We start from the raw sequence: 72,089 nt of genomic DNA on the forward strand, positions 1-72,089 counted from the left end.
ACGAATTAAATACATATATTACTAATAAAAGGTATATGATATGCATGTTTTTGGAAAGCTGGCGAAAAATAAATAACTTTTCATTTAGAAACCGCGTAATTTCGGTGAACGAATTAAAAGTTATGATCAACTGAATTATGATTAACGTTAATTGAAATTTCTTTTGAATCTGCAATTGATATTTAAACAACTTGTTAATAAGATTGATAAAGTGTATTTTTGAATATTACCAGCCGAGTAAATGAATCCTTATATAGGACACGTCCCGTTTTGTTAAACAACTGTCAAAATTGACTTTTTGAAACAACTTTGGATAACTTTTGTATGTCGATCTTGAGCATTAGGATTGTGATACACTATGACCTGACCTAGCTTGATAGACATTTATTGACCAACATATGTTCTCTAGGTTGAGATCTACGGTTATTTGGTAATCCGAGTTTCGGTCACATTTTGGTGAACGAATTTATATGTTGCTAAGGTGAGTTTCATTTGCTCCCTTTTTAATTGCTTTTGCAATCTATATTTTTGGGCTGATAATACATGCACTTTATTTTAAACGCAATGGATACAAGTACATACTAAATTCTACACCGAGTTTGAACCCAAAATCCCCTAGCTTTGGTAACTAGTAACTGCCGGTTATAAGAACTGGTGGGCGCGAGTAGTTATATATAGATCCATAGGGCTTGACATCCCCGTCTGTTCCAGGTTTAGAAAACCTAGCATGAACTATTAAACAGACGTATGCTATTTGAGTCTAGTACACGTTGGTTTGCGTGTATTGTACATGTTGGTTACAGGGGTACTTATTATAACGTTAAAGCTTAGTTACCAGGGTGCTCAATCTTGTAGAATATTTTGATAAACGTTTCTAGATGAAACAACTGAAATCTTGTGATCCACCTTTATGTACAGATTATGCAAAACATTAAAACTATGACCTCACCAACCTTTGTGTTGACACTTGTTAGCATGTTTATTCTCAGGTTCCCTAGAATTCTTCCGCTATTTGCTTATATGTTAGACAAGCTATGTGCATGGAGATTTACATGGCATATTTTTCAAGGAAACGTTGCATTCACCAAATCATCACCATATATCTTATTTTGACTGCGTTGTCAACGGAAGTACTATTATAAACTATTATATTACGGTGATTGTCTATATGTAGAAATCATCAGATGTTGAATGAAGGGACCCGTCCTAATCCATCCGGACAAAGTCCATATCGATTATAAACGATTCACAACAGTTGATTACATCGCGAGGTACTTGACCTCTATATGATACATTTTACAAACATTGCATTCGTTTTTGAAAAGAAAATCTTTCATTACATCGAAAGTTGACGGCAAGCATACCATTTCATAATATATCTAACTATAATTGACTTAATAATAATCTTGATGAACTCAATGACTTGAATGCAACATCTTTTGAAATATGTCATGAATGACTCCAAGTAATATCTTTAAAATGAGCAAATGCACAGCAGAAGATTTCTTTCGTACCTGAGAATAAACATGCTTTAAAGTGTCAACCAAAAGGTTGGTGAGTTCATTAGTTTACATAAATAATCATTTCATAATTTTAATAGACCACAAGATTTCATATTTCCATTTCTCATAAACATCCGTCCATGCATAGAGACAAAAATATCATTCATATGGATTGAACACCTGGTAACCGACATTCACAATATGCATATAAGAATATCCCCATCATTCCGGGATCCTCCTTCGGACATGATATAAATTTCGAAGTACTAAAGCATCCGGTACTTTGGATGGGGCTTGTTGGGCCCGATAGATCTATCTTTAGGATTCGCGTCAATTAGGGTGTCTGTTCCCTAATTCTTAGATTACCAGACTAAAAGGGGCATATTCGATTTCGATCATTCAACCATATAATGTAGTTTCAGTTACTTGTGTCTATTTCGTAAAACAGTTATAAAAGCAGCGCATGTATTCTCAGTCCCAAAAATATATATTGTAAAAGCATTTAAAAAGGGAGCAAATGAAACTCACGCATATAATTATTATAAAACAGTTAATAAAACATTTGCATGTATTCTCAGCCCAAAAATGTAATGAGTAAAAAGGGCAAATGAAACTCACCTAATGTATTTTGTAGTAAAAATACATAGAACGACATTGAACAAGTATAGGGTTGGCCTCGGATTCACGAACCTATATCATTTGTATATATATATATATATATATTAACACACATAATTGGAATCGAACAACTTTATATATATAAATTTATTAGTTATTTCTTTTTTTATATTAATAGTTTATATGTTTCATTTATTCATTTTATATATAAAAATATTAATTTTATTATGTTATATGTATTAAATATATACATATTCTTTTTATATCATTTGTTTATTAAAATTATAATAATACTAATTACTATTAGTAGTGGTAAAAAAAAATGGTAGTAGTGATAATAAATAATATCTTAATGAGAATAATAATGTTAATATTTCTATTATTGATAATAATAATGATATTAATGATAATAATAATGATATCGTTAAAATATTAATTTTATTGTTAATTATAGTTATGATTGTGATTTTAGTAATTACTTAATAATAATAATACTCATTATAATATAAATAATAATACTTATAATGATAATAATAATAATAATAATAATAATAATAATAATAATAATAATGATTATGATACTTATAAATATAATTATAATACTTATATTAATTATAATGCTAGTAATAATAATAATAATAATAATATTATTACTATTAATTATAAGATGATACAAGTATATATAATTAATGAAACTAACAATGAATTTTTATTATTTTAATAACAATAATCATACAATTAATCAGATTTGTAACTATAATCGTAGTAATCATGCATAAATGATGATCTTTATCATGGTACTTATTTTAGTAAAAATTATAATAATAATAATAATACTAATAATAATAATAATAATAATAATAATAATAATAATAATAATAATAATAATAATAATAATAATAATAATAATAATAATAATAATAATAATAATATTGATAATGATAATGATAATGATAAAAGATGTAAAAATACCTTAGAGTTTCTACAAAAAGAATACCCCGAACCGGGCTCGAACCCGTGACCTCTCGTACCACAACCAAACGCCTAACCACTGATCCGTTTCACATTTTTCCTGAATGAATACTCCTCTTATTGTTATTTATTATATTTTCTGATTTCCTTCATCTTTTTCCTTTTATGACCCACTGATCGACCAAAGGGTTTACAAAAAAAATATACTAGTCACACAGCAATTTACATTCTTCATTCGAATTATAAATAACCTGGGATGTTTGATTGTATTAACGGAAAAGAAAAAAGGAATAAATAAATAAAAGAAAAAAAAGAAAAACAAAGAAAAAAAATCACTGTTATGTTCATCAACAACTCGATCAGTGACTTCGAAATTCAAGCGGTTTTAGATTAAGATTCCTACACAAAGTATGTATTAAATCATGTGCAGAAACCTTGGAAATTATTAATTGGACTCAATTCTTAACATACAACTCGAATTTGATCTAAACTCATACGGTTTGACTTTTTAACTCGAACTTTGACTCCCAAAATTGGAATTCGATAGGTTAACTTGGACCTTGAAACTTTCCAGATATTTTAAGCCAAAGATTTCTAACATAACAGTTTTAATAGATTTTTAAAATCATTAAGAATTCGAATAATTGAAGAATTAGTTTATAAACAGAGCAGAAACTGCTCGTTTGACTCTTTTTCTGATAAATTCGATCAAACTGAAATAATTGAGACTGATAAATGATAATGTTGATGATAGAGCTGAATGTGTTACCTCATTTTATTGAATAATTCGTTTAACATATAATCAACTTGATCGACAGCATTTTTTTAAGCAGGTACATAAAAAAAATAAAAAATAAAAAGGGAATTGATTTATAACAGATTGGTACGAAAGAAAGTGATGTTTAAAGACAGAAACAAAATTAGTTTACAGTATGAAAGTGATATAAATCTGATTTTGATTCCTTCTGTATTTAACCCGTAAGAATTTTTATATAAATATATAGTTATATTATTAATAATATGAATAATAATAATAATATAAATACTAATATTAAAAATCATAAATCATGATAATTCAAAAGAAAAAAAATATGACTTTCAATAAATATGATAGTAAATATAAAATAATAATACTGATATTAATTATAATAATAATTAGAGTTATAATGTTTCTACTAATTATGATATTAATAATGGATACAATATTATTAGTATTAATAACATTATGATAAATTAAATGTATTGAGTTTTATATCTATATTTTGAATTATTAATATTCATAGTATTGATATTAATTTTTATCTTTATAATAATATTGATATAACAACTATAATTAAACTTATAATTACATTTAATATATAAAATTTACAATTTATTGCTTATGTAATATATAATTAAATATTTACACACAATATATGTATATATATATATATATATATATATATATATATATATATATATATATATATATATATATATGTATATATGATAATAATATCTATACATAGAATCATATGTAATTATATAGATTCCATATAATTGTTAAACTTATATATTTATTTTATGAAATACATCCTAATGATTATTTTCAAACATCATATACACTTATATATAGTATTATTAATAATCACTTTATTACCTTATATTTTATTTTACATTTTCAATTCTAAAGATTCATATATATATATATATATATATATATATATATATATATATATATATATATATATATATATTTTAAAATTTCAAATTATTGTTTTTACTTACATTCATTTATATATACATGTTTATTACAAACAATTGTTCGTGAATCGTCGGGAGTATTCAATGGGTAACTGATTACATGAATATAGATTTCAAAACTTTCGACTCTCAACATTACAGATTTTGCTTATCGTGTCGGAATCATATAAAGATCAAAGTTTAAATTTGGTCAAAAATCTCCGGGTCATCACAGTACCTACCCGTTAAAGAAATTTCGTCCCGAAATTTGAGTGAGGTGGTCATGGCTAACAATAAAAATGTTTTCATGACGAATATGGGTCGATAAATAGAGTTTTATCATTATTGACTAATGTAGATAAAACGATTCGATTATGTGAAGCGTGCGAGTGAATTTGTCACAAAGGATTGAGATAGGGATTTAACTTTTGGCGTAGTCATAGAGGATTTTCGGAATTCCAGGGATTTAAAGAAAATCTTCGAAATCTAAGAGATTTGATTCTTCGGCGAATAAAGAGATTAAGATCTCTATAATTAAATACGGTGATCTGTCTCGATTACTCTGTCTGATATTTCCATTATAAATTAAACTCTTCCGTTCCATTATTCTCACCATTCCTATACTTTCCTTCTTGTTTCATACATCCAAAGGATTCTGAGAATGCTTAATTCAGTTCTAATCCTTGTCCTTATCCTTACTATCGTAACAATCATTCTCCTTTTCCAACTTCTACCCGAAGAATCTGCTTACTTCTACTTTGCTCTTGGGGTTATAGTGCTTTTAATTCTCCCGTGTCTTTATGTTGCAATAAACATTGATGTACACGGTTTGTAATTTATGCGTTGTTATCGGGCTTTATATCTCTCTTTATATTTCAATGTCCCCCTTTCTGTTTCCTATAATCATTGTCATCCACAGTTAATACTCCTTCCTATTTGCTGCGATTTATACTCCAATTTCTATTTCAGAGCTTTGTCCCTTCGTTTCTTCTTCTGGCGATTTGGCATCTCTTGTAATGGTCCAGCATTCGCAGACATAAGTTTCAGAATGAACATTATTAATGTTCTAAATAAGAAGAAACGTAATAGCACGATTTGATTTGTCAAATTACCAGATTCACTGAGAATAGAACTATCAAGAATATACTTTCTTGATATGTTCAGAAGTTAAGCAGAATGACAGAGTTATGTAACATAGCACATGATGACGTTATGATCTGTGAATCATCACGTCCCATTAGAAACTCAGCATGACTTACTGTAATATAATCATGTTGATCAAGTGTCATTATATTATACTAACTCATGCATCAATTCCCAACATTACTTCAATAACATTCATATTTTAAGCTCGAAAGTTTACAGAATATAGAAACTAACAGTTTCTATATGATGTAACACTGATAGCACGAAGAGATTAATGATTTCAGATAAGAATAGTTATGAAAAAATCTTCAGAAATATGAAGGATATTTATAATGAAAGATACGATGATATCTTGGAATTTCTAATATCGATGGATGATGGAGAAGATTTATCCGTAAAGGTTTAGATTCGAAAGCAAGGTATTCGCTAAAGATTTCATCAGAAACAGAATCATTTGGATTCTTTGAAGTCAAACTTATTCTTTGCGATTTGTCCACGGCGTTATTCATAGTTTCGCATAATCTGCTTTTTGGTACTAAATTTTCTATTGAATGTTTCCAATATAATGATACACAGGAAGCACGAAGAGGTACATAATTTCGGATGAGAATATTTATGAAAATATCCTCAGAAATATCGAAGATATTGATGATGATATTTTGGAATTTCTAAGTTCGATGGTTGATGGAGAAAGATTTTCCGCAAGATTTTGACATGACTTCGGAGCAAGATATTCTCTAAAGATTTCAACGGATCTAGATTTATCTGGGTTCTATGAATTTAGGGTATGTTACTTGTATTTCTCCTTGGTTTCCTTTATAGTTAGCTCAATCCGCTTTCCAGTTCCAACTTTTCTGAGCTTTTCTAACATACTAATCTTTATCATCAAACTTTTGATGATTATGGTCGTTTACGGTTATCTACAGTTTCTGCTGCTTCATTCAGCTTTTTCAACATTCAGAGTATTGATTTGTGACTGAGTGCTTTTTAGAATTTCAGAATAAGAGATCATAATTCTAAGAGATAAATGTCATATATATAACTGTTGATGTAGATATGCTGTGAGTTTTCAAAGTACTGATTGCTGATTCCCAGTAATTGTTATGGCAGTTCTCGTTATAAGATGCGGATGAGTATATGATAGGGTTTCAATGAATAAATATAATGATTTATCAGAGAGATTTAAGCCAAAAAGCAATGAGGTTGCTGGTACGTCAGCTGGTAATATGGTGAAATATAAAAGGTTCCCTGGTAACAATAAAAGAGCACGCGTATATATCAACGTTATATTAAGATTGTTTCGTACGAAAAGTCGAAGTTATCTTGCTGGAGCTGTGACAAAACTGGCTATCTCGAACAGCAGATGCAAAGTTATTTTCGGTAATAATAACACTAAAGGAATTATCACAGCTACGTGTTAAACGTTTACTCAGGTTCCGAGTGTTTTCAGGTGCATAACTATATGCATAAATTTTTCCTTCCGTTAATGAAGTGCGGTTGATTCATCCTATCGATTGAGGTGTTTTCAAGAATCATGAAAGGTTTGAACGCAGATTGTAATCGTCAAGATACAAATGAGGTTTAAGATGAAATCAAGTGGCAACTTGAAGAAATGTTTAGTTTCATATGTTATATTCAATATTTTAATTCATTTTAATTGTCCAATGTTATTAGTCCACAGTCGATAGTCCACAGTTGACAATCCAATAATTCATATATAATTTAATATATAATATTCAAATTAATTAATACGTATCGTGACCCGTATACATGTCTCAGACTCGATCACAACTCAAATTATATATATTATTGTAGAATTAACCTCAACCCTGTATAGAGAACTCGTTCATTACTGCATATAGAGTGTCTATGGTTATTCCAAATAATATATATAAATGCGTCGATATGATATGTCAAAACCTTGTATACATGTCCCGATATTTAAAGTGCGTAAAAATAAATAACAGAAATTTAAATGACGAATAATAAAGTGCGTAAAGTAAATAACAGAAATTAAATGACGATAAATAAAATTGCGAGAATATAAATTGCGATAAATAAACTGCGATAAATAAATTGCGATAATTAAATGGTAATACGAAATTAACAGTTAGCTAGGAACAGTTAGCTAGGATTTTGTTAGCGTGGATTCTTAATAGAATTTCATATTGTTAATTAATCTGTTTCTAATCAATTTTTATTGTGTCCATTATTTCTTCGTTATGCCACTTGATGGATTCTGATAGATCAAAATCCAAATATGTAATTGGATGAATATGGTTATTCTGTGGTGAACGGATTTGTATATCAGTGGATGTAAGTAGGATAGTATATGACTTGTTGAAACAGATTTAAAGAACGTACAATGTAACTTATTAATGTGAAATTTAAATAATCCTCGGGTATTACCTACCCGTTAAAATATTTTCACCATTAACAGTTTGTACAAGAGAATTTTTAATTACAATCTTTATGAAAACATATATACATATATATTTTCTTCAGATGTATTCATGGATTTAATGAGTTAATATGATATTAAACTCATTTGCTTTTCGGTTGGAACTAGAATAAATAATCTCTAAAACTTTAGAGATTACATATTCGCCATGTCGAACGAAGATAAATGAGGTAGAACGATACGTAGAACGAAGATCATACTCAAAGTACATATGATGATATTGAAGCATGGATTGTTGATGGTACCGGTGCTGTTATTGATTGTACTGTTGGTGCCGGTGATGTTGCTGAAGTTGGTACATTTTGCACCATATTCTCCGAATTGATTATTCGAGCGCGAAGTTCTTTGACTTATTACTCCAGGATGATTGTCGGTCAGAACGAGCGGATGAATAAGGTTCTGAATTGTGGATAGAATATGATCTTGTCGAGTTACCCTGGAAATGGGACTGAAAATGGTGTCTCGAACAGGTTCGCTAGTAAACGCTTCAGGTTCATTGTGAGGTGAATTCGGTTGGTAGAAGGGATTGCTTTCTGCGCGTTTCCATTAATTAAGTCAACTACGAATCCATCAGATGAATTGGGGATAGCTGATTGATGGATTCATTCTGGTGACACCGCTTTCGAAGCTTAGGTGAATATCCATGACGGAATAGTTGTCGGAATAACTATCGGGTTAGCTATCGAAATCTGAGGGACTCGAGCTGGTTGAGGAATTCATATCGTACAATCAGATGAAGGATTTTCGATAAGAAATAGATTATAGGATGTAGATTAGTACCCTGCAATACATAATTTACATATGCATATAATACTAAAATCCCATAAGTTACGGAGGAATCTACGGAATATGTCAGGCAAAGTTACAGTAACAGATATGCTAAAATATGATGTACCAGGTACGTTAAGATATGAATTTTGTCTATACACTATTAATGCAATCCAGACAGTAAGATATGTCTAGATTAAGAATGATAAACACGTGATTCCCTAAGAATGATAAGCAGGTAATTTTCGACACGAAATGATAAGCAAAACTTTTGACATGCAGACATGGTCGAAGTCCAGTCTTACTAATGCATCCTAACGACTTATCAGTTAGACACACTAATTCAGACCTGGTTCGCTAAGACCATCGCTCTGATACCAACTGAAGGGACCCGTCCTAATCCATCCGGACAAAGTCCATATCGATTATAAACGATTCACAACAGTTGATTACATCGCGAGGTACTTGACCTCTATATGATACATTTTACAAACATTGCATTCGTGTTTGAAAAGAAAATCTTTCATTACATCGAAAGTTGACGGCATGCATACCATTTCATAATATATCTAACTATAATTGACTTAATAATAATCTTGATGAACTCAACGACTCGAATGCAACATATTTTGAAATATGTCATGAATGACTCCAAGTAATATCTTTAAAATGAGCAAATGCACAGCGGAAGATTTCTTTCGTACCTGAGAATAAACATGCTTTAAAGTGTCAACCAAAAGGTTGGTGAGTTCATTAGTTTACATAAATAATCATTTCATAATTTTAATAGACCACAAGATTTCATATTTCCATTTCTCATAAACATCCGTCCCATGCATAGAGGCAAAAATATCATTCATATGGATTGAACACCTGGTAACCGACATTCACAATATGCATATAAGAATATCCCCATCATTCCGGGATCCTCCTTCAGACATGATATAAATTTCGAAGTACTAAAGCATCCGGTACTTTGGATGGGGCTTGTTGGGCCCGATAGATCTATCTTTAGGATTCGCGTCAATTAGGGTGTCGGTTCCCTAATTCTTAGATTACCAGACTAAAAGGGGTATATTCGATTTCGATCATTCAACCATATAATGTAGTTTCAGTTACTTGTGTCTATTTCGTAAAACAGTTATAAAAGCAGCGCATGTATTCTCAGTCCCAAAAATATATATTGTAAAAGCATTTAAAAAGGGAGCAAATGAAACTCACGCATATAATTATTATAAAACAGTTAATAAAGCATTTGCATGTATTCTCAGCCCAAAAATGTAATGAGTAAAAAGGGCAAATGAAACTCACCTAATGTATTTTGTAGTAAAAATACATAGAATGACATTGAACAAGTATAGGGTTGGCCTCGGATTCACGAACCTATATCATTTGTATATATATATATATATATTAACACACATAATTGGAATCGAACAACTTTATATATATAAATTTATTAGTTATTTCTTCTTTTATATTAATAGTTTATATGTTTCATTTATTCATTTTATATATAAAAATATTAATTTTATTATGTTATATGTATTAAATATATACATATTCTTTTTATATCATTTGTTTATTAAAATTATAATAATACTAATTACTATTAGTAGTGGTAAAAAAAATGGTAGTAGTGATAATAAATAATATCTTAATGAGAATAATAATGTTAATATTTCTATTATTGATAATAATAATGATATTAATGATAATAATAATGATATCGTTAAAATATTAATTTTATTGTTAATTATAGTTATGATTGTGATTTTAGTAATTACTTAATAATAATACTCATTATAATATAAATAATAATACTTATAATGATAATAATAATAATAATAAAGATTATGATACTTATAAATATAATTATAATACTTATATTAATTATAATGCTAGTAATAATAATAATAATAATAATATTATTATTACTATTAATTATAAGATGATACAAGTATATATAATTAATGAAACTAACAATGAATTTTTATTATTTTAATAACAATAATCATACAATTAATCAGATTTGTAACTATAATCGTAGTAATCATGCATAAATGATGATCTTTATCATGGTACTTATTTTAGTAAAAATAATAATAATAATAATAATAATAATACTAATAATAATAATAATAATAATAATAATAATAATAATAATAATAATAATAATAATAATATCGATAATGATAATGATAATGATAAAAGATGTAAAACTACCTTAGAGTTTCTACAAAAAGAATACCCCGAACCGGGCTCGAACCCGTGACCTCTCGTACCACAACCAAATGCCTAACCACTGATCCGTTTCACATTTTTCCTGAATGAATACTCCTCTTATTGTTATTTATTATATTTTCTGATTTCCTTCATCTTTTTCCTTTTATGACCCACTGATCGACCAAAGGGTTTACAAAAAAAATATACTAGTCACACAGCAATTTACATTCTTCATTCGAATTATAAATAACCTGGGATGTTTGATTGTATTAACAGAAAAGAAAAAAGGAATAAATAAATAAAAGAAAAAAAAAGAAAAACAAAGAAAAAAAAATCACTGTTATGTTCATCAAGAACTCGATCAGTGACTTCGAAATTCAAGCGGTTTTAGATTAAGATTCCTACACAAAGTATGTATTAAATCATGTGCAGAAACCTTAGAAATTATTAATTGGACTCAATTCTTAACATACAACTCGAATTTGATCTAAACTCATACGGTTTAACTTTTTAACTCGAACTTTGACTCCCAAAATTGGAATTCGATAGGTTAAATTGGACCTTGAAACTTTCCAGATATTTTAAGCCAAAGATTTCTAACATAACAGCTTTAATAGATTTTTAAAATCGTTAAGAATTCGAATAATTGAAGAATTAGTTTATAAACAGAGCAGAAACTGCTCGTTTGACTCTTTTTCTGATAAATTCGATCATACTGAAATAATTGAGACTGATAAATGATAATGTTGATGATAGAGCTGAATGTGTTACCTCATTTTATTGAATAATTCGTTTAACATATAATCAACTTGATCGACAGCATTTTTTTTAAGCAGGTACATAAAAAAAATAAAAAATAAAAAGGGAATTGATTTATAACAGATTGGTACGAAAGAAAGTGATATTTAAAGACAGAAACAAAATTAGTTTACAGTATGAAAGTGATATAAATCTGATTTTGATTCCTTCTGTATTTAACCCGTAAGAATTTTTATATAAATATATAGTTATATTATTAATAATATGAATAATAATAATAATAATATAAATACTAATATTAAAAATCATAAATCATGATAATTCAAAAGAAAAAAATATGACTTTCAATAAATATGATAGTAAATATAAAATAATAATACTGATATTAATTATAATAATAATTAGAGTTATAATGTTTCTACTAATTATGATATTAATAATGGATACAATATTATTAGTAATAATAACATTATGACAAATTAAATGTATTGAGTTTTATATCTATATTTTGAATTATTAATATTCATAGTATTGATATTAATTTTATCTTTATAATAATATTGATATAACAACTATAATTAAACTTATAATTACATTTAATATATAAAATTTACAATTTATTGCTTATGTAATATATAATTAAGTATTTACACACAATATATGTATGTATGTATATATATATATATATATATATATATATATATATATATATATATATATATATATATATATATATATATATATATATATGATAATAATATCTATACATAGAATCATATGTAATTATATAGATTCCATATAATTGTTAAACTTATATATTTATTTTATGAAATACATCCTAATGATTATTTTCAAACATCATATACACTTATATATAGTATTATTAATAATCACTTTATTACCTTATATTTTATTTTACATTTTCAATTCTAAAGATTCATATATATATATATATATATATATATATATATATATATATATATATATATATATATATTTAAAATTTCAAATTATTGTTTTTACTTACATTCATTTATATATACATGTTTATTACAAAATTTTGTTCGTGAATCGTCGGGAGTATTCAATGGGTAACTGATTACATGAATATAGATTTCAAAACTTTCGACTCTCAACATTACAGATTTTGCTTATCGTGTCGGAATCATATAAAGATCAAAGTTTAAATTTGGTCGAAAATCTCCGGATCATCACATTGAAAACCTTTGATTTAAATATTCATTTATGGTGTGCCTTTTCAAAATAATGCAATATTTACAAAACGTATCATATAGAGGTCAAATACCTCGCAATGAAATGGATTTGGAGCGATCGTCACACTACCTCTGTGGAGTCATCCATGTGCTTAGTCCAAGCATCTCGGATGCTCTTAGTGGCATTAGCAGGGGGTTCCTCGGGAACGGGTCCATTAAGTATATACGACTTCTTTTCGACTTTGAGAACAATTCTCAAATTACGATACCAGTCTAAGAAATTCGTATCATTGAGTTTTTCCTTCTCTAAGACAGATCTTAGAGAAAGGTGGTAAACGGGTGTAGTTGCAATGGGTGACATCTACAAAATTAACAAAGTTCTTTTAGTATTTTAATATTTGATCCTTTAATAATTGATTACCCCAACTTTCTTATGAAAAATTAATTTGTTAAAGGCTAGAATCCAAGTTACATTTAACCTTGAGTAGTTGGCTGATGCTCTCTCCACTAAGTTTAAATTAACAAGGTAGGTAGCGATTACCAATTGCAAGTCTAATACAATTTCTATATCTTAATGAGATCCTTAACAACAATTGTCAACTGGTATGTTTAATCCCATCTATGCCTTGGGCATCTTGTGTTTGGCTGATGCTCTCTCCACAAGAAGCACCAATTAAGTTGTCCTATTTAAAACTTATGGTGTTCGGCCCAAGACTGTCATGGAAATTGCGAAACACCATCTCTGTAATCACAAGACGACCGTGGTGGTTGGCTGACGCTCTCTCCACAACGATGTACAAATGACAAGCGAGTGTCTTAAAAAGGATGGCATCAACTTACATTTTAAAAGGGATTTTGTGTTTTGTATTATTTCAATTTGACAAAACATTTCGTATAATAATTGTTGCATGCATTCGACAATATATTATACGTATACTTTAGATAAAATCATATTTTATATGTTGGTCTTGAGTTTATAGAATCTCTATTGTAGTCACTCACGGCGTGTTCAATTTTAAACTAATATCCTATATTAATACGTATATATTGAGCGCGCTAACTTAAGACCAATTTTTAGTTTCTAATAAAACTCATTTTATTTAAAACTTTATACAAGAGTTTGGTTTAAATTTATTAAATTCATAATTTATTAAAATTCATAATTTATTAAAATTCATAATTTTAATGTTAACTTTGAGCTTTATGTAAAAACTCCTTTTTATTAAAACTCATTTTATACTTTTACGAAAAACTATTTTAAAAATTATATATAAATTTACCAAACTCTTATTTGTGTTTGATTTGTAAAAAAAAAATTATTTTCTAGCATGCAAATATCCTATATTCAAACATGCAACATACAAACATAAACACAACAATTAATAGGTGCATAGCCAAGCGTTTTCCTAATCGGTTTTCGTGAGCCAAACGAAGGGACCGGGTCAATCTAAGGACATAACAAATATTCATGCTCCATTGTGATGTCTTGAAGCTCCCACTTGCCTAGTCAAAATTTGGTGTTGCAAATGGCTCCAAAATTGCATAGAACTCTATCTTGAATTTTCTTGATGTCTTGTTACATTTTTATAGATAAAATATACAAGTCTACACTAATACTTTTATATCTCAAAATTAAACAAAACATGAAAAATAAAATTATTACAAACCATTATAAATGAAAGAATAATTTACAACCCAATCGAATTTCAACACAACCAAACATCACAAAATGGTCTAAAGGCTTTCTATGCACCATGCAACATAATATATCAACTAGTATATATATATATATATAGCAACTTCTACAACCATACATGCATGTAAAAGGAATGGTTGTAGCAAATAAAATAATTAAGTTGCATTTTAGAAATCTACAACTTTTCCTTTTTTAAAAAATTTTTGTTTATTTCTAATAATAAGAACAAGTTCTTATTGTATATTACATAAGTTTCTTAACACATGCAAAAGCGGCTCTGATACCACTGAAGGGGTTTGTATGTTTTTTTTTATAAAACTATTTAGCAGCGGAAGCATGTACAACAATTTTTAAACCTTTCAAAAACTCCCCACCAAGGATCCAATTGCATGTTGTTAAGAAAACTAAATAATAAATAGTGAGTTTAAAGACTACAACCTTTGAAGACTTTGAACTTGAGAAGAAATAGATGCTTAGGATGTAGGAGCCAAAATAGCCTCCCTCTATCGGTAATCCACACTTGAGCAAAATTCCAATACCAAATGGATGCTAGTCCTCAACCGTTAATGAGTGAAAGAACAAGATTAAGAACAACCTTCTACCTTGTGTTTTCTTACATTATGTTACTTGAACTAGTAACTCTTTTACTTACTAAAAGAAATACTTAGAAGTTGTTTTGCATGAGAGAAAAATGAAAGATAATAAGATGCATATCTTTCAAAAAATGTGTGTACGTATGTTTTATAAATGAATCTTACAAACTTACACACATAAGAAGTCAATAATAATTAGCAAGACCAAAATGATTATTACCAACTCCATTATTGATCTTACAAACTCCATACACAAAGAATCCAAGAGGTGACTAACCACTTTGACTAATCACTTTGGCCTTTTGCACAATTTGTCAAGTTATATTTGTCAAATATAACACAATCAAATGTTACTTGCAACATTACTAGGTGCATATATATTGTTACTTCATTGTACATAATTATTTCATCTAAATAATAATGTTATCATACATATTATGGTTGATTATATTTAAATCGCATTTAAATACTTAATTGGTATCTAGTTGCTCTATGTGTGTGACCCTATAGGTTTATATGTGTTAGTAGTGTAAACATAAGTTAAGGCTTGGGCATTAATAACCAACAATCTCCCACTTGCACAATATTTAACATATGTCTACACAGACAGTGATAAACGTCTAGTAACATGCCACTGCCCCTAACAACATATAAAATGTGTCATTTCGAGCATCCATTGATTCTCAAGTTAGAGAAACTTTAAATCATTATTAAGGTAAGGTATCAGTTATCCTTTTGTTACTGACATCTTGTTGAGCATGAGACATGGATAGTAATCAATCTCATATTTTGCTCATACATTTTGTTACTCGATCAAGATTGAAAATGATAAAACAAACACCATTGAATACATCAATATAGTTTGAGCGTGGCCACACATCTTAATCAATTCAAATCATCGAGGGGCCCATAGATGTCAATCTCTCATTTAGATGAGAGGAACAAATCCCGTATAGACTACACACGTCTCTCATGTGTCTCATATTATACTTAACAATAGCTTTTATGATTGTCTGGCTAAAGAACAACGTTTGACTATGTCAAAGTACAACAATCCTCACACTTAAGACCCAATATGTATCTACGGTCTAAGGATATAAAGATATTACCATTTTCTAGAATCACTTATGACATCGATCCATGAAGTGATCTTGAAAGCGGGTCAATTCCAATGTTTATTCTCTAATAAATATAGGTGAATTTGGTTGCAACTCCCTTGCCTTACTTTCATCTTGATGAAAGTCAACCAACTTATTCACATTAGTCTTAAGTCATAATTATTCCCATAATTGTGATCGACTATGGACGTTTTAGAATAACAATGTTATTCAAGGATTTAAACATACTAATAAAGAACACAACAATTATTAATGAGTATGATTATCTTCAAATACATCATATCATTTAATATAAATGTTGCATAAATGTTCCAAAATATCATAATACTAAATTACAAATCATTCCAATCATTAACATTACGAAGCCCTATGCACCGAGCATGACCCTCGTGTTTTGATTGTGCCAAAGCCTTTGTAAAAGAATCAGCAAGGTTTTGATCTGTGTGAACTTTGCGAATACAAACATCTCCGTTTCCCACTATGTGATGTATGTAGTGGAATCTCCTAAGGATATGTTTGGTGCTATGATGCGATCTAGGTTCTTTTGCATGAGCAATAGCACCATTGTTGTCGCAAAATATTTCTATGGGGTCTTCTATGCTTGGCATCACCCCTAAATCAGCAATGAACTTTTTCATCCACGGAGCCTCTTGTGCTGCCTCCGATGCAGCAATGTATTCAGCTTCTGTAGTAGATTGTGCAACTACTTTCTGCTTAGAACTTTTCCAAGTTATAGCTCCTCCATTCAGGATAAAGACATATCCAGATTGTGATCGTGAATCATCTCTATCAGTTTGGAAGCTAGCATCTGTGTAGCACTTTACAGTAAGATCTTCTTCCACACCACCATAAATCAAGAACATATCTTTAGACCTTCTTAAGTACTTTAGGATGTTCTTGACAGCCATCCAGTGGCTTTCACCCGGATTTTGTTGGTATCTACTCGCCATGCTCAAAGCATACGATACATCTGGTCTTGTGCATAATATGGCATACATAATGGATCCAATTGCAGAAGCATATGGAGTTCCATTCATTCGTCTAAGCTCATCATTTGTGCTAGGACTTTGGTGAAAGACCTCGGTTCTATATAAGTTTTCAGTTTTTTGCCAAAAAAAAAAATATAAAAAAAATAAAGACTTTTATTTTATGACAATATGACATGCTTTACTCAATAACTTACGGGAATATTTTAGTAGAGGTTACATATTGTTATTTAATCGGATATCTTCCTAGTTAATAGGAATATTTTGTATATCTTTTAATTTAGTTGTGGATTGTATGTATCTCTACAATTTTGGCTAGTTGTTACATATTGTATTATATATACGTGAATGATACACCACACACACAATCAAGTGTGTTTTACAAAACCCTATATGGTATCAACCTTCTAGTTCCTGACCGTCACAATTTTTTTTTCCGGTTCACCATGGCTGCTGGCGATGCTTCTTCATCTAACACCACCACTGATTCTCCTCTGCCTCTTTCTACCGTACTCCATATGTTAAACATAAAATTGTCATCCAATAATTATCTGTTGTGGCATAAACAGATGAAACCTCTTCTTGATTATCAACAACTTACACTATATGTTGATAGGCCTCTTCCTCAGCCTTCGCCTACTACTATGGTTGATGGTGTATCTTCTCCAAACCCAGCATATGCCTCTTGGATTGCTGGTGACCAACGTGCATTAATTTTTAATTCAATCCTCTCTATCAGAGGAAGCAATGGACGAGACTTTAGGCTACTCCACTGCACAATCTGTTTGGTCGATTCTTGAAACTACATATCTTCATGACTCTCTCGAACGCACTCACACTTTGCGTGATTCGCTGCGTCACTTAAAGAAGGGATCATCGACTGCCTCAGAATTTTTTCGTAAGTTTAAAGGAATTTGTGACCAACTTCAAGCTATTGGTCAACCCGTTCCCGAAGAAGATAAAAAGCATTGGTTCTTATGTGGACTTGGATCTTCGTTTGAAACTTTTTCCACTTGGACCCAGTTTTCGAGCTCTTGTTTCTCAGGCTGAAAGTCATGAGATGTTCCTTCAGTCGGTAAATGACTCTACTGTTAATCCGGTCGCATTTAATACTACATCTTCAGCATCCACATATTCTTCTCGTGGCCGTGGCAAGTCTAGTTATCGTGGATCCTCTTCTCCTGGTGGACGTGGGCGTGGTATTAGACGCCCACCTAACTGTCAATTATGCAGGAATAGTGGGCATTATGCAAATCAATGTCCAGATCTCCCTACCTTTACTCGCAATCCTAACAATATTGATGCCAACTTGGCCGAAGCCTTTCAGGTACAATGTAATAATACTCCTGATTGGTTTGTTGACACCGGTGCTTCGGCACACATGACACCTAATGCCACTAATCTTGACAATGCTTCTCCCTACTCTGGTAATGATTTCGTTTCCTTTGCTAATGGTGAAAATACTTCTGTTTCTCATATTGGTAACATTTGTTTGACACCGCATATATCTCTTCTTGATGTTCTTGTTGTACCAAAAATAAAAAAAAACTTACTTTATGTGAGTAAACTTACGCAAGATAATTAAGTTGATATTTTATTTTCTGATCCTATGTTCTTTATTCAGAACCGTCATTCTAAAGAAACTCTAACAACAGGAAGACGTAGGAATGGGCTATACGTATTAGAGAAAAGTTATCAAGCCTTTTTAGCCAAGATTTCTTCTAAAAGGATTTAAGCATCTTTTGAGTTATGGCATATTCGATTAGGGCATGTGTCGAATGATATTATTTTTGTTTTAAATAAACTCGGTTGTCTTTCTATTACTTCTGTTTTAACGAGTCCCGGTTTATGTTCTTCATGTCAGTTAGCAAAGAGTAAACGATTACCATTTGATCTCAATTTAAAACATTCTTTACATGTCTTGGACTTAATTCACTGTGACTTGTGGGGTCCATCTCCTGTTACATCTGTTGATGGTTTTCGTTACTATGTTATATATTGATGATTATTCCAGGTTTACATGGTTTTATCCCATGAAGGCAAAATCTGAATTTTGTAGCATATTTGAGGCATTCGTTGCTTTAGTCCAAACACAGTTCTCCTGCAAAATTAAAACTTTTCAGTCAGATGGTGGCACTAAATTTACTAACAACAGAGTTCACAATTTATTTTCTATAAATGGTACTCACCATCGTCTTTCTTGTCCATATACTCTTCAGCAAAACGGATGTGCTGAACGCAAACATAGACATATTACGGAAACTGGTTTGGCCATAATGTTTAATGCTCATGTACCAGCAGCTTATTGGACTCATGCCTTCAGTTCTTCTATCTACATAATAAATCGTTTGCCTACACAGCTTCTTGATAACAAATCGCCCTACGAGCTACTTTTTTCTACTACACCAAACTATGGCAATTTTCGAGTGTTTGGATGTTGTGTTTTCCCTTACTTAAGGGACTACTCTTCCCATAAGCTTGCCCCTCACAGTGCTCCTTGTATTTTCATCGGGTATAGCTCTCAACACAAAGGATACAAATGCCTTGATCTAGCTACTAAACGGATTTACATTACTTGGCATGCTCAATTTGATGAGCTTGTTTTTTCATTTAAAGGCCAGTCATCTACAGCTATGCCTCTTCTTTCCACCTTTTGTGATGACTATCCTATACCTAGTTCACCTTCTTCGCATTCACCCACTATTATGACTCCACCCAATGCCACTCCACCATCATGTGATATATGTGATGATTCTTCACAGATACCGCCTCCACTACAATCTCCTATCTCGCCACCATTGCCTCCACCCCCGTCGCCACCCTCACCACCTCCCACACCACCTACTATACCTGTTACAACCAATACTTCAACACATCCTATGGTTACTCGCTCAAAAGTTGGTATATTCAAACCACGTCATTTTGCGGATCTTTCTCATGTTCAAACCTCCGCATTACATTATGCTCTTTTTGCCAACAAAGAGCCGAAAGGGTTTAAAACTACTTCCAAAGATCCAAAGTGGTTTGTGGCTATGTGTGATGAAATGAAGGCCTTAAAGCTTAATGCTACTTGGGAGTTGGTACCTCGACCATCGAAACACAATATTGTCGGTTCTAAGTGGATTTTTAGGACTAAATTTCTTACCGATGGTTCTATTGATAAATACAAAGCTCATCTTGTGGCTCAAGGTTTACTCAGATTCATGGCATCGACTACTCTGCTACTTTCAGTCTTGTAGTCAAAGCGTCCACTGTTCGAATCATTCTTTCCATGGCAGTTCTAAATAAATGGCCACTTCAACAACTTGATGTAAAGAATGCCTTCCTAAATGGAAACTTATCAGATGTTATTTATATGGAACAACCACCAGGTTTTGTGGACCCCAGATTTCCTAATCATGTTTGTCATTTGAAGAAAGCTTTATATGGTCTCAAACAGGCACCAAGGGCATGGTTTCAACGTTTGAGTTCGTTTCTTATTTTTCTTGGTTTCACTTGCAGTCAATCTGATACTTCTCTATTTGTGTTTAAGAAGGATGCCCATCTTCTTTATCTCTTAGTCTATGTCGATGATATTATCCTGACAGGTAACAATGCTTCTCTTGTTCGACACTTTAACACTTGACTCAACAAGGAATTTCAGATTACAGATCTCGGCAAACTTAATTATTTTCTTGGACTTGAGGTTTCTTATCATGATTCTGGTATTTTCTTGAGCCTATCGAAATATGCATATCACATTTTAACTCGTGCTCGTCTCTTGGATGTTAAACCATCGGCAACACCTCTTTCGCCTTCTACTTATTTTACAAGTAAGGGTGTCTTGTTTGATAATCCTACTCAGTATAGATCTCTTGTTGGCGCATTATAATACCTCACCATTACTCGTCCTGATATCTCCTATGCGGTTAATCAGGTAAGTTAGTTTCTCCATGCACCAACACAAGATCATTTTCAGGCAGTTAAACGAATTTTGCGATATGTTAAGGGCACTTTGTCTTATGGTTTATCCTTTTCGCATGCATCTTCAACAAATATTTTGGGATATTCTGATGTTGATTGGGCTAGATGCATTGAAACTCGTCGTTCCACTTATGGTTACTCTATTTTTCTTGGTGGCAATCTTGTCTCATGGAGCGTGATAGTGCTCCAAATGATCATATATTTAGTATCAATATCCTTCCAATATATAAAGCTTTTAGTTACTATTGTTCTATTTTTTAATCGTTTAAATAAATAAGTGCGAAGACAAAAGAAGAAAACAAAGATTTGAAGACGCAAACGTCCAAAAAGCTCAAATGTACAAGATGCAATCCAAGTGGTTCCATTTATTGATAAGAAAAGTCTAAAAATTACAAGAGTACAAGTCGCAGAACGCAAAGTACAAGATATCTAAGCATACGAAAAGGCGTTCGAAAATCCGAAACTGAGACCTGAACCGAGCATCAACGCGCGAGTCAACGGAGCTAAAATTACAAGTCAACTATGCACAAGAATATAATATAATATATAAATAATTATATATATATATATATATATATATATATATATATATTTATATTTATATTTATATTTATATTTATATTTATATTTATATTATATTATAATATTCAGCAGCCCACGTTTAACTCAATTTGGTGAGCTGGAAATGAGGCCTCCGTGATCGCGGATTTAAAAGGCACAATATCATCGCAATCGCGGAGCTGCAAGTGTCAGAAATCCCCTATAAATAGCCATGAATTCTGCCGAGTTACACGTACCAAAAATCAATCTCTCTCTCTCTCTCTCTCTCTCTCTCTCTCTGAAAGGACTCGTTCATATACATTATAAACGATTCACAATAGTTGATTACATCGCGAGGTATTTGACCTCTATATGATACATTTTACAAACATTGCATTCGTTTTTAAAAGACAAACTTTCTTTACAACGAAAGTTGACAGCATGCACACCATTTCATAATACATCCAACTATAATTGACATAATAATAATTTTGATGAACTCAATGACTCGAATGCAACGTCTTTCAAAATATGCCATGAATGACTCCAAGTAATATCCTTAAAATGAGATAATGCACATCGGAAGATTTCTTTAATACCTGAGATTAAACATGCTTTAAAGTGTCAACCAAAAGGTTGGTGAGTTCATAGGTTTATCATAACAATCATTTCAATATATCAATAGACCACAAGATTTCCGTTTATAAATATATGTACACTCGCAAGTGTATAAAAGTATTCTATAAGTTGTAGGCACCCGGTAACAAGCCTTAACGTTCATGTTTTACCCTCTGAAGTACACCAGATCAGGTGTGTTTAAAATAACCTCGAAGTACTAAAGCATCCCATAGTCAGGATGGAGTTTGTCAGGCCCAATAGATCTATCTTTAGGATTCGCGCCTACCGTACATAGACAAGTAGTTTAATGTTACCAAGCTAAGGGTATATTTCTGGTTTAAACCCACATAGAATTAGTTTTAGTACTTGTGCCTATTTCGTAAAACATTTATAAAAACAGCGCATGTATTCTCAGTCCCAAAAATATATATAAAAGGGAGCAAATGAAACTCACCATACTGTATTTCGTAGTAAAAATACATATAACATCATTTAACAAGTGCAAGGTTGGCCTCGGATTCACGAACCTATATTAATTATATATATTTATATGTTGGTCAATATTTGTCTAACAATTTTTGGTCAAGTCATAGTGTACCACAATCCTAATGCTCGAGACTAATATGCAAAAGTCAACAAAAGTCAACTTTACCCAAAATGACTTCTAAAATTTATACATGTTTATTATATAACTTAACTATAGTCGTTTTATATATTTAAAGTCATTTATTAATAAAAATTTATTTATATTAATGTTTATATATGATAAAATATACTTTTATATATCTTAAGTAGTAAAATTTATAAAGTTCACTTAATATCGTAAAACTATAGTGGTAAGTATTATTAATGTAATTATATTACGCGTGGTGAAAAATATCTTTGTATCCCCAATTTATTTGATAAAATAATATTGATCATAATAATAATAAGTAAAAGTTGTATTATTTCGTAATAATAATAATTATTATTCTATAAAAAATAACAATATTTATATTTACTAAAAATGGTATTATGATAAAATGATAATACAAACATAATAGTAATAATGATATTTTATAATAACAATGATATTTCTATTAAAATAATAACGACGATAGTAATAATAATCATTTTAACAATAATACTAAAATTCAGTTGACTATAACTTCTAATCCGTTCATCGAAACCATTCGATATTTAAATGAAAAGTTCTTAATTTTTCGCTAGCTTTCCAATGACATGCATATCATATACCCTATCTCAGTAGCATATGTATCTAATTCAGGATTCAACAAACCTATCTAAGGATAATATCGAATGCACAAGCATGCATAATCCTATATACTCGAGCACTAGTCAGGGATACACTATTGATATATAAAAGTTAAGTTATGAGTGCTCACGTATCAATATTGAGATTCAATATTGCAGGAAAGTACGTAGACGCAACGGAGATGATAAACACTAGATTGACCTCACGGGCATACCCATGAACCATACCATCACCTCCATAGCTATAACCCATAATTTCCTTAGCTTCGACTCATTCAAAAAACTATTTTAAAATCACTCGGACATCACTCCGTCGTAATATTTTATGTATACTAATAATATCTTGAAATAATACAGAGCAAATATATATATATATATATATATATATATATATATATATATATATATATATATATATATATATATATATATATATATATATATATAAATCGATTGAGAGAGTTTAGAGAAATATATTTTCAAGTTTCTATGAAATTATGAAACCTATTGAATTCTATTTATAATAGATTTTTGAATTATTAAAGTATGAATTATTAAAGTGAATTATTAAAGTATGAATTATTAAAGTGAATTATTAAAGTATAAATTATTAAAGTGAATTATTAAAGTATGAATTATTAAAGTGAATTATTAAAGTTAAAGTAAAGTAAAAGTAAAGTAAAGGTAAAGTTAAAGTATAGTAAAAGTATAAAAACTATGTATGTATAATACGCGTATAAATATATATAATATTAATTTAAATCGTTATATATATTTAATGAAATAAAATATAAATATCGTTATATTTATTATACTGGTTAAGTAATGAGTTGTCAAAAGTGATTCTAGATATTTATAAAAGTTATATACGTTTTAATAATAAAGTTCTTTTTAAACTGAAAACGTTTTTGTACGTTTGAAAATAGATTAATAGAATATTATGGAAACTAATTCTCCACTAGCTTTTGTCTAACTTTCGTAAATGACACTTTTTATTTTTATTTATAAATAGCTTTACAAATTATTCCGAATATCGTTAAGATGAATAGATTTTCTCAAATCATAGTGGACCTTTCAACAGAGACTTGTAATCATAATTCAATATTTCTGATAATTCAATCATTTAATATATTTTTTTTAATTTCGTCGATAATCATATTGAAACAAATACGTTCATATAAAGCATTATACATTTAAATACTTTGTTGACATTTTCAATTTATAACATATACACATATACATACATATTCATATATGTTCATTTAATGGTTCGTGAATCATTGGAATTTGGTCGAGGTTTAAATGAATGTATAAACATAGTTTAAAATCCTTGAGATTTAACTTAACAAACATTGCTTATCGTGTCAGAATAATATAAAGATAAAGTTTAAATTTAGTCGGAAATTTCTGGGTCATCACAGTACCTACCCGTTAAAGAAATTTCGTCCCCGAAATTTGATAGAGGTCGTTATGGCTAACAATGAGAATGTTATTATGACTTAACGATTATGAAGTTTTATCATGTCTAAGAAGTATAGATAAAATGATTCGATTACTCGAAGCGTATGAGGGAAGTTATTGTAAATGAAGGAAATAAGATTAAAGTGATTCGTCATATCTTTTGACGTCATCACAATTGATCTCCGAATTTAAAGAAAATCTTTGTAATCTATGTTGGATTTGATGCTTTGGTGATTAAGGAGATTATGATTCTCTTCGAATTAATACGATAATCCATCTTGATTTCTCTGTCGGGTATTTCACTATAAATCCACCTCCTTACAACTCACACCTTCTATTCTTTCTCCCTCAACTCATATTTTAAAGTATTTGTCAATATGCTTCATCCAGTACTGATTCTCGATATACTCCTCACTTTCATATCTGTCATTCTTCTTTTTCATCTGCCTCCAGAAGAATCTATTTACTTCTACTATACTCTCAGTTTTATAGTGTTTTTAGTTCTTCCGTGTCTTTATATTGCTATATGCATCGATATATACGGTTTATAATTTTTGGGTGGTTGTTGGGTTTTATATCTTCCCTTATATTTCAAAGCCCCTGCTTTTGTCTTCTATAATCATTGACATCCATAGTTAATGCTCCATTCTATTTGCTGCGATTTATACCCCAATTTCTATTTTGGAGTTTTGCCCTTTCGTTTCTTCTTCTTGCGATTAAGCAACGTTTGTAATGGTCCAGTATTCGCAGATATGAATTTCAGAATGAACATAGTTAATGTTCTAAGAAGGAAATGGTAATGTCACGATCTTGATTTGTTAATTTACCAGAATACCCTGAAAAGACCGAATCATCAAGAAAATATATTCTTGATATTTTTTAGAGATTAAATAGAATACAAGAGTCATGTAATATGGAACATGATGACGGCATGGTCTGTGAATCGTCATGTCCCATTAGAAACTCAGTATGACTTACTGTAATATAATCACGTTGATCAAGTGTCATTATATTATACTAACTCATGCTTCAGTTCCCAACACTACTTCAAAACATTCATAATTTGAACTCGAAAGTTTATAGAATATAGAAACTAATAGTTTCTTATATGATGTAACACTGATAGCGCAAAGAGATAAATGACTTCAGATAAGATTAGTTGTGAAAATATCTTCAGAAATATCGCGGATATTTATAATGAAAGATATGATAATATCTTAGAATTTCTAATATTGATGGATGATGATGAAGATTTGTCTGTAAAGGTTTAGAATAAAGAGTAAGGTATTCGTTAATGACTTTAGCAGGCACTGAATTATTTGGATTCTTTGAAGGCAGATTTAGTCTTTGTGATTTGTCCACAGCCTCCTTCATAGTCTGTTCAATCCGTTTTCCAGTTCCAAACCTTCTCTTTTTCTCAGCTTTACCACCTTACTATTCTTTGTCATCAAACTCTTTACTGTTAAGATCGTTTACAATTTTTGATGCTTCGTCAACATTTCAAGAACTAGTTTGCAGTTCAAAATATTTTTCAGAACTTCACATTCAAAGTATGTAAGTCCAGGAGATAGACGTTTTACGTACACATATAACTGTTGGCGTAGACATGCTGCGAGATTTCAAAATACTGGTTACTGTTTTTTGATGATTCGTATGACAATTCTCGTTACAAGATGCGAATGAGTAAATGATGTGATTTCAATAAATATAATGATTTTTAGAAAAGTCAAAGATAATTGAAGTTGTTGGTAAGTTTATTGCTAAGGTGGCGGGATATGAAAGGTCCCCAGTAACGATGACGAAAGGGCAACGTATCTATCGAGGTTATAATAAGACTAGTCCGACTGAAAAGTCGAAGTTGACTTGCTGGAGCTGTGACAAAACTGTCTACTTTGAAAAGGAATTGAAAAGTCATTTTAGCTAATAAATGCCAAAGGGTCTGACACGGATACGCGTTGAACTACGACTTTGGCTTCGAGAGCTTTTTAGGTACATAAATGTGGGTAATATGTGGTTGGATCATCATTTCGATTGTTCATTGTTTGAAGTGTCTTCGAAAACTTCGGAGAGTTTGAACACAGTTTGTAATCGTTAATATACATATGATATTCTAACACAGTTTTGAAGTCAAAGTATAGCTTTGAAAGATGTAGGAATCTAAGAGTGATGTCTTCTGTTAAATCATGACTTGGATTTTGATTTGTTAAAATCAGAATGCGTAATCAAATTTGGGTGAGAATGGTTGTTTTGATTACTATACAAGAATGTATATTGTTGTGAGATTTTGGGAGTGTAGTTGATGATTTGCTTAATCAGATTCGAAAAATGTAACATATTAATTGTGAATTTATATATCTCTCGGGTATTACCTACCCGTTAAAACTTTTTTTTCACAATTAATATTTTGTACAACAGAATTTTATTACAGTCTTTATGAAAATATATATGTGCATATTTTCTTCAGATGTAACATAGATTTAATGAGTTAATATTAAATTAAACTCATTTGATTTACGGTTGAAACTAGAACTGAATAATCCCTAAAGACTTTAGAAATTACATAACTTTTACGGAGTATTTATTCAATAAAATTGAAATTATGAATTAATACTTCGTTATTTGTTGGTGTTTGTAACCCTTGCACCATATTCTCTAAAGCCACTACTCGAGCGCGAAGCGCGTTGACTTCTTCTATTACACCGGGGTGATTGTCGGTTCGAACGAGCGGATAAATAAAATCTAGAATTTGATGTAGTATATAATCGTGACGAGATACTCTGGAAATGAGAGAGAAAATGGTGTTTCGGACCGGTTCGCCGGTAAGTGCTTCAGGTTCATCGCCAAGAGGGCAATGTGGTGGATGGAAGGGATCACCTTCTTCTTGTCTTCAATTATTGAGGAGGCTACGAACCTATCCCCAATTCATCCAGAATAGATGATGGCTAATTGGTTGATCCATTCCGGTCACACTGCTTTCGGAGCTTGAGTGGGATTCCATATCGAAATTCGAGGGACTTGAACTAATGACGAACTCCATTTCGTTCGATTGAATAAAGGATTTTTTGATATGAAATGATTTTTTTTGACTATCGGTTGGTATTCTAATTACATAGAATATCTATATATATAGCGCAAAAGATTTCATAGATTACGGAGGAATTTACGGGATATGTCAGGCACAGTTTACAGTAACAGATACGTTAAGATATGGATTAGCAGATACGCTAAAATATGAATTTTGTCTATACACTATTCATGCAATCAATGTAGTAAGATGTGTCTAGACTAAGAATGATAAGCAGGCAATTTTCGACAAAAATGATAAGCAAAACTTTTGACATGCAGACACGGTCGAAGTCCAGCCTCACTAATGCATCCTAACGACTATCAGTTAGACACACTAATGCAGACCTGGTTCGCTAAGACCACCGCTCTGATACCAACTGAAAGGACCCGTTCATATACATTATAAACGATTCACAATAGTTGATTACATCGCGAGGTATTTGACCTCTATATGATACATTTTACAAATATTGCATTCATTTTTAAAAGACAAACTTTCTTTACAACGAAAGTTGACGGCATGCACACCATTTCATAATACATCCAACTATAATTGACATAATAATAATTTTGATGAACTCAATGACTCGAATGCAACGTCTTTCAAAATATGTCATGAATGACTCCAAGTAATATCCTTAAAATGAGCTAATGGACAGCGGAAGATTTCTTTAATACCTGAGAATAAACATGCTTTAAAGTGTCAACCAAAAGGTTGGTGAGTTCATAGGTTTATCATAACAATCATTTCAATATATCAATAGACCACAAGATTTCCGTTTATAAATATATGTACACTCGCAAGTGTATAAAAGTATTCTATAAGTTGTAGGCACCCGGTAACAAGCCTTAACGTTCATGTTTTTCCCTCTGAAGTACACCAGATCAGGTGTGTTTAAAATAACCTCGAAGTACTAAAGCATCCCATAGTCATGATGGGGTTTGTCAGGCCCAATAGATCTATCTTTAGGATTCGCGCCTACCGTGCATAGACAAGTAGTTTAATGTTACCAAGCTAAGGGTATATTTCTGGTTTAAACCCACATAGAATTAGTTTTAGTACTTGTGCCTATTTCGTAAAACATTTATAAAAACAGCGCATGTATTCTCAGTCCCAAAAATATATATAAAAGGGAGCAAATGAAACTCACCATACTGTATTTCGTAGTAAAAATACATATAACATCATTTAACAAGTGCAAGGTTGGCCTCGGATTTACGAACCTATATTAATTATATATATTTATATGTTGGTCAATATTTGTCTAACAATTTTTGGTCAAGTCATAGTGTACCACAATCCTAATGCTCGAGACTAATATGCAAAAGTCAACAAAAGTCAACTTGACCCAAAATGACTTCTAAAATTTATACATGTTTATTATATAACTTAACTATAGTCGTTTTATATATTTAAAGTCATTTATTAATAAAAATTTATTTATATTAATGTTTATATATGATAAAATATACTTTTATATATCTTAAGTAGTAAAATTTATAAAGTTCACTTAATATCGTAAAACTATAGTGGTAAGTATTATTAATGTAATTATATTACGCGTGGTGAAAAATATCTTTGTATCCCCTATTTATTTGATAAAATAATATTGATCATAATAATAATAAGTAAAAGTTGTATTATTTCGTAATAATAATAATTATTATTCTATAAAAAAATAACAATATTTATATTTACTAAAAATGGTATTATGATAAAATGATAATACAAACATAATAGTAATAATGATATTTTATAATAACAATGATATTTCTATTAAAATAATAACGACGATAGTAATAATAATCATTTTAACAATAATACTAAAATTCAGTTGACTATAACTTCTAATCCGTTCATTGAAACCATTCGATATTTAAATGAAAAGTTCTTAATTTTTCGCTAGCTTTCCAATAACATGCATATCATATACCCTATCTCAGTAGCATATGTATCTAATTCAGGATTCAACAAACCTATCTAAGGACAATATCGAATGTACAAGCATGCATAATCCTATATACTCGAGCACTAGTCGGGGATACACTATTGATATATAAAAGTTAAGTTATGAGTGCTCACGTATCAATATTGAGATTCAATATTGCAGGAAAGTACGTAGACGCAACGGAGATGATAAACACTAGATTGACCTCACGAGCATACCCATGAACCATACCCATCACCTCCATAGCTATAACCCATAATTTCCTTAGCTTCGACTCATTCAAAAAACTATTTTAAAATCACTCGGACATCACTCCGTCGTAATATTTTATGTATACTAATAATATCTTGAAATAATACAGAGCAAATATTTATATATATATATATATATATATATATATATATATATATATATATATATATATATATATATATCGATTGAGAGAGTTTAGAGAAATATATTTTCAATTTTCTATGAAATAATGAAATCTATTGAATTCTATTTATAATAGATTTTTGAATTACTAAAGTGAATTATTAAAGTATGAATTATTAAAGTGAATTATTAAAGTATGAATTATTAAAGTAAATTATTAAAGTATGAATTATTAAAGTGAATTATTAAAGTATGAATTATTAAAGTGAATTATTATAGTATGAATTATTAAAGTGAATTATTAAAGTATGAATTATTAAAGTGAATTATTAAAGTATGAATTATTAAAGTGAATTATTAAAGTTAAAGTAAAGTAAAAGTAAAGTAAAGGTAAAGTTAAAGTATAGTAAAAGTATAAAAACTATGTATGTATAATACGCGTATAAATATATATAATATTAATTTAAATCGTTATATATATTTAATGAAATAAAATATAAATATCGTTATATTTATTATACTGGTTAAGTAATGAGTTGTCAAAAGTGATTCTAGATATTTATAAAAGTTATATACGTTTTAATAATAAAGTTCTTTTTAAACTGAAAACGTTTTTGTACGTTTGAAAATAGATTAATAGAATATTATGGAAACCAATTCTCCACTAGCTTTTGTCTAACTTTCGTAAATGACACTTTTTATTTTTATTTATAAATAGCTTTACAAATTATTCCGAATATCGTTAAGAGGAATAGATTTTCTCAAATCATAGTGGACCTCTCAACAGAGACTTGTAATCATAATTCAATGTTTCTGATAATTCAATCATTTAATATATTTTTTTTAATTTTGTCGATAATCATATTGAAACAAATACGTTCATATAAAGCATTATACATTTAAATACTTTGTTGACATTTTCAATTTATAACATATACATATATACATACATATTCATATATGTTCATTTAATGGTTCGTGAATCATTGGAATTTGGTCGAGATTTAAATGAATGTATAAACATAGTTTAAAATCCTTGAGATTTAACTTAACAAACATTGCTTATCGTGTCAGAATAATATAAAGATAAAGTTTAAATTTAGTCAGAAATTTCTGGGTCGTCACACTCTCTCTCTCTGATATTAGTTTAGTTTAGTTAATGTAACGGTTAATTACGGGTTTTAAAAGTCGGAGTTCTGTCCGTATAACACTACGCGATTAATAACCACTGTAAGCTATGTTCTTCCTTTTTAAATTAATGTCTCGTATTTAAATTATTATTATGCTTGTTTAAGCCGAAGTAATCGTGATGTTGGACTAAATATTAAAGACGGGGTTATTGGGCTTTGGACCCTAATTGGGGTTTGGACAAAAGACCGACACTTGTGGAAATTGGACTATGGGCTATTAATGGGCTTTATAATAACTAAATGATATCTTGTTAATTTAATATAGAGATTTATAATTTGACGTATTTATATATAACAACATACGCTTGACTGGGTACGGTGAGCGGGATATTTATAAATACTAATAATTGTTCATTTGACCGGACACGGGGATGGATTAATAGTCAATGGACTCATTAAAACAGGGGTGTATTACATTCAAGGGTAATTGGTGTAATTGTTAACAAAGTATTAAAACCATGGATTACACGCAGTCGTTAACCTGGCGTAATCATTAACAAAGTATTAAGACCTTGTTACAGTTTAAATCCCCAATTAGTTGGAATATTTGACTTCGGGTATAAGGTTAATTTGGCGAAGACCCTCGCACTTTATAATTATGATCGATGGACTATTATGGACAAAACCAGATGGACTTATCAAATAATCCAGGACAAAGGACAATTAACTCAGGATAATAAATTAAAATCAAAACGTCAAACATCATGATTACGGAAGTTTAAATTGTGATGACCCGGAGATTTCCGACTAAATTTAAACTTAATCTTTATATGACTTCGATACGATAAACAAAGTATGTAATGTTGAACCTCGAAAAATTTTGAAACTATATTCATGTAGTTAATTACCCTTAGACCATCCCCGACGATTCACGAACCACTATCTGTAAATAAATACATGTATATTTAAATATATATTAAATTGAAATAAAAACTTATATGATTTAATTCATTTGTGTAAATAAAATAATATATGATATTACTATAAATCTATATTTATATATGAAAAGTATATTGAACATATACGATTTAGAATTTATTTAATAAACGACAGTAACACTCAATTGTCATTCGATTAATATTAAGCAAGTTAAAATTCAAACTTAAATGATTTTAAAATAAACGGTGATTTAAAAATGAGTTCCATAAACTTTAGGCTTACTAAAAATGTATCTAGGACCTAGTTATTAAATTTTAAAACCTTTTATATTCTACTTGGGTTTGGAGTGAATAATTAGCGTAATTTTTATTTAATAGTTAATGATCGAATTTCATACCATAATGACCAAAATAAGTAAATATAGTTAAATTAAAAATATGGGATTTTTTTGAACACTTTTATCCGCCACTAATTTCGCACGATACACAGTTCGTAAAAACTGTCGGTAGAAAATACAAATTCATGACTACGACTGCTACACTATTATATATTTGATTAATTTGAGTTTACTGTTTCTTACTTTAAAATTTTGTTTCCTTGTTTTGCGTAACCCCACTCAACTTGTCATGTGATTACTTTTCGTTCAGAACAAATATATCATATCATGCTTATTACTATTTTTAATTTCAATCATCACCTAACAGCTAAGCTTTATAATATATATACATGCAAATACCCGGATATATAGAGATGCATTTTTGAACACCCATTTTAAAAAAACATTACCTTCCTTTCTCTGCACAAAACCCACTTGTTAACTAATTGATATCTATAATTAGAACTCAACCTCACTTTTTGTTTAGAAAGTAGTCTACACACACTTCCTGTAATTTTTCTGTTTTTGATTTACATCCACATCTACCGCCATCTCACCATCTTTATAGATCACCAAAACCTTCACCCACCAAATGCCACCACCTTAAACCACCATGACCATCACGACCATTGTGATCCACCGCCATATATAAATAACCTACAAGTTAATCCATATTCATATTCTATATTCGAAACTCACTTCCAAACTATGAACACACTGTTATTATTCTGATGTCATGCGAGGTGTATATAAAATAGTTTATATTTTACTAGGAAAACACTATTAAATACGATACAATTTTACACAAGATATTTATTTATTTATAGAATGGATATACTTAAACCTTGCTACAACACTTATAGGCAGTGTACCTAATCGTACAGTAGTGTAGTTTTTAGTAAGTCCGGTTCGTTCCACAGGGAAATCTTTAAACAAAACTCAACGCTATATTAGTTTACTTTTATAAAAATACAAATATATATATAAGTAATATTATTATTATAAAGGGGGGTTTTTACCGTTTAATGACCGGTTTGTCGATTTTAAGACTTTAGTCGCAGTTAAAACCTAATGTAAAATATTGAATAAATAAAAGACTTAATTTAAAGCGTAAAGTAAATAACGATAATGAAATTGCGAATAATAAAAGTGCGATAAAATAAAATTGCGATAATTAAAAAGTACGATAATTAAAAGTGCGATTAAATAACAATAAATAAAAGTGCGATAATTAGAAGTGCAATTAAATATAAAATAAAGGAAATTAAATATGAAATAAAAGAATTATGCTTATTTAAACTTCCGTAATCATGATGTTTGACGTGTTGATTTTAGTTTTATGCCCATGGGTTAATTGTCCTTTGTCCTGGATTATTTAATATGTCCGTCTGATTTTTGTCCATAACAGTCCATCAGTCATAAATATAAAGTGCGAGTGTCCTCATCAAATTATTCTTATACCCGAAGTTAAATATTCCAACTAATTGGGGATTCGAATTGTAACAAGGTTTTAATACTTTGTTTAATGAATACATCAGGTTATCGACTGCGTGTAAACCAAGGTTTTACTACTTTGTTAACAATTACACCAATTACCCTTGAATGTAATTTCACCCCTGTTTTAATTATTCTAGTGGCTATTAATCCATTCCCGTGTCCGGTTAAATGAACGATTATTCGTACATATAAATACCCCGCCCATCGTGTCCGATTGAGTGTATATGGTAATTTATAGGGACGCCCAATTGTAAATCTTTATATTAACATTAACAAACTTTCATTTAGTTAAACAAATATAAAGCCTATTAATAGCCCATAGTCTAATTTCCACAAGTGTCGTTCTTTTGTCCAAACCCCAATTATGGTACAAAGCCCAATTACCCAATTTTAGTAATTAGCCCAACATCATGATTACTTCGTTTTAAATAAGCATAATAATAACTTAGCTACGAGACATTAATATAAAAAGGTTGAACATAACTTACAATGATTAAAAATAGCGTAGCGTTACACGGACAGAATTTCGACTTACACCCTTACAACATTCGCTAACATACCCTTATTATTAGAATTATAATTAAAATTAAAATTAAAATATAAATTATATATATATATATATCGTATAGATAGAGAAGAGAGAAAATAGAATATAAATTTTGATCAGAATTCGGTTTGCTTTATAGCCAGAGTTGAAATTTGGGGCTCCGCGACTCGCGGCAAAATCCCCTTCAAACTCCGCGAGTCGCGGAGGTTAATTTTACAGCTCAGTCCTTGGAGTTTTCTCTGCCGACGGTTTTTAATATATATATATAATATATATATAATTAATATAATTAATTATATATTATATTATATTTATATACATAGTTAACTTGTAATTTTTAGTCCGTTGCGTCGAGCGTTAAGAGTTGACTCTGGTCCCGGTTCCGGATTTTCGAACGTCCTCGCGTACAATTTAATATCTTGTACTTTGCGTTTTGAATCTTGTACTCTTGTGATTTCGAGACGTTTCTTATCAATAATTGGAACCTTTTTGATTGTCTTTTGTACTTTTGAGCTTTTTGGTCGTTTGCGTCTTCAATTCGTCGAATCTGTCTTTTGTCTTCACCTTTTATTATACAAATGAATATCACTTGTAAATAGAACAATTGCAACTAAAAGCTTGTCTTTCTTGAGGAATAATGCTATGAAATATATGTTCGTTTTTAGCATTATCAAATATTCCCACACTTGAGCGTTGCTTGTCCTCAAGCAATATCGTCTTGAAATACTAGAATCACTTCTTTATTCTTCACACTTTGTACATCAGTGATTTCTATACGGCGGTATAAACAATGGTAGTAACGATATGGTTTACAGTCCCACATGACTATAAAAATTTAGATCCATTAAGGAAATTGGATCTTTATGAAGACATTTGATCTTTTGAAAATTAAATCTAGTTTTTACCCTAGATAAGTTTTACGGAATAACCCTTTACCGGTGTTTGCAAAATATTTTTGTGGGTTTGGTGGGTTTCAGATTTGAAAATTTTAGCTCAAAACTTGCGGTTTTGTGTCACCCACTTGCTAACCTTGTATTTGGAAAGCAACACGTCCAGTTTACTTGTCCCGTATATTACCTTTCGGTAAACTACCGTCCGGTTGAAAGGAAAGCGTTGAACAAGCAACTGTTTAAGGCAATGTCCCGTGACATGCTTTTGATTATGGTCTATAACGTGTCGGACGCAATTACTATCCTTGGTAGGAGCAATAGTAAAGCTCACCCTTATAATTTTTCGGTATGGCACAAGGTCCTGTCTTTGACCACTATGCAACCACCGTTCTTACGGTTGACACCCGATTTAGTTCAGGTGACCTAATGAATTCCAGGTGAATTCCTAGGATTTTACGTTCAATGGTAATGAACGCATTGAAAATAGGGTTTTCAGAAAACAAATCGGTTTGTAATTTTTGATCAAAATATTTTCTCGTTTAAGCTCGAGTTTAGATATCATCGAATTCCATGAGTTTGTAATTCTCAATCTTTAAGGTCAATCTCTAGGATTGAGTAATATCAGTCTTAAAAGCTGATTTTTAATCTTTAAGGAGATTATCCTTTCTGGGGATCTGATTCATTAGTCTTATCCAGCTAATTTGCATGGTGCCCCCCCATTGTACGAGATAAATCCTTCTCATGGTTAGGATAAATCTGACCACATGGCGACCCTGTTTAATGCTGAGGTCCGTGGATTTCCTGCTGATTTTAGTGATGACTTTTCTAGATTTTTCGTCAACCTACAGCTGGTCTGGACGTCAACTTCATGACCTAAATCAAGAAGCGCGTGTCTTTTTCGGAAGACTTTACTTCCTCTTAATGATGGAATTGATTCATCGTGTAGATCCATCTTTTCTTTTCTTTCATCGGGTAAAACAGTTTAGTGTAGTCCAAAGCAAAAGTATTTTCAGTTATTTGTTACAGATATATGTGACATATGTTTAAGATAACTCGGTAAATTTTCCCACACTTGGCTTTTATTTTCCTTTTTATCGTCCTCTATTCCATTTTAAATGAATTTTAACATTTTAGTTTGTTTCTCAATTTATGTCCTTTCCGAGGTAACAATAATTTCGGTGTTAAAACCTAGTTTTATCGTTCATAAATATGTATAAACATGATTTTGAATTCATTTAATTGAAAATTTTGAAAAATTTTACTAGAATTGGGTAGTCAGTATATAAGACTAGGGCTGTTCTTTTTTATCAGAGAGCACTAGATTCTAATACAACTACTGCTTTACTAGTATTTTTAATGGTAACCAAGTGTTTAATATAAAAATTTTAAAATCCGAAAGAATTTAACCCCTTCCCACACTTAAGATCTTGCAATGCCCTCATTTGCAAGAAATCAGTAACAATTTAAATTATTGAGGGTGATTTGTGTGAAAATGATTAAATTTTTACCAAAGTTTCCAAATATATTGGCGTTTGTTTGCTGAATGATAAATGGTGCACATCATTTGTTCATTCCGTCTTGTTGTTATTTCACATATATTTTGCATCTTGTCGTCAAAATTAGTTGCTTTTGCTGAACTTAATGCCAGTCTTTAAAAATGCGTTGTTTTACCCTGTTGTGTACATAAGATAAACTGCAAACATATATACATATTTTTGAAGTTTGGTATATTACCCCACATTCAAAAATTATTAAAGTTTAAGAATAAAAGTTAGATAATTATAAAAATGATTACAATATTAACAAAAATATTAAATGTATCAATAATTACAAATTACAAAATAATAAAAAAATAATAATAAACTAAGGATGATATTGGTACCAATAGGGGTTCCAGGCATAACCATAAGTGCTATAGAATGCTTCGGCAGGGTCATATGTAGGATATGGTGGCTGCATCTCTATAGACCAAGGAGGGAAGACGGGTTTCGGTGTAGGAATATAGTTTCTACCTATATTTTGGCAATGAGCTATGATCTGGTTCTGATGAACTTGCCAATCTTCAAATGCTCTCTGTCTAGCATTTTCGTATTCCTGAGAAGCTATAAACCTATGCATTTCTTGCATCTCATTCCCCCCTCCTACATTACCTTGTTGCTGGTTTCTCTCCACCTGTGGATGTCTACCATGGTATCGTACTGCGGCGTTATTTCGCCTCTTCAAAACTTTCGCACCATGGTATACATTTAAACCTATAGTATCGCGGGGTTCCGGCTCTTCTAGTAATAATCCCCCCCGACTTATATCCACACCGAGATATTCACCAATCAAAGTAATAAAAATACCACCTCCTATTATGCTATGTGGACGCATCCCCCGAACCATAGCTGATAAATAATAACCCACACAATATGGTATACTTACAGCGCTTTGTGGGTCTCGAATACACATATGGTAAAACAAATCCTGTTCATTTACTTTTTCCTTGTTTTTACCCCTTTGTGTAATCGAATTAGCTAAAAACCTATGTATCACTCTTAATTCGGCTCTATCTATATCCAAATAAGAGTAATTTCCCCCTTTGAAACGGTGATGGCTTGTCATTTGACTCCACACACCGTGTGTATCAAAATTCTCATCTATCTTTATACCGTTTAGTATCAATCCTCTACAATCGGCAGACGCTAACTCCTCAGGCGTATATATACGTAAAGCCTGAGCCATGTCCAGTAAAGACATGTGTCGCATCGAACCGCCTAACAAAAATCTAATAAAAGAACGATCGGTTAAACTAGCTACCCGATCATTCAACTCTATACTACATAACAACTCTTCACACCATACTTTATATACAGGTCTGCGTATGGTGAATAAACATATCCAGTCATTAAAAGAAGAATTACCATACCTCTGTACAAGTAATTCCCTAATTGGCCCGGCCAATTCTACAGCTTCTAAGGGTCCCCATTCTATGACCCTCGGTACCTCAACAACCTTAGAGTGAAGAGTATGCAAACCCCGTTGATATTTTGGATAATCTATCCAAAGTCTGTCAAATCTCAGGTTCGGGTGCAACTCTTCCAAGTGCATATCGGAAAAGGTCATGACTGGATGAGGTACATCCTGCTTGTAGTAGTTATCCACCTCCTGTTGTTCCAAATTCTCAGCAGGAGCATTGCGGGCTTGGGATGAAGATTCACCCCTTTCATTCGTTTTTCTTGAGTAATTCTTAGATAGCATCCTTCTCAACATGATTTTAGCAAAAGATTTGGTGATTAACGGTTAAAAATTGGAATTTTTGGGGTTTTTTCTCGGGTTTTTTCGGGTTTTTTCGTTGTGAAATTCGCAGTGTTTTTGTGTGGGGGAGTGAACTGATCGTGCAGTTCTTTATATTTTTTTTTCTGATTTTCGGTCCCTCCGCGAGTCGCGGAGTTTTTTTTTTTTTTTTTTTTTTTTTTTTTTTTTTTATAATCATTAACTTTTGAAACAATTAAGTACTTAATTTTAAAATTTTGTTTCCCTTGTTATTTAGGACGAGGTCGTTTCGGATCGATGTCCTAGTCCGTCCTTCGACAAAATTTTAAAATTTGTCTTTTTGTAGCGATTGTTTTAAAAGCTAAGATTTTTGGGTTTTTTTTTTTTTTAATGTTTTTGGCATACTTTAAATCAATAAGATTAAAAATAATGATAATAAAAGTTCTCGTCCCTCCCTCGGGTAAAGCAATTTCGGTTCAAAGACCTAGTCTTCAACTTACGACGAATTTTAAAAATCATATTCTTAACTTAATGAGATAAAGTAAATTTTTGTTTTTAAATTCACACAACTTAAATATGAAATTCAAAATTAATATTAAAAATTCACACCAAACTTAAAATTTGAAATGCATAAAATTAAAAATTCATATTTTAAAAATTAAAAATTCACACCAACTTAATTTAAAAATTTATAAATTCATATCAAACTTATATTAATTTTTCAAATATTTACAATTTTAAATATATTGTTTTTACAAAGTTTACAATATTAATTTAAGATTTAAATATTAATTTTAAAAACATGGTAAAAATAAAATTAAAAATCTTTTTGTCTTTTTATCTCACTTTAATCAATCAAATATTATCAAAAATATGCGCCCCTCTTTTCGGTAAAGTAATTTCGGTTCCAAGACCTAATTTAACTCATGACGAATTTTTGAAATATTTTGGGTTGATTGATTAAAGATATTTATACCTTAAGAATAAACGTTAAATTTCGCAGTGATGTAATAAATTTTTGAATGATATCAATAATTTCGGTCGCCAAACCTAATTTTATTCAATACCAATTTAATACTTTTTAGCGAACAAATTAGCGTTTATTATCAAAAGGTTAAAAATAAAAATAAAAATAAAAACTGTACAGACATACCTGTGAAATAGATTTCTTAGTTATATGATCTATTCCATTCATAAGATAGTCTGTTTAATTGGTTTTCCATGGCTGCATAGGCGTAACCCCTAGTATTCAGTGTCTTTTCTTCTAAACATATGAACGGTCCGTCTCTGCATAAAGTAACAAATTCGGTATTTGAATAGGTTTGATTATTTGAACATTTACCTCCATGTGACCATTTTCCGCATTTGTGACATCGTTCTAGGTGTCGTGCTCTTCTTTTCGCTGCGGATTTTGATTTTCCTTTACCAAATTGTAACTTATTATCTTCGCATCTGGATTCTTTTCTAACTCCGTCCATTCTTTCTCTGATTACTGATACTAATTCGCTCGGTAGTATGTCATTATTACGTTTAGTGATCAAAGCGTGTAGCATTAGACCATGGTTTAGTTCACAGGCAGTCTTCATTTCGTAGAAACCTAAAAAAAATAAAAATTCAGAATGGGGGGAGAAGACTAGTTCTTTAGGGTCTGCTAGGGAAAGACCATACGTGTTCCATTTTCGAGAACTACACGAAAACAGACAATCTAACTCTAACAAAAATACATATTATCCTTTAAAGACTTGATTCTCCCCACACTTAGTTAGCTGTGGTGTCGAAATTGTGATTAACTTCGTTGTCGACTTCCATCGGACCATGTATGTAATGTTTAACTCTGTGACCATTAACTTTAAATTCAATCCCATTTGAATTTATTAATTCTATCGTTCCGTATGGGAAAACTCTTTTGACTATGAATGGTCCAGACCATCTTGATTTCAATTTTCCAGGAAATAGCTTGAATCGTGAATTGAAAAGAAGAACTCTGTCTCCTTCTTTAAATTCCTTTGAACTTCTGATTCTTTTATCATGCCATTTCTTCGTTCTTTCTTTATAGATTAACGAATTTTCGTATGCTTCATGTCTTAATTCTTCTAATTCGTTTAGTTGACTTCTAATTTGTGTTCAATTTCTACTGGAAGATGACATGCTTTTCCATAAACAAGTCTAAAAGGTGTGGTTCCAATTGGAGTTTTGTAGGCTGTTCTAAAAGCCCAGAGTGCATCCTCCAATTTAATGGACCATTCCTTCGGATTTGATCCTACGGTTTTCTCTAGAATACGTTTTAAAGCTCGGTTGGTATTTTCAACTTGTCCACTTGTTTGTGGATGATATGCGGTGGAGATTTTATGAGTTACTCCATATCTTTTAAGAACTTTCTCAAGTTGATTATTACAGAAATGAGTACCCCGATCACTTATTAAAGCTTTCGGTGTTCCAAACCTTGCAAAAAGACGTTTTAAAAAGTTGACTACAACTCGTGTATCGTTAGTTGGGAGAGCTTGTGCTTCCGCCCATTTAGATACATAATCAATGGCTACGAGTATATATAGATTATTATGAGATTTTGGAAATGGACCCATAAAGTCAATACCCCAAATGTCAAATACTTCACATACTTGGATGACATTTTGTGGCATTTCATCACGTTGATTTATTTTTACGGCCCTTTGACATGCATCACAGGATTTGCAAAGAAGGTGTGCGTCTTTGTAAATTGTAGGCCAATAGAATCCAGCTTCATAAACTTTTCTTGCTGTTAGTTGAGGCCCATAATGCCCTCCTGTTGGTCCTGTGTGACAATGGTTTAAAATTTTACTAGCTTCATCTCCAAATACACATCGGCGTATTATTCCATCGGGACAACTTTTAAACAGATGTGGATCTTCCCAGAAATAGTGTTTTATATCACTGAAGAATTTCTTTCGTCTTTGGTACGATAATCCTTTTTCAAGGAATCCACAAACTAAGTAGTTTGCATAGTCTGCAAACCATGGGATTTCTTTATAATCTATCTTCAATAGATATTCATCAGGAAAGTTGTCTTGTATGGCCGATTCATTTAGAACTTCTAATTCGGGATTTTCAAGACGAGAAAGATGATCAGCGGCGAGATTTTCTGCTCCTCTTTTATCTCGGATTTCAATATCAAACTCTTGTAAGAGTAAGATCCAACGGATTAATCTTGGTTTAGCATCTTGTTTTGAAAATAGGTATCTAAGAGCAGAATGGTCGGTATAGACCACCGTTTTTGCTAGAACGAGATATGATCGAAATTTGTCAAAAGCAAAGACAATAGCAAGGAGTTCTTTTTCAGTAGTTGTATAGTTCGTTTGTGCTCCTTGTAATGTCTTACTAGCATAATATATAGGTTGAAATCGTTTTTCAATCCTTTGTCCTAAAACGGCTCCCATTGCAAAATCACTTGCATCGCACATTAGTTCAAATGATAGATTCCAATTTGGTGTTATCATGATCGGCGCATTAGTGAGTTTTTCTTTAAGAATATTAAAAGATTTGATACATTCATCTGAAAAGATGAATGGCGCATCCTTTTCTAGGAGTTTATTCATAGGAGTGGCAATTTTAGAAAAATCTTTTATGAAACGTCGGTAAAAACCGGCATGCCCTAGAAAACTCCTAACTCCTCTAACATTTGTGGGATGTGGAAGTTTAGCAATTACATCTACTTTAGCTCTATCCACTTCAATCCCTTCTTTTGAAATTTTATGTCCAAGAACGATGCCTTCTTTAACCATGAAATGGCATTTCTCCCAATTAAGTACTAGATTTGATTTTTCGCATCTAATTAGCATTCGTTCCAGATTAACTAGACATGATTTAAATGTATCACCGAAGACTGAAAAGTCATCCATGAATACTTCCATGCATTCTTCTATCATGTCATGAAAAATCGCCATCATACACCTTTGAAAGGTTGCAGGGGCGTTACAAAGTCCAAATGGCATTCTTTTGTAAGCAAAAGTACCATAAGGGCACGTGAATGTGGTTTTCTCTTGGTCCTCGGGTGCTATTGGAATTTGAAAATATCCGGAAAATCCATCTAGAAAACAATAGTAACTATTTCCGGCTAATCTTTCCAACATTTTATCTATGAAAGGTAAGGGAAAGTGATCTTTTCTGGTGGCGTCATTTAATTTTCTATAATCAATACATACACGCCATCCTGTTACAGTCCTAGTAGGAATAAGCTCATTTTTCTCATTTGTGATGACAGTCATGCCACCCTTCTTAGGTACGCATTGAACTGGGCTTACCCATGGACTATCAGAGATTGGATAAATTAAACCTGCATCTAGCAGTTTAATAATCTCTTTCTTAACTACATCTTGCATATTAGGATTTAGTCTTCGTTGGCGTTGCACATACGTTTTATGACCTTCTTCCATAAGGATTTTATGTGTGCAATATGAAGGACTTATTCCTTTAATATCATGAATCTTCCATGCAATGGCTGGTTTATGAGCTTTCAACACAGAAATGAGTTGTGATTTCTCATTTTCAGTAAGAGAAGACGATATTATTACAGGTAATTCAGATTCACCATGTAAATAAGCGTATTCCAAATGGTTTGGAAGTGGCTTTAACTCTAATTTCGGAGGTTCTTCTATCGATGATTTATATCGATATCTGTCTTCTTCTTTTAGCATTTGAATTTCTTCTGTTGTTGGTTCATATCCATTAGCTATAAGTGTAGCTAACATTTCAGCTTCATCAATTGGTTCATTACCTTCTCCTAAAGAACATTCTCCTGTTCCTTGTAATTCTGGAAATTCTTCTAATAATTCTGCATGTGCATCTATAGTTTGAATATAATAACATGTATCATCTGCAGATTGTGGTTGTTGCATTGCTCTATCAACTGAAAAGGTAACACTCTCATCCTCTATACTTAGGGTCAGTTTCTTACCGAACACGTCTATCATTGTTTTAGCCGTGTTTAAGAATGGTCTTCCTAATATGAGAGGAACTTGAGAATCTTCTTCCATGTCTAAAACAACAAAATCTACTGGAAATACTAAAGTACCAACTTTAACTAGCATGTTCTCCATTATCCCTCTAGGATATTTTATTGATCTATCGGCTAGTTGTATGCTTATTCTGGTTGGTTTCAATTCTCCAAGGTCTAGTTTAGTGTATAGTGAATACGGCATTAGATTTATACTAGCACCTAAGTCTGCCAATGCTTCTATTGAACTAAGACTACCCAGAAAACATGGAATTGTGAAACTTCCTGGATCAGATAGTTTTTCTGGTATCTTATTCAACAGCACTGCTGAACAATTAGCATTCATAGTAACAGCCGAGAGTTCTTCCATTTTCTTTCTATTTGAGATTAGATCTTTCAAGAATTTAGCATATCTAGGCATTCCTGAAATCACATCAATGAAAGGAAGATTTACATTTATCTGTTTAAACATATCCAAGAATTTGGATTGCTCGGCTTCAAGTTTCTCTTTCTTCATTTTACTCGGGTAAGGAAGTGGTGGTTGGTATGGTTTAACATAAGGTTTATCCTTAACTGTGTTATCTTTATTATCCTTTTCAACTACCGGTTCTTTTTCCTTATCTTGATCAGGTTGTGGTTCTTGTGGAGTAGGAATAGTTTCATCAGAAGTTACAGGTATTTCAGGTGGTTTAAGTGTTGTACCACTTCTTGTGGTAATGGCTTTAGCTGTTTCATTCCGGGGGTTAGCATTTGTATCGCTAGGTAGACTTCCCGGTTTTCTTTCACCTATCAACCTTGCTAGGTTACTTACTTCTTGTTCCAGATTTTGAATAGAAGCTTGTTGATTTCTAAATGCTTGAGCATTTTGTTCATTGGTTTGTTTCTGAGATGTGAAAAACTGTGTTTGAGTTTCAACTAGCTTCGTCATCATATCTTCTAAATTCGGCTTTTTATCATCGGGTTATTGTGGTGGTTTGTTTTGAAAATTAGGTCTTTGCTGATTGTAAGTATTATTGGATACTTGTTGATTGCTAGGAACTTGTTGGTTGTTGTATGGAATATTTCGGTTATAATTCTGGTTTTGATTGTAAATCGGTCTTGGCGGTTGATAATTATTCTGATAATTATTTCCAGGCCTTTGGTTTATGTATGAAATATTCTCTCTTTGTTCCATTGTTAATTCAATACTGAGACAATCTTTTGTCAAATGTGGTCCTCCACACTGCTCACAACTAATTCGTATTGAGTGAATATCTTTAGTCATCTTTTCCATTCGTCGTTCCACAGCATCTATCTTTGCGGAAATGGAATCTAAGTCATGGCTAGAATCGGCTCTAGCTGCTTTAGATGATCTAATGATATCTTTTTCTTGGTGCCACTCATGTGAGTGGGAAGCAGTGTTATCAATAATTTTGTAAGCATCAGTTTCGGTTTTCTTCATAATAGAACCACCAGCTGCTATATCTATATCTTTCCTTGTAGTGATGTCGCATCCTTGGTAGAATATTTGTACTATTTGACAGGTGTCTAAACCATGTTGCGGACATCCTCTTAACAACTTTCCATATCTTGTCCACGCCTCATATAGAGTTTCATTTGGCTTTTGTGTGAACGTAACAATTTCTGCTTGAAGTCTTACGGCTTTAGATGCAGGAAAGAATTGTTTAAGAAATTTGTCAATTAAAACGTCCCATGTATCGATCGCCCCTTCAGGTAACGATTCCAACCAATCTTTGGCTTCTCCCTTTAAAGTCCAGGGAAATAACATGAGATATATATGTTCATCCTCCACTTCTCGTATTTTAAATAGTGTGCAGATCCTATTAAAGGTACGTAGATGTTCATTTGGATCTTCCTTCGGCGCACCACTAAATTGGCATTGATTAGTCACCATGTGTAGAATTTGTCCTTTGATTTCATAATCTGGCGCATTAATGTCTGGATGAGTAATTGCGTGACCTTGGCCAGTGCGTTTAGCTCTCATTCGGTCTTCCATACTTAAAGGTTCCAGATTCTCCATAATTGAATTTGTTGAATCGGTATCACTAGATGATTCTGATTTAATGGTTCGTTCCTCAACAATCTCTGTTTGAATGATTGGTGGCTCCGGAGGAAAGTTTAATGGTTCAGGATCTATGAACCGTTCCTGAATATTCTCTGGATTCTCAATTGTGAGGTTGGGTTCAAAAAATGGATTATCGGAAATTTGAACTGAAGTACTTGGTTGACTGGATGATGATTCTAAAGAAAAATCAACGGCGGTTATATTTGTTAAACGATGTCTTGATCGAGTTACAGGTGGTGAACGTACAAAAGGTGGTGAACGTCTTGCTCGGTGCATTCACTGAATATCCTATTAGTTTTTAAAAGGAAAGAAAAATTATAATAAGTTATCCAATTAATAGACTTTTCTGATTTTGCCCACGTTTTGAATAGCCAAAAGATGCAGCAGAGGGGTAGGATTCGTTTGGTCTCAATATAATTGAGGACTGTTTGGCTCCAATAACCCGGTCCACGTACAAATCCAACTATTACTACGAACCAGAAAATTTTGATGTCTATTAATTTAACCACTTAAAATAAATTTTCGTAATTTTAAGAAATTTAGATAAGAAGTAGAAAAAATTCTAAGTCCTAAAAACTAGAATGGCGAGAAATAAGAGAGAAAAAGAGTTCGTCGAAAAAGGTTGAAAAAGAAAAAAAAATGGTTGAAAAATAAAAGGTGACGGAAAAATAAAAGAAACTTATAAAAACTTAAAAATACTTTACTAACCTAACCTTATTACTACTACTAACTTAAAATTATAATCGCAAATTGATATTACTAATTGGAATGATAATTGATACATAGTAAAAGGTCTAAAAATATTAAAGCTTACAGGAAAAACTAAATCCCAAATGGAAATAACTTAAAAAGAAACTAAAACTTAAAAAGGCGTCGCAAAATTCTAAAGTACCTAAATCTTAGTCTAAAGAAAAAGCACTTAAGGAATTCTACGGCAAAGCCTAAAAATCTAGGAGTAAAAATAACTATAGCAAAAACTAAGTTTAAAATTAAATATGAGCTAAAAATACAAATATTACGCTACAACAATTAAAAAGGTACAAAATATAAATATATACAAAAAGTTGTAAAAAGTACAATTTTTATAAATATTATTTTTATATTATTTATTTTATTAAACTATTAATTTTACAATTTTAATAAAACTAATTAAACAAAATATAAAATAAATAAAAAGTAAATATAAAAATAAAACTAATAATAATAATAATACATAATTAGGGTTTATATTATTAATAATTAATAATAATTCGTAATTAATGCTGGTTTAGGGTTATTGTCCGTGTGTCAGGTAGCCTCCGCGAGTTGCGGTAATTTATAAAGAAAACCCCGCGAGTCGCGGGGTTCAGAATTTCCGCTGACAGGTTTTATCTTCAACGCGTTTTTTTTTTTTTTTTTTTTATTTATTTAATTTTCTGTTTTCTGTTTTTAATTTTTATATAAATAAAAGATATTAAAATTAAACTTATATTTTTATAAACTAAAATAAAAATAAAGAAACTTATAAAACTTAAATATTTAACAAAATCTTAAAAAAAAATACTTATATTTTTGTTTTTTCTTTTTATATTTTTGAATAATTAAAACGTATTTTTACAAAAGCGAATTTTAATAAAAGTAAACACAAAATCTTTTTTTTTTATATTAGCGTTGTGCTTCCGGCTTTTAAGATAGTTCCCCGGCAGCGGCGCCAAAAATACTAGAATATAAGTGTTGTAGCAAGGTTTAAGATAGTTCCCGAAGTTTGATAATGCTAAAAACGAACATATATTTCATAGCATTATTCCTCAAGAAAGACAAGCTTTTAGTTGCAATTGTTCTATTTACAAGTGATATTCGTTTGTATAATAAAAGGTGAAGACAAAAGACAGATTCGACGAATTGAAGATGCAAACGACCAAAAAAGCTCAAAAGTACAAAAGACAATCAAAAAGGTTCCAATTATTGATAAGAAACGTCTCGAAATCACAAGAGTACAAGATTCAAAACGCAAAGTACAAGATATTAAATTGTACGCGAGGACGTTCGAAAATCCGGAACCGGGACCAGAGTCAACTCTTAACGCTCGACGCAACGGACTAAAAATTACAAGTTAACTATGTATATAAATATAATATAATATATAATTAATTATATTAATTATATATATTTTATATATATATATTAAAAACCGTCGGCAGAGAAAACTCCAAGGACTGAGCTGTAAAATTAACCTCCGCGACTCGCGGAGTTTGAAGGGGATTTTGCCGCGAGTCGCGGAGCCCCAAATTTCAACTCTGGCTATAAAGCAAACCGAATTCTGATCAAAATTTATATTCTATTTTCTCTCTTCTCTATCTATACGATATATATATATATATAATTTATATTTTAATTTTAATTTTAATTATAATTCTAATAATAAGGGTATGTTAGCGAATGTTGTAAGGGTGTAAGTCGAAATTCTGTCCGTGTAACGCTACGCTATTTTTAATCATTGTAAGTTATGTTCAACCTTTTTATATTAATGTCTCGTAGCTAAGTTATTATTATGCTTATTTAAAACGAAGTAATCATGATGTTGGGCTAATTACTAAAATTGGGTAATTGGGCTTTGTACCATAATTGGGGTTTGGACAAAAGAACGACACTTGTGGAAATTAGACTATGGGCTATTAATAGGCTTTATATTTGTTTAACTAAATGAAAGTTTGTTAATGTTAATATAAAGATTTACAATTGGGCGTCCCTATAAATTACCATATACACTCAATCGGACACGATGGGCGGGGTATTTATATGTACGAATAATCGTTCATTTAACCGGACACGGGAATGGATTAATAGCCACTAGAATAATTAAAACAGGGGTGAAATTACATTCAAGGGTAATTGGTGTAATTGTTAACAAAGTAGTAAAACCTTGGTTTACACGCAGTCGATAACCTGGTGTATTCATTAAACAAAGTATTAAAACCTTGTTACAATTCGAATCCCCAATTAGTTGAATATTTAACTTCGGGTATAAGAATAATTTGATGAGGACACTCGCACTTTATATTTATGACTGATGGACTGTTATGGACAAAAATCAGACGGACATATTAAATAATCCAGGACAAAGGACAATTAACCCATGGGCATAAAACTAAAATCAACACGTCAAACATCATGATTACGGAAGTTTAAATAAGCATAATTCTTTTATTTCATATTTAATTTCCTTTATTTTATATTTAATTGCACTTCTAATTATCGCACTTTTATTTATTGTTATTTAATCGCACTTTTAATTATCGTACTTTTTAATTATCGCAATTTTATTTTATCGCACTTTTATTATTCGCAATTTCATTATCGTTATTTACTTTACGCTTTAAATTAAGTCTTTTATTTATTCAATATTTTACATTAGGTTTTAACTGCGACTAAAGTCTTAAAATCGACAAACCGGTCATTAAACGGTAAAAACCCCCCTTTATAATAATAATATTACTTATATATATATTTGTATTTTTATAAAAGTAAACTAATATAGCGTTGAGTTTTGTTTAAAGATTTCCCTGTGGAACGAACCGGACTTACTAAAAACTACACTACTGTACGATTAGGTACACTGCCTATAAGTGTTGTAGCAAGGTTTAAGTATATCCATTCTATAAATAAATAAATATCTTGTGTAAAATTGTATCGTATTTAATAGTGTTTTCCTAGTAAAATATAAACTATTTTATATACACCTCGCATGACATCAAGTATTTTTGGCGCCGCTGCCGGGGAACTATCTTAAAAGCCGGAAGCACAACGCTAATATAAAAAAAAAAAGATTTTGTGTTTACTTTTATTAAAATTCGCTTTTGTAAAAATACGTTTTAATTATTCAAAAATATAAAAAGAAAAAACAAAAATATAAGTATTTTTTTTAAGATTTTGTTAAATATTTAAGTTTTATAAGTTTCTTTATTTTTATTTTAGTTTATAAAAATATAAGTTTAATTTTAATATCTTTTATTTATATAAAAATTAAAAACAGAAAACAGAAAATTAAATAAAAAAAAAAAAAAAAAAACGCGTTGAAGATAAAACCTGTCAGCTGAAATTCTGAACCCCGCGACTCGCGGGGTTTTCTTTATAAATTACCGCAACTCGCGGAGGCTACCTGACACACGGACAATAACCCTAAACCAGCATTAATTACGAATTATTATTAATTATTAATAATATAAACCCTAATTATGTATTATTATTATTATTAGTTTTATTTTTATATTTACTTTTTATTTATTTTATATTTTGTTTAATTAGTTTTATTAAAATTGTAAAATTAATAGTTTAATAAAATAAATAATATAAAAATAATATTTATAAAAATTGTACTTTTTACAACTTTTTGTATATATTTATATTTTGTACCTTTTTAATTGTTGTAGCGTAATATTTGTATTTTTAGCTCATATTTAATTTTAAACTTAGTTTTTGCTATAGTTATTTTTACTCCTAGATTTTTAGGCTTTGCCGTAGAATTCCTTAAGTGCTTTTTCTTTAGACTAAGATTTAGGTACTTTAGAATTTTGCGACGCCTTTTTAAGTTTTAGTTTCTTTTTAAGTTATTTCCATTTGGGATTTAGTTTTTCCTGTAAGCTTTAATATTTTTAGACCTTTTACTATGTATCAATTATCATTCCAATTAGTAATATCAATTTGCGATTATAATTTTAAGTTAGTAGTAGTAATAAGGTTAGGTTAGTAAAGTATTTTTAAGTTTTTATAAGTTTCTTTTATTTTTCCGTCACCTTTTATTTTTCAACCATTTTTTTTTTCTTTTTCAACCTTTTTCGACGAACTCTTTTTCTCTCTTATTTCTCGCCATTCTAGTTGTTAGGACTTAGAATTTTTTCTACTTCTTATCTAAATTTCTTAAAATTACGAAAATTTATTTTAAGTGGTTAAATTAATAGACATCAAAATTTTCTGGTTCGTAGTAATAGTTGGATTTGTACGTAGACCGGGTTATTGGAGCCAAACAGTCCTCAATTATATTGAGACCAAACGAATCCTGCCCCTCTGCTGCATCTTTTGGCTATTCAAAACGTGGGCAAAATCAGAAAAGTCTATTAATTGGATAACTTATTATAATTTTTCTTTCCTTTTAAAAACTAATAGGATATTCAGTGAATGCACCGAGCAAGACGTTCACCACCTTTTGTACGTTCACCACCTGTAACTCGATCAAGACATCGTTTAACAAATATAACCGCCGTTGATTTTTCTTTAGAATCATCATCCAGTCAACCAAGTACTTCAGTTCAAATTTCCGATAATCCATTTTTTGAACCCAACCTCACAATTGAGAATCCAGAGAATATTCAGGAACGGTTCATAGATCCTGAACCATTAAACTTTCCTCCGGAGCCACCAATCATTCAAACAGAGATTGTTGAGGAACGAACCATTAAATCAGAATCATCTAGTGATACCGATTCAACAAATTCAATTATGGAGAATCTGGAACCTTTAAGTATGGAAGACCGAATGAGAGCTAAACGCACTGGCCAAGGTCACGCAATTACTCATCCAGACATTAATGCGCCAGATTATGAAATCAAAGGACAAATTCTACACATGGTGACTAATCAATGCCAATTTAGTGGTGCGCCGAAGGAAGATCCAAATGAACATCTACGTACCTTTAATAGGATCTGCACACTATTTAAAATACGAGAAGTGGAGGATGAACATATATATCTCATGTTATTTCCCTGGACTTTAAAGGGAGAAGCCAAAGATTGGTTGGAATCGTTACCTGAAGGGGCGATCGATACATGGGACGTTTTAATTGACAAATTTCTTAAACAATTCTTTCCTGCATCTAAAGCCGTAAGACTTCAAGCAGAAATTGTTACGTTCACACAAAAGCCAAATGAAACTCTATATGAGGAGTGGACAAGATATGGAAAGTTGTTAAGAGGATGTCCGCAACATGGTTTAGACACCTGTCAAATAGTACAAATATTCTACCAAGGATGCGACATCACTACAAGGAAAGATATAGATATAGCAGCTGGTGGTTCTATTATGAAGAAAACCGAAACTGATGCTTACAAAATTATTGATAACACTGCTTCCCACTCACATGAGTGGCACCAAGAAAAAGATATCATTAGATCATCTAAAGCAGCTAGAGCCGATTCTAGCCATGACTTAGATTCCATTTCCGCAAAGATAGATGCTGTGGAACGACGAATGGAAAAGATGACTAAAGATATTCACTCAATACGAATTAGTTGTGAGCAGTGTGGAGGACCACATTTGACAAAAGATTGTCTCAGTATTGAATTAACAATGGAACAAAGAGAGAATATTTCATACATAAACCAAAGGCCTGGAAATAATTATCAGAATAATTATCAACCGCCAAGACCGATTTACAATCAAAACCAGAATTATAACCGAAATATTCCATACAACAACCAACAAGTTCCTAGCAATCAACAAGTATCCAATAATACTTACAATCAGCAAAGACCTAATTTTCAAAACAAACCACCACAACAACCCGATGATAAAAAGCCGAATTTAGAAGATATGATGATGAAGCTAGTTGAAACTCAAACACAGTTTTTCACATCTCAGAAACAAACCAATGAACAAAATGCTCAAGCATTTAGAAATCAACAAGCTTCTATTCAAAATCTGGAACAAGAAGTAAGTAACCTAGCAAGGTTGATAGGTGAAAGAAAACCGGGAAGTCTACCTAGCGATACAAATGCTAACCCCCGGAATGAAACAGCTAAAGCCATTACCACAAGAAGTGGTACAACACTTAAACCACCTGAAATACCTGTAACTTCTGATGAAACTATTCCTACTCCACAAGAACCATAACCAGATCAAGATAAGGAAAAAGAACCGGTAGTTGAAAAGGATAATAAAGATAACACAGTTAAGGATAAACCTTATGTTAAACCATACCAACCACCACTTCCTTACCCGAGTAAAATGAAGAAAGAGAAACTTGAAGCCGAGCAATCCAAATTCTTGGATATGTTTAAACAGATAAATGTAAATCTTCCTTTCATTGATGTGATTTCAGGAATGCCTAGATATGCTAAATTCTTGAAAGATCTAATCTCAAATAGAAAGAAAATGGAAGAACTCTCGGCTGTTACTATGAATGCTAATTGTTCAGCAGTGCTGTTGAATAAGATACCAGAAAAACTATCTGATCCAGGAAGTTTCACAATTCCATGTTTTCTGGGTAGTCTTAGTTCAATAGAAGCATTGGCAGACTTAGGTGCTAGTATAAATCTAATGCCGTATTCACTATACACTAAACTAGACCTTGGAGAATTGAAACCAACCAGAATAAGCATACAACTAGCCGATAGATCAATAAAATATCCTAGAGGGATAATGGAGAACATGCTAGTTAAAGTTGGTACTTTAGTATTTCCAGTAGATTTTGTTGTTTTAGACATGGAAGAAGATTCTCAAGTTCCTCTCATATTAGGAAGACCATTCTTAAACACGGCTAAAGCAATGATAGACGTGTTCGGTAAGAAACTGACCCTAAGTATAGAGGATGAGAGTGTTACCTTTTCAGTTGATAGAGCAATGCAACAACCACAATCTGCAGATGATACATGTTATTATATTCAAACTATAGATGCACATGCAGAATTATTAGAAGAATTTCCAGAATTACAAGGAACAGGAGAATGTTCTTTAGGAGAAGGTAATGAACCAATTGATGAAGCTGAAATGTTAGCTACACTTATAGCTAATGGATATGAACCAACAACAGAAGAAATTCAAATGCTAAAAGAAGAAGACAGATATCGATATAAATCATCGATAGAAGAACCTCCGAAATTAGAGTTAAAGCCACTTCCAAACCATTTGGAATACGCTTATTTACATGGTGAATCTGAATTACCTGTAATAATATCGTCTTCTCTTACTGAAAATGAGAAATCACAACTCATTTCTGTGTTGAAAGCTCATAAACCAGCCATTGCATGGAAGATTCATGATATTAAAGGAATAAGTCCTTCATATTGCACACATAAAATCCTTATGGAAGAAGGTCATAAAACGTATGTGCAACGCCAACGAAGACTAAATCCTAATATGCAAGATGTAGTTAAGAAAGAGATTATTAAACTGCTAGATGCAGGTTTAATTTATCCAATCTCTGATAGTCCATGGGTAAGCCCAGTTCAATGCGTACCTAAGAAGGGTGGCATGACTGTCATCACAAATGAGAAAAATGAGCTTATTCCTACTAGGACTGTAACAGGATGGCGTGTATGTATTGATTATAGAAAATTAAATGACGCCACCAGAAAAGATCACTTTCCCTTACCTTTCATAGATCAAATGTTGGAAAGATTAGCCGGAAATAGTTACTATTGTTTTCTAGATGGATTTTCCGGATATTTTCAAATTCCAATAGCACCCGAGGACCAAGAGAAAACCACATTCACGTGCCCTTATGGTACTTTTTCTTACAAAAGAATGCCATTTGGACTTTGTAACGCCCCTGCAACCTTTCAAAGGTGTATGATGGCGATTTTTCATGACATGATAGAAGAATGCATGGAAGTATTCATGGATGACTTTTCAGTCTTCGGTGATACATTTAAATCATGTCTAGTTAATCTGGAACGAATGCTAATTAGATGCGAAAAATCAAATCTAGTACTTAATTGGGAGAAATGCCATTTCATGGTTAAAGAAGGCATCGTTCTTGGACATAAAATTTCAAAAGAAGGGATTGAAGTGGATAGAGCTAAAGTAGATGTAATTGCTAAACTTCCACATCCCACAAATGTTAGAGGAGTTAGGAGTTTTCTAGGGCATGCCGGTTTTTACCGACGTTTCATAAAAGATTTTTCTAAAATTGCCACTCCTATGAATAAACTCCTAGAAAAGGATGCGCCATTCATCTTTTCAGATGAATGTATCAAATCTTTTAATATTCTTAAAGAAAAACTCACTAATGCGCCGATCATGATAACACCAAATTGGAATTTATCATTTGAACTAATGTGCGATGCAAGTGATTTTGCAATGGGAGCCGTTTTAGGACAAAGGATTGAAAAACGATTTCAACCTATATATTATGCTAGTAAGACATTACAAGGAGCACAAACGAACTATACAACTACTGAAAAAGAACTCCTTGCTATTGTCTTTGCTTTTGACAAATTTCGATCATATCTCGTTCTAGCAAAAACGGTGGTCTATACCGACCATTCTGCTCTTAGATACCTATTTTCAAAACAAGATGCTAAACCAAGATTAATCCGTTGGATCTTACTCTTACAAGAGTTTGATATTGAAATCCGAGATAAAAGAGGAGCAGAAAATCTCGCCGCTGATCATCTTTCTCGTCTTGAAAATCCCGAATTAGAAGTTCTAAATGAATCGGCCATACAAGACAACTTTCCTGATGAATATCTATTGAAGATAGATTATAAAGAAATCCCATGGTTTGCAGACTATGCAAACTACTTAGTTTGTGGATTCCTTGAAAAAGGATTATCGTACCAAAGACGAAAGAAATTCTTCAGTGATATAAAACACTATTTCTGGGAAGATCCACATCTGTTTAAAAGTTGTCCCGATGGAATAATACGCCGATGTGTATTTGGAGATGAAGCTAGTAAAATTTTAAACCATTGTCACACAGGACCAACAGGAGGGCATTATGGGCCTCAACTAACAGCAAGAAAAGTTTATGAAGCTGGATTCTATTGGCCTACAATTTACAAAGACGCACACCTTCTTTGCAAATCCTGTGATGCATGTCAAAGGGCCGGAAAAATAAGTCAACGTGATGAAATGCCACAAAATGTCATCCAAGTATGTGAAGTATTTGACATTTGGGGTATTGACTTTATGGGTCCATTTCCAAAATCTCATAATAATCTATATATACTCGTAGCCATTGATTATGTATCTAAATGGGCGGAAGCACAAGCTCTCCCAACTAACGATACACGAGTTGTAGTCAACTTTTTAAAACGTCTTTTTGCAAGGTTTGGAACACCGAAAGCTTTAATAAGTGATCGGGGTACTCATTTCTGTAATAATCAACTTGAGAAAGTTCTTAAAAGATATGGAGTAACTCATAAAATCTCCACCGCATATCATCCACAAACAAGTGGACAAGTTGAAAATACCAACCGAGCTTTAAAACGTATTCTAGAGAAAACCGTAGGATCAAATCCGAAGGAATGGTCCATTAAATTGGAGGATGCACTCTGGGCTTTTAGAACAGCCTACAAAACTCCAATTGGAACCACACCTTTTAGACTTGTTTATGGAAAAGCATGTCATCTTCCAGTAGAAATTGAACACAAAGCATTTTGGGCTTTGAAGACATGTAATCTTGATTTACATGAAGCCGGACGTCTACGATTAAGTCAACTAAACGAATTAGAAGAATTAAGACATGAAGCATACGAAAATTCGTTAATCTATAAAGAAAGAACGAAGAAATGGCATGATAAAAGAATCAGAAGTTCAAAGGAATTTAAAGAAGGAGACAGAGTTCTTCTTTTCAATTCACGATTCAAGCTATTTCCTGGAAAATTGAAATCAAGATGGTCTGGACCATTCATAGTCAAAAGAGTTTTCCCATACGGAACGATAGAATTAATAAATTCAAATGGGATTGAATTTAAAGTTAATGGTCACAGAGTTAAACATTACATACATGGTCCGATGGAAGTCGACAACGAAGTTAATCACAATTTCGACACCACAGCTAACTAAGTGTGGGGAGAATCAAGTCTTTAAAGGATAATATGTATTTCTGTTAGAGTTAGATTGTCTGTTTTCGTGTAGTTCTCGAAAATGGAACACGTATGGTCTTTCCCTAGCAGACCCTAAAGAACTAGTCTTCTCCCCCCATTCTGAATTTTTATTTTTTTTAGGTTTCTACGAAATGAAGACTGCCTGTGAACTAAACCATGGTCTAATGCTACACGCTTTGATCACTAAACGTAATAATGACATACTACCGAGCGAATTAGTATCAGTAATCAGAGAAAGAATGGACGGAGTTAGAAAAGAATCCAGATGCGAAGATAATAAGTTACAATTTGGTAAAGGAAAATCAAAATCCGCAGCGAAAAGAAGAGCACGACACCTAGAACGATGTCACAAATGCGGAAAATGGTCACATGGAGGTAAATGTTCAAATAATCAAACCTATTCAAATACCGAATTTGTTACTTTATGCAGAGACGGACCGTTCATATGTTTAGAAGAAAAGACACTGAATACTAGGGGTTACGCCTATGCAGCCATGGAAAACCAATTAAACAGACTATCTTATGAATGGAATAGATCATATAACTAAGAAATCTATTTCACATGTATGTCTGTACAGTTTTTATTTTTATTTTTATTTTTAACCTTTTGATAATAAACGCTAATTTGTTCGCTAAAAAGTATTAAATTGGTATTGAATAAAATTAGGTTTGGCGACCGAAATTATTGATATCATTCAAAAATTTATTACATCACTGCAAAATTTAACGTTTATTCTTAAGGTATAAATATCTGTAATCAATCAACCCAAAATATTTCAAAAATTCGTCATGAGTTAAATTAGGTCTTGGAACCGAAATTACTTTACCGAAAAGAGGGGCGCATATTTTTGATAATATTTGATTGATTAAAGTGAGATAAAAAGACAAAAAGATTTTTAATTTTATTTTTACCATGTTTTTAAAATTAATATTTAAATCTTAAATTAATATTGTAAACTTTGTAAAAACAATATATTTAAAATTGTAAATATTTGAAAAATTAATATAAGTTTGATATGAATTTATAAATTTTTAAATTAAGTTGGTGTGAATTTTTAATTTTTAAAATATGAATTTTTAATTTTATGCATTTCAAATTTTAAGTTTGGTGTGAATTTTTAATATTAATTTTGAATTTCATATTTAAGTTGTGTGAATTTAAAAACAAAAATTTACTTTATCTCATTAAGTTAAGAATATGATTTTTAAAATTCGTCGTAAGTTGAAGACTAGGTCTTTGAACCGAAATTGCTTTACCCGAGGGAGGGACGAGAACTTTTATTATCATTATTTTTAATCTTATTGATTTAAAGTATGCCAAAAACATTTAAAAAAAAAAACCCAAAAATCTTAGCTTTTAAAACAATCGCTACAAAAAGACAAATTTTAAAATTTTGTCGAAGGACGGACTAGGACATCGATCCGAAACGACCTCGTCCTAAATAACAAGGGAAACAAAATTTTAAAATTAAGTACTTAATTGTTTCAAAAGTTAATGATTATAAAAAAAAAAAAAAAAAAAAAAAAAAAAAACTCCGCGACTCGCGGAGTTTTAAGTGCAAAAACTCCGCGACTCGCGGAGGGACCGAAAATCAGAAAAAAAAATATAAAGAACTGCACGATCAGTTCACTCCCCCACACAAAAACACTGCGAATTTCACAGCGAAAAAACCCGAAAAAACCCGAGAAAAAACCCCAAAAATCCCAATTTTTAACCGTTAATCACCAAATCTTTTGCTAAAATCATGTTGAGAAGGATGCTATCTAAGAATTACTCAAGAAAAACGAATGAAAGGGGTGAATCTTCATCCCAAGCCCGCAATGCTCCTGCTGAGAATTTGGAACAACAGGAGGTGGATAACTACTACAAGCAGGATGTACCTCATCCAGTCATGACCTTTTCCGATATGCACTTGGAAGAGTTGCACCCGAACCTGAGATTTGACAGACTTTGGATAGATTATCCAAAATATCAACGGGGTTTGCATACTCTTCACTCTAAGGTTGTTGAGGTACCGAGGGTCATAGAATGGGGACCCTTAGAAGCTGTAGAATTGGCCGGGCCAATTAGGGAATTACTTGTACAGAGGTATGGTAATTCTTCTTTTAATGACTGGATATGTTTATTCACCATACGCAGACCTGTATATAAAGTATGGTGTGAAGAGTTGTTATGTAGTATAGAGTTGAATGATCGGGTAGCTAGTTTAACCGATCGTTCTTTTATTAGATTTTTGTTAGGCGGTTCGATGCGACACATGTCTTTACTGGACATGGCTCAGGCTTTACGTATATATACGCCTGAGGAGTTAGCGTCTGCCGATTGTAGAGGATTGATACTAAACGGTAGAAAGATAGATGAGAATTTTGATACACACGGTGTGTGGAGTCAAATGACAAGCCATCACCGTTTCAAAGGGGGAAATTACTCTTATTTGGATATAGATAGAGCCGAATTAAGAGTGATACATAGGTTTTTAGCTAATTCGATTAAACAAAGGGGTAAAAACAAGGAAAAAGTAAATGAACAGGATTTGTTTTACCATATGTGTATTCGAGACCCACAAAGCGCTGTAAGTATACCATATTGTGTGGGTTATTATTTATCAGCTATGGTTCGGGGGATGCGTCCACATAGCATAATAGGAGGTGGTATTTTTATTACTTTGATTGGTGAATATCTCGGTGTGGATATAAGTCGGGGGGGATTATTACTAGAAGAGCCGGAACCCCGCGATACTATAGGTTTAAATGTATACCATGGTGCGAAAGTTTTGAAGAGGCGAAATAACGCCGCAGTACGATACCATGGTAGACATCCACAGGTGGAGAGAAACCAGCAACAAGGTAATGTAGGAGGGGGGAATGAGATGCAAGAAATGCATAGGTTTATAGCTTCTCAGGAATACGAAAATGCTAGACAGAGAGCATTTGAAGATTGACAAGTTCATCAGAACCAGATCATAGCTCATTGCCAACATATAGGTAGAAACTATATTCCTACACCGAAACCCGTCTTCCCTCCTTGGTCTATAGAGATGCAGCCACCATATCCTACATATGACCCTGCCGAAGCATTCTATAGCACTTATGGTTATGCCTGGAACCCCTATTGGTACCAATATCATCCTTAGTTTATTATTATTTTTTTTATTATTTTGTAATTTGTAATTATTGATACATTTAATATTTTTGTTAATATTGTAATCATTTTTATAATTATCTAACTTTTATTCTTAAACTTTAATAATTTTTGAATGTGGGGTAATATACCAAACTTCAAAAATATGTATATATGTTTGCAGTTTATCTTATGTACACAACAGGGTAAAACAACGCATTTTCAAAGACTGGCATTAAGTTCAGCAAAAGCAACTAATTTTGACGACAAGATGCAAAATATATGTGAAATAACAACAAGACGGAATGAACAAATGATGTGCACCATTTATCATTCAGCAAACAAACGCCAATATATTTGGAAACTTTGGTAAAAATTTAATAATTTTCACACAAATCACCCTCAATAATTTAAATTGTTACTGATTTCTTGCAAATGAGGGCATTGCAAGATCTTAAGTGTGGGAAGGGGTTAAATTCTTTCGGATTTTAAAATTTTTATATTAAACACTTGGTTACCATTAAAAATACTAGTAAAGCAGTAGTTGTATTAGAATCTAGTGCTCTCTGATAAAAAAGAACAGCCCTAGTCTTATATACTGACTACCCAATTCTAGTAAAATTTTTCAAAATTTTCAATTAAATGAATTCAAAATCATGTTTATACATATTTATGAACGATAAAACTAGGTTTTAACACCGAAATTATTGTTACCTCGGAAAGGACATAAATTGAGAAACAAACTAAAATGTTAAAATTCATTTAAAATGGAATAGAGGACGATAAAAAGGAAAATAAAAGCCAAGTGTGGGAAAATTTACCAAGTTATCTTAAACATATGTCACATATATCTGTAACAAATAACTGAAAATACTTTTGCTTTGGACTACACTAAACTGTTTTACCCGATGAAAGAAAAGAAAAGATGGATCTACACGATGAATCAATTCCATCATTAAGAGGAAGTAAAGTCTTCCGAAAAAGACACGCGCTTCTTGATTTAGGTCATGAAGTTGACGTCCAGACCAGCTGTAGGTTGACGAAAAATCTAGAAAAGTCATCACTAAAATCAGCAGGAAATCCACGGACCTCAGCATTAAACAGGGTCGCCATGTGGTCAGATTTATCCTAACCATGAGAAGGATTTATCTCGTACAATGGGGGGGCACCATGCAAATTAGCTGGATAAGACTAATGAATCAGATCCCCAGAAAGGATAATCTCCTTAAAGATTAAAAATCAGCTTTTAAGACTGATATTACTCAATCCTAGAGATTGACCTTAAAGATTGAGAATTACAAACTCATGGAATTCGATGATATCTAAACTCGAGCTTAAACGAGAAAATATTTTGATCAAAAATTACAAACCGATTTGTTTTCTGAAAACCCTATTTTCAATGCGTTCATTACCATTGAACGTAAAATCCTAGGAATTCACCTGGAATTCATTAGGTCACCTGAACTAAATCGGGTGTCAACCGTAAGAACGGTGGTTGCATAGTGGTCAAAGACAGGACCTTGTGCCATACCGAAAAATTATAAGGGTGAGCTTTACTATTGCTCCTACCAAGGATAGTAATTGCGTCCGACACGTTATAGACCATAATCAAAAGCATGTCACGGGACATTGCCTTAAACAGTTGCTTGTTCAACGCTTTCCTTTCAACCGGACGGTAGTTTACCGAAAGGTAATATACGGGACAAGTAAACTGGACGTGTTGCTTTCCAAATACAAGGTTAGCAAGTGGGTGACACAAAACCGCAAGTTTTGAGCTAAAATTTTCAAATCTGAAACCCACCAAACCCACAAAAATATTTTGCAAACACCGGTAAAGGGTTATTCCGGAAAACTTATCTAGGGTAAAAACTAGATTTAATTTTCAAAAGATCAAATGTCTTCATAAAGATCCAATTTCCTTAATGGATCTAAATTTTTATAGTCATGTGGGACTGTAAACCATATCGTTACTACCATTGTTTATACCGCCGTATAGAAATCACTGATGTACAAAGTGTGAAGAATAAAGAAGTGATTCTAGTATTTCAAGACGATATTGCTTGAGGACAAGCAACGCTCAAGTGTGGGAATATTTGATAATGCTAAAAACGAACATATATTTCATAGCATTATTCCTCAAGAAAGACAAGCTTTTAGTTGCAATTGTTCTATTTACAAGTGATATTCGTTTGTATAATAAAAGGTGAAGACAAAAGACAGATTCGACGAATTGAAGACGCAAACGACCAAAAAAGCTCAAAAGTACAAAAGACAATCAAAAAGGTTCCAATTATTGATAAGAAACGTCTCGAAATCACAAGAGTACAAGATTCAAAACGCAAAGTACAAGATATTAAATTGTACGCGAGGACGTTCAAAAATCCGGAACCGGGACCAGAGTCAACTCTTAACGCTCGACGCAACGGACTAAAAATTACAAGTTAACTATGTATATAAATATAATATAATATAATATATAATTAATTATATATATATTATATATATATATATTAAAAACCGTCGGCAGAGAAAACTCCAAGGACTGAGCTGTAAAATTAACCTCCGCGACTCGCGGAGTTTGAAGGGGATTTTGCCGCGAGTCGCGGAGCCCCAAATTTCAACTCTGGCTATAAAGCAAACCGAATTCTGATCAAAATTTATATTCTATTTTCTCTCTTCTCTATCTATACGATATATATATATATATATAATTTATATTTTAATTTTAATTTTAATTATAATTCTAATAATAAGGGTATGTTAGCGAATGTTGTAAGGGTGTAAGTCGAAATTCTGTCCGTGTAACGCTACGCTATTTTTAATCATTGTAAGTTATGTTCAACCTTTTTATATTAATGTCTCGTAGCTAAGTTATTATTATGCTTATTTAAAACGAAGTAATCATGATGTTGGGCTAATTACTAAAATTGGGTAATTGGGCTTTGTACCATAATTGGGGTTTGGACAAAAGAACGACACTTGTGGAAATTAGACTATGGGCTATTAATAGGCTTTATATTTGTTTAACTAAATGAAAGTTTGTTAATGTTAATATAAAGATTTACAATTGGGCGTCCCTATAAATTACCATATACACTCAATCGGACACGATGGGCGGGGTATTTATATGTACGAATAATCGTTCATTTAACCGGACACGGGAATGGATTAATAGCCACTAGAATAATTAAAACAGGGGTGAAATTACATTCAAGGGTAATTGGTGTAATTGTTAACAAAGTAGTAAAACCTTGGTTTACACGCAGTCGATAACCTGGTGTATTCATTAAACAAAGTATTAAAACCTTGTTACAATTCGAATCCCCAATTAGTTGGAATATTTAACTTCGGGTATAAGAATAATTTGATGAGGACACTCGCACTTTATATTTATGACTGATGGACTGTTATGGACAAAAATCAGACGGACATATTAAATAATCCAGGACAAAGGACAATTAACCCATGGGCATAAAACTAAAATCAACACGTCAAACATCATGATTACGGAAGTTTAAATAAGCATAATTCTTTTATTTCATATTTAATTTCCTTTATTTTATATTTAATTGCACTTCTAATTATCGCACTTTTATTTATTGTTATTTAATCGCACTTTTAATTATCGTACTTTTTAATTATCGCAATTTTATTTTATCGCACTTTTATTATTCACAATTTCATTATCGTTATTTACTTTACGCTTTAAATTAAGTCTTTTATTTATTCAATATTTTACATTAGGTTTTAACTGCGACTAAAGTCTTAAAATCGACAAACCGGTCATTAAACGGTAAAAACCCCCCTTTATAATAATAATATTACTTATATATATATTTGTATTTTTATAAAAGTAAACTAATATAGCGTTGAGTTTTGTTTAAAGATTTCCCTGTGGAACGAACCGGACTTACTAAAAACTACACTACTGTACGATTAGGTACACTGCCTATAAGTGTTGTAGCAAGGTTTAAGTATATCCATTCTATAAATAAATAAATATCTTGTGTAAAATTGTATCGTATTTAATAGTGTTTTCCTAGTAAAATATAAACTATTTTATATACACCTCGCATGACATCATTTGATAATGCTAAAAACGAACATATATTTCATAGCATTATTCCTCAAGAAAGACAAGCTTTTAGTTGCAATTGTTCTATTTACAAGTGATATTCGTTTGTATAATAAAAGGTGAAGACAAAAGACAGATTCGACGAATTGAAGACGCAAACGACCAAAAAGCTCAAAAGTACAAAAGACAATCAAAAAGGTTCCAATTATTGATAAGAAACGTCTCGAAATCACAAGAGTACAAGATTCAAAACGCAAAGTACAAGATATTAAATTGTACGCGAGGACGTTCGAAAATCCGGAACCTGGACCAGAGTCAACTCTTAACGCTCGACGCAACAGACTAAAAATTACAAGTTAACTATGTATATAAATATAATATAATATATAATTAATTATATTAATTATATATATATTATATATATATATTAAAAACCGTCGGCAGAGAAAACTCCAAGGACTGAGCTGTAAAATTAACCTCCGCGACTCGCGGAGTTTGAAGGGGATTTTGCCGCGAGTCGCAGAGCCCCAAATTTCAACTATGGCTATAAAGCAAACCGAATTCTGATCAAAATTTATATTCTATTTTCTCTCTTCTCTATCTATACGATATATATATATATAATTTATATTTTAATTTTAATTTTAATTATAATTCTAATAATAAGGGTATGTTAGCGAATGTTGTAAGGGTGTAAGTCGAAATTCTGTCCGTGTAACGCTACGCTATTTTTAATCATTGTAAGTTATGTTCAACCTTTTTATATTAATGTCTCGTAGCTAAGTTATTATTATGCTTATTTAAAACGAAGTAATCATGATGTTGGGCTAATTACTAAAATTGGGTAATTGGGCTTTGTACCATAATTGGGGTTTGGACAAAAGAACGACACTTGTGGAAATTAGACTATGGGCTATTAATAGGCTTTATATTTGTTTAACTAAATGAAAGTTTGTTAATGTTAATATAAAGATTTACAATTGGGCGTCCCTATAAATTACCATATACACTCAATCGGACACGATGGGCGGGGTATTTATATGTACGAATAATCGTTCATTTAACCGGACACGGGAATGGATTAATAGCCACTAGAATAATTAAAACAGGGGTGAAATTACATTCAAGGGTAATTGGTGTAATTGTTAACAAAGTAGTAAAACCTTGGTTTACACGCAGTCGATAACCTGGTGTATTCATTAAACAAAGTATTAAAACCTTATTACAATTCGAATCCCCAATTAGTTGGAATATTTAACTTCGGGTATAAGAATAATTTGATGAGGACACTCGCACTTTATATTTATGACTGATGGACTGTTATGGACAAAAATCAGACGGACATATTAAATAATCCAGGACAAAGGACAATTAACCCATGGGCATAAAACTAAAATCAACACGTCAAACATCATGATTACGGAAGTTTAAATAAGCATAATTCTTTTATTTCATATTTAATTTCCTTTATTTTATATTTAATTGCACTTCTAATTATCGCACTTTTATTTATTGTTATTTAATCGCACTTTTAATTATCGTACTTTTTAATTATCGCAATTTTATTTTATCGCACTTTTATTATTCGCAATTTCATTATCGTTATTTACTTTACGCTTTAAATTAAGTCTTTTATTTATTCAATATTTTACATTAGGTTTTAACTGCGACTAAAGTCTTAAAATCGACAAACCGGTCATTAAACGGTAAAAACCCCCCTTTATAATAATAATATTACTTATATATATATTTGTATTTTTATAAAAGTAAACTAATATAGCGTTGAGTTTTGTTTAAAGATTTCCCTGTGGAACGAACCGGACTTACTAAAAACTACACTACTGTACGATTAGGTACACTGCCTATAAGTGTTGTAGCAAGGTTTAAGTATATCCATTCTATAAATAAATAAATATCTTGTGTAAAATTGTATCGTATTTAATAGTGTTTTCCTAGTAAAATATAAACTATTTTATATACACCTCGCATGACATCATTTGATAATGCTAAAAACGAACATATATTTCATAGCATTATTCCTCAAGAAAGACAAGCTTTTAGTTGCAATTGTTCTATTTACAAGTGATATTCGTTTGTATAATAAAAGGTGAAGACAAAAGACAGATTCGACGAATTGAAGACGCAAACGACCAAAAAGCTCAAAAGTACAAAAGACAATCAAAAAGGTTCCAATTATTGATAAGAAACGTCTCGAAATCACAAGAGTACAAGATTCAAAACGCAAAGTACAAGATATTAAATTGTACGCGAGGACGTTCGAAAATCCGGAACCGGGACCAGAGTCAACTCTTAACGCTCGACGCAACGGACTAAAAATTACAAGTTAACTATGTATATAAATATAATATAATATATAATTAATTATATTAATTATATATATATTATATATATATATTAAAAACCGTCGGCAGAGAAAACTCCAAGGACTGAGCTGTAAAATTAACCTCCGCGACTCGCGGAGTTTGAAGGGGATTTTGCCGCGAGTCGCAGAGCCCCAAATTTCAACTCTGGCTATAAAGCAAACCGAATTCTGATCAAAATTTATATTCTATTTTCTCTCTTCTCTATCTATACGATATATATATATATATAATTTATATTTTAATTTTAATTTTAATTATAATTCTAATAATAAGGGTATGTTAGCGAATGTTGTAAGGGTGTAAGTCGAAATTCTGTCCGTGTAACGCTACGCTATTTTTAATCATTGTAAGTTATGTTCAACCTTTTTATATTAATGTCTCGTAGCTAAGTTATTATTATGCTTATTTAAAACGAAGTAATCATGATGTTGGGCTAATTACTAAAATTGGGTAATTGGGCTTTGTACCATAATTGGGGTTTGGACAAAAGAACGACACTTGTGGAAATTAGACTATGGGCTATTAATAGGCTTTATATTTGTTTAACTAAATGAAAGTTTGTTAATGTTAATATAAAGATTTACAATTGGGCGTCCCTATAAATTACCATATACACTCAATCGGACACGATGGGCGGGGTATTTATATGTACGAATAATCGTTCATTTAACCGGACACGGGAATGGATTAATAGCCACTAGAATAATTAAAACAGGGGTGAAATTACATTCAAGGGTAATTGGTGTAATTGTTAACAAAGTAGTAAAACCTTGGTTTACACGCAGTCGATAACCTGGTGTATTCATTAAACAAAGTATTAAAACCTTGTTACAATTCGAATCCCCAATTAGTTGGAATATTTAACTTCGGGTATAAGAATAATTTGATGAGGACACTCGCACTTTATATTTATGACTGATGGACTGTTATGGACAAAAATCAGACGGACATATTAAATAATCCAGGACAAAGGACAATTAACCCATGGGCATAAAACTAAAATCAACACGTCAAACATCATGATTACGGAAGTTTAAATAAGCATAATTCTTTTATTTCATATTTAATTTCCTTTATTTTATATTTAATTGCACTTCTAATTATCGCACTTTTATTTATTGTTATTTAATCGCACTTTTAATTATCGTACTTTTTAATTATCGCAATTTTATTTTATCGCACTTTTATTATTCGCAATTTCATTATCGTTATTTACTTTACGCTTTAAATTAAGTCTTTTATTTATTCAATATTTTACATTAGGTTTTAACTGCGACTAAAGTCTTAAAATCGACAAACCGGTCATTAAACGGTAAAAACCCCCCTTTATAATAATAATATTACTTATATATATATTTGTATTTTTATAAAAGTAAACTAATATAGCGTTGAGTTTTGTTTAAAGATTTCCCTGTGGAACGAACCGGACTTACTAAAAACTACACTACTGTACGATTAGGTACACTGCCTATAAGTGTTGTAGCAAGGTTTAAGTATATCCATTCTATAAATAAATAAATATCTTGTGTAAAATTGTATCGTATTTAATAGTGTTTTCCTAGTAAAATATAAACTATTTTATATACACCTCGCATGACATCAAGTATTTTTGGCGCCGCTGCCGGGGAACTATCTTAAAAGCCGGAAGCACAACGCTAATATAAAAAAAAAAAGATTTTGTGTTTACTTTTATTAAAATTCGCTTTTGTAAAAATACGTTTTAATTATTCAAAAATATAAAAACAAAAAACAAAAATATAAGTATTTTTTTTAAGATTTTGTTAAATATTTAAGTTTTATAAGTTTCTTTATTTTTATTTTAGTTTATAAAAATATAAGTTTAATTTTAATATCTTTTATTTATATAAAAATTAAAAACAGAAAACAGAAAATTAAATAAAAAAAAAAAAAAAAAAAAAAAACGCGTTGAAGATAAAACCTGTCAGCTGAAATTCTGAACCCCGCGACTCGCGGGGTTTTCTTTATAAATTACCGCAACTCGCGGAGGCTACCTGACACACGGACAATAACCCTAAACCAGCATTAATTACGAATTATTATTAATTATTAATAATATAAACCCTAATTATGTATTATTATTATTATTAGTTTTATTTTTATATTTACTTTTTATTTATTTTATATTTTGTTTAATTAGTTTTATTAAAATTGTAAAATTAATAGTTTAATAAAATAAATAATATAAAAATAATATTTATAAAAATTGTACTTTTTACAACTTTTTGTATATATTTATATTTTGTACCTTTTTAATTGTTGTAGCGTAATATTTATATTTTTAGCTCATATTTAATTTTAAACTTAGTTTTTGCTATAGTTATTTTTACTCCTAGATTTTTAGGCTTTGCCGTAGAATTCCTTAAGTGCTTTTTCTTTAGACTAAGATTTAGATACTTTAAAATTTTGCGACGCCTTTTTAAGTTTTAGTTTCTTTTTAAGTTATTTCCATTTGGGATTTAGTTTTTCCTGTAAGCTTTAATATTTTTAGACCTTTTACTATGTATCAATTATCATTCCAATTAGTAATATCAATTTGCGATTATAATTTTAAGTTAGTAGTAGTAATAAGGTTAGGTTAGTAAAGTATTTTTAAGTTTTTATAAGTTTCTTTTATTTTTCCGTCACCTTTTATTTTTCAACCATTTTTTTTTTCTTTTTCAACCTTTTTCGACGAACTCTTTTTCTCTCTTATTTCTCGCCATTCTAGTTTTTAGGACTTAGAATTTTTTTTACTTCTTATCTAAATTTCTTAAAATTACGAAAATTTATTTTAAGTGGTTAAATTAATAGACATCAAAATTTTCTGGTTCGTAGTAATAGTTGGATTTGTACGTGGACCGGGTTATTGGAGCCAAACAGTCCTCAATTATATTGAGACCAAACGAATCCTGCCCCTCTGCTGCATCTTTTGGCTATTCAAAACGTGGGCAAAATCAGAAAAGTCTATTAATTGGATAACTTATTATAATTTTTCTTTCCTTTTAAAAACTAATAGGATATTCAGTGAATGCACCGAGCAAGACGTTCACCACCTTTTGTACGTTCACCACCTGTAACTCGATCAAGACATCGTTTAACAAATATAACCGCCGTTGATTTTTCTTTAGAATCATCATCCAGTCAACCAAGTACTTCAGTTCAAATTTCCGATAATCCATTTTTTGAACCCAACCTCACAATTGAGAATCCAGAGAATATTCAGGAACGGTTCATAGATCCTGAACCATTAAACTTTCCTCCGGAGCCACCAATCATTCAAACAGAGATTGTTGAGGAACGAACCATTAAATCAGAATCATCTAGTGATACCGATTCAACAAATTCAATTATGGAGAATCTGGAACCTTTAAGTATGGAAGACCGAATGAGAGCTAAACGCACTGGCCATGGTCACGCAATTACTCATCCAGACATTAATGCGCCAGATTATGAAATCAAAGGACAAATTCTACACATGGTGACTAATCAATGCCAATTTAGTGGTGCGCCGAAGGAAGATCCAAATGAACATCTACGTACCTTTAATAGGATCTGCACACTATTTAAAATACGAGAAGTGGAGGATGAACATATATATCTCATGTTATTTCCCTGGACTTTAAAGGGAGAAGCCAAAGATTGGTTGGAATTGTTACCTGAAGGGGCGATCGATACATGGGACGTTTTAATTGACAAATTTCTTAAACAATTCTTTCCTGCATCTAAAGCCGTAAGACTTCAAGCAGAAATTGTTACGTTCACACAAAAGCCAAATGAAACTCTATATGAGGCGTGGACAAGATATGGAAAGTTGTTAAGAGGATGTCCGCAACATGGTTTAGACACCTGTCAAATAGTACAAATATTCTACCAAGGATGCGACATCACTACAAGGAAAGATATAGATATAGCAGCTGGTGGTTCTATTATGAAGAAAACCGAAACTGATGCTTACAAAATTATTGATAACACTGCTTCCCACTCACATGAGTGGCACCAAGAAAAAGATATCATTAGATCATCTAAAGCAGCTAGAGCCGATTCTAGCCATGACTTAGATTCCATTTCCGCAAAGATAGATGCTGTGGAACGACGAATGGAAAAGATGACTAAAGATATTCACTCAATACGAATTAGTTGTGAGCAGTGTGGAGGACCACATTTGACAAAAGATTGTCTCAGTATTGAATTAACAATGGAACAAAGAGAGAATATTTCATACATAAACCAAAGGCCTGGAAATAATTATCAGAATAATTATCAACCGCCAAGACCGATTTACAATCAAAACCAGAATTATAACCGAAATATTCCATACAATAACCAACAAGTTCCTAGCAATCAACAAGTATCCAATAATACTTATAATCAGCAAAGACCTAATTTTCAAAACAAACCACCACAACAACCCGATGATAAAAAGCCGAATTTAGAAGATATGATGACGAAGCTAGTTGAAACTCAAACACAGTTTTTCACATCTCAGAAACAAACCAATGAACAAAATGCTCAAGCATTTAGAAATCAACAAGCTTCTATTCAAAATCTGGAACAAGAAGTAAGTAACCTAGCAAGGTTGATAGGTGAAAGAAAACCGGGAAGTCTACCTAGCGATACAAATGCTAACCCCCGGAATGAAACAGCTAAAGCCATTACCACAAGAAGTGGTACAACACTTAAACCACCTGAAATACCTGTAACTTCTGATGAAACTATTCCTACTCCACAAGAACCACAACCTGATCAAGATAAGGAAAAAGAACCGGTAGTTGAAAAGGATAATAAAGATAACACAGTTAAGGATAAACCTTATGTTAAACCATACCAACCACCACTTCCTTACCCGAGTAAAATGAAAAAAGAGAAACTTGAAGCCGAGCAATCCAAATTCTTGGATATGTTTAAACAGATAAATGTAAATCTTCCTTTCATTGATGTGATTTCAGGAATGCCTAGATATGCTAAATTCTTGAAAGATCTAATCTCAAATAGAAAGAAAATGGAAGAACTCTCGGCTGTTACTATGAATGCT

General features: G+C 31.4%; 1 protein-coding gene across 1 annotated transcript; it reads right to left on the reverse strand.

The window, feature by feature from the left end:
- Positions 1-17,127: 17,127 nt before the first annotated feature.
- Positions 17,128-17,832, reverse strand: LOC139848737 (secreted RxLR effector protein 161-like). The gene has a single exon (XM_071838441.1). It carries the CDS (start codon positions 17,830-17,832, stop codon positions 17,128-17,130), a length of 705 nt encoding a protein of 234 aa, XP_071694542.1.
- Positions 17,833-72,089: the final 54,257 nt, after the last annotated feature.

Source organism: Rutidosis leptorrhynchoides, chromosome 5 (genome assembly GCF_046630445.1).
Source record: "Rutidosis leptorrhynchoides isolate AG116_Rl617_1_P2 chromosome 5, CSIRO_AGI_Rlap_v1, whole genome shotgun sequence".
NCBI classification, from domain to species: domain Eukaryota; kingdom Viridiplantae; phylum Streptophyta; class Magnoliopsida; order Asterales; family Asteraceae; genus Rutidosis; species Rutidosis leptorrhynchoides.

What these genes read in the sequence shown, in the direction of transcription:
- LOC139848737 (XM_071838441.1), bottom strand. Translation starts at nt 17,832, where the DNA reads ATGAATGGAACTCCATATGCTTCTGCAATTGGATCCATTATGTATGCC.